The following is a 72,089-nucleotide window of genomic DNA, read 5'->3' on the forward strand; positions in this document are numbered from 1 at the left end:
ATCAACTTTGTGACCCCTTGAAGATACATCCCAGTTGAGGGATAAGGCTCAGGCAGCAAACATGAATTTCCAGCTGCTTACTCTACAGGAAATGAAGCCCCAGTGCAGGCATGGAGAATGAGAGGATCAGGCTCACCTTTGAGAAGGAGTGCAGGGGCCACTATGGGGAGAAGCGTGAGCACCTGTCAGGAAGCTACTGCGATATTTCTGCCTGGGGGTGCTTCAGTCTGGAAAAGGCCTTGGTTGGAGGAGGCCCAGGTCTTAGAGCTTCCTCGATCTACTTGAACACAAGCTCCCTCCTGTTGCTGGGCCTTCACACATGCTGTGCCCTGAACTACTTGCTAAAAATCAACCCTTCCATAAAACCAAGAGGTGTGTCTTTATATGTCTTTAACAGAAGAGAGGAGGGAGAGCAGCTCAGGCCCTGATTGTTTCCACACAGGACCAGCAGGACTTCCTGCAGAGTGTGGAGTAACAGCCTAAAGATGACTCCAAGCGATGTGGCCAGAGCAACTGGAAAGACTGGAGGTGCCACCAACTGAGACAGGGGTAGCTGTGTGTAACAGATTGGGAGGAAATATTGTGGACTTCAGACATGTTGAGTTTGAGATTTCTCAGACACCCAAGTGGAAACTCTTCAGGATAGGGGATCTGGACTGAAAATACTTATTTCAGAGACATCAGCACAGAAATGGGATTTTACAGCCGTGAACCAGGATTGATGATTAGAGAATGTCCTTGGTTTATAGACTAGGCCCTGGGGCCTTGTGCAAAAGTAGGAGGTGGAAGAGGCACCATCCTACACATAGAAACAAGCCAATGAAGCAGGAAGGAAGGTAAACAGTAAATGGGCTCCTACTGCAGCCAAGTGAAAGAAATGCATAAACAAAGAGGCAATGATCATGAATCAAATGCCGCCAAGGCAAGGAATGAGATTTGCCTGTAGGACAGAGCAACCTGGAGATCATTAATGACCTTAATAAAAGCAGTTTCAGTAAAGAATAGTTGAATGACTGTTCACTTTCCCAATCTAGGTTACATCTCAAGAAAAGGGTTTACAAGGAAAGGGAAAATCAAAAGAGAATTAAAAATTGAAGTCAGGGAAGTCTTTCAAGGAATTTTGTGACAAAAAATAAAAGGAAGGGGGAGTTTGGAAGTAGGGTTAAGAGAAAGATGATAAAATAACAGCATGTTTGTATGATCTGGAGATGACTGAGTGGAAGAATTGATTTGGGCAAGGAAAAAAATGCCTGGAGCAATAGAGGGACAGAATTCACTGTCCAATTACGGGATTCTACTGAGACATGACTGGAATAACACATCTTTGAGAGCAAATGGACAAGGGACTCAAACATGACCATTTGGAAGTGCTGAGGTGCCACTGGAAACCAAGGGGTCATGAAAGCAAAACCAGCCCAGGAGGCCAATGCTCTCCAGCTGTCTGCAATTGCCAATTATGAGGAAGAACCCACATCAGAGGATAGCTATTTTTTAAATCTTCTCCAGTAGTTAAATAATCCCATCAATTATCTTCCCCATTTTAAAGCATTCAGGCGTTTCCTAAGACCAACGCTGAAACTCTAAAAGCTGCCCCAAAAAGAATTCCCAAGATAGCCAAATCCTTCCTTCTAACCCAAGCCTAACAAAACTCCAAGCTAAAACTTATACTTGCTAATCTTTGCAAGATCAACTTTCTAACACATTCAAGAATACTATCAAACCTGCAAAAGTCAGAAGTAAATATCGGGCTCCTCCTTTACATTTTACAAGTATTTTAACTTTACAAACCACAGACATTGATGAACAAAATTGTTCACAGAGATACACATACTCCTATTCCCATTTCCTTGATACGATATAACACCCATCTGACAGATAAGGAGAGACTCAGCAAAGGTCACACAGCTTTTGTTTGTTTGTTTGTTTGTTCCCCTTGCATGCCTTGTGGGATTTTCATTTCCCAATCACACATCAAATCCACCCCCCTGCAGGGGAAGCTCTGAGTGCTACCACTGAACTGTCGTGGAATTTCCCACACAGCTTTCAAGTGAGCCTGAATGAGTATTCCTTCCTCCAAAAGTGAAAGTGAAAGTGAAATTGAAGTCGCTCAGTCCTGTCCCACTCTTTGCAAGCGCATAGACTGTAGCCTACCAGGCTCCTCTGTCCATGGGATTTCCCAGGCAATAGTACTGGAGTGGATTGTCATTTTCTTCTCCAGGGCAATAGTACTGGAGTGGATTGTCATTTTCTTCTCCAGGGGGTCTTCCCGACCCAGGGATAGAACCCAGGTCTTCCGCATTGTAGACAGACACTTTACCATCTGAGCCACCAGGGAAGTAGGTACCACACAATTCTGCTCAGGTTTCTTTTCCCCTCTCTTTCCCTCACTGACGTTACCCAGGAAAAGGTTAAACAGTTCCAATGTGCAAGTCCATCAGTTCAGTTCAGTCACTCAGTCGTGTCTGACTCTTTGCGACCCCATGAATCACAGCACGCCAGGCCTCCCTGTCCATCACCAACTCCAGGAGTTCACTCAGACTCACGACCTCCAAGTCAGTGATGCCATCCAGCCATCTCATCCTCTGTCATCCCCTTCTCCTCCTGCCCCCAATCCCTCCCAGCATCAGAGTCTTTTCCAATGAGTCAACTCTTCACATGAGGTGGCCAAAGTACTGGAGTTTCAGCTTTAGCATCATTCCTTCCAAAGATATCCCAGGGCTGATCTCCTTCAGAATGGATTGGTTGGATCTCCTTGCAGTCCAAGGGATTCTCAAGAGTCTTCTCCAACACCACAGTTCAAAAGCATCAATTCTTCGGCGCTCAGCCTTCACAGTCCAACTCTCACATCCATACATGACCGCAGGAAAAACCATAGCCTTGACTAGACAGAACTTAGTCGGCAATGTAATGTCCTTGCTTTTAAATATGCTGTCTAGGTTGCTCATAACTTTCCTTCCAAGGAGTGTCTTTTAATTTTATGGCTGCAGTCACCATCTGCAGTGATTTTGGAGCCCAAAAAAGTAAAGTCTGACACTGTTTCCACTGTTTCCCCATCTATTTCCCATGAAGTGATGGGACTGGGTGCCATGATCTTCATTTTCTGAATGTTGAGCTTTAAGCCAACTTTTTCACTCTCCTCTTTCACTTTCATCAAGAGGCTTTTTAGTTCCTCTTCACTTTCTGCCATTAGGGTGGTGTCATCTGCATATCTGAGGTTATTGATATTTCTCCCGGCATCTTGATTCCAGCTTGTGTTTCTTCCAGTCCAGTGTTTCTCATGATGTACTCTGCATAGAAGTTAAATAAGCAGGTTGACAATATACAGCCTTGACATACTCCTATTTGGACATTTCCTATTTGGAACCAGTCTGTTGTTCCATGTCCAGTTCTAACTGTTGCTTCCTGACCTGCATACAGATTTCTCAAGAGGCAGGTCAGGTGGTCTGGTATTCCCATCTCTTTCAGAATGTCCCACAGTTTATTGTGATCCACACAGTCAAAGGCTTTGGCATAGTCAATAAAGCAGAAATAGATGTTTTTCTGGAACTCTCTTGCTTTGTCCATGGTCCAGCAGATGTTGGCAATTTGATCTCTGGTTCCTCTGCCTTTTCTAAAATCAGCTTGAACATCAGGAAGTTCACAGTTCACATATTGCTGAAGCCTGGCTTGGAGAATTTTGAGCATTACTTTACTAGCATGTGAGATGAGTGCAATTGTGCAGTAGTTTGAGCATTCTTTGACATTGCCTTTCTTTGGGATTGGAATGAAAACTGCCCTTTTCCAGTCCTGTGGCCACTGCTGAGTTTTCCAAATTTGCTGGCATATTGAGTGCAGCACTTTCACAGCATCATCTTCCAGGATTTGAAATGGCTCAACTGGAATTCCATCACCTCCACTAGCTTTGTTCGTAGTGATGATTTCTAAGGCCCACTTGACTTCACATTCCAGGATGTCTGGCTCTAGATGAGTGATCACACCATGGTGATTATCTGGGTTATGAAGATTTTTTGTACAGTTCTTCTCTGTATTCTTCCCACCTCTTCTTAATATCTTCTGCTTCTGTTAGGTCCATACCATTTCTGTCCTTTATCAGGCCCATCTTTGCATGAAATGTTCCCTTGGTATCTCTAATTTTCTTGAAGAGATCTCTAGTCTTTCCCATTCTGTTGTTTTCCTCTATTTCTTTGCATGATCGCTGAAGAAGGCTTTCTTATCTCTTCTTGCTCTTCTCTGGAACTCCTTCCCCGTACCAGCCCTCTGGGTAATCCCAGTGCACCAGCCCCAGGCATCCTGTTCAGTTCAGTTCAGTTCAGTTCAGTTGTTCAGTCGTGTCTGACTCTCTGTGGCCCCATGAATCGCAGCATGCCAGGCCTCCCTGTCTATCACCATTTCCTGGAGTTCACTCAAACTCACGTCCATCGAGTCAGTGATGCCATCCAGCCATCTCATCCTCTGTCGTCCCCTTCTCCTCCTGTTCCCAACCCTCCCAGCATCAGTCTTTTCCAATGAGTCAACTCTTCGGATGAGGTGACCAAAGTATTAGAGTTTCAGCTTTAGCATCATTCCACCCGAAGAACACCCAGGGCTGATCTCCTTTAGAATGGACTGGTTGGATATCCTTGCAGTCCAAGGGACTCTCAAGAGTCTTCTCCAACACCACAGTCCAAAAGCATCAATTCTTTGGTGCTCAGCTTTCTTAACAGCCCAACTCTCGCATCCATACATGACCACTGGACAAACCATAGCCTTGACTAGACGGACCTCTAGGTTGGTCATAACTTTTCTTCTAAGGAGTAAGCGTCTTTTAATTTCATGGATGAAGCCACCACCTGTAGTGATTTTGGAGCCCCCAAAAATAAAGTCTGACACTTTCCCCATCTATCTCCCATGAAGTGATGGGACCAGATGCCATGTTGAACTTTAAGCCAACTTTTTCAATCTCCTCTTTCACTTTCATCAAGAGGCTTTTTTGTTCCTCTTCACTTTCTGCCATAAGGGTGGTGTCATCTGCGTATTTGAGGTTATTGATATTTCTCCCCTAATCTTGATTCTAGCTTGTGCTTTTTCCAGTCTAGCGTTTCTCATGATGTACTCTGCATATAAGTTAAATAAGCAGGGTGACAACATAGAGCCTTGGCAAACTCCTTTTCCTATTTGGAACCAGTCTGTTGTTCCATGTCCAGCATCCTGTATCCTGCATCAAGCCTGGACTGGCATTTTATTTCTTATATGATATTATACTTGTTTCAGTGCCATTCTCCCAAATCATCCCACCCTCTCCCTCTCCCACAGAGTCCAAAATACTGTTCTATACATCTGTGTCTCTTTAAACTTCTCTAGTCTGCCAGTCTTTTTGCTGGATTTGATCCAGTCACTAAATAGTTTACTGGGAGATTTTAGTGAGCTGGAATAGAAATTGCTCTCTGATAGGCTCCTTTTATTTTTTAATCGAAGTAGAATGAATGCACAATATTATATAAGTTATAGATGTATAATGTAGTGATTCACAATTTTTAAAAGTTATGCTCCATTTACAGCTATTATAAAAAATTGGCCATTGTACAATATGTGTTGTACAATATATCCTTGTAGCTTATTTTATACCTAGTGGTTAATACCTTAGACCCCCTACCATTGTTTCCTTTCCCACATTCCCTTCCCACTGGTAATCACTAGCTTGTTTTCTATATTTGTGAGTCTATTTCCTCATCAATTATATTGACTAGTCTGTTTTACCTTTTAGATTCCACATATAAGTTATTTCAGTAATACAGCATTTGTCTTTATCTGACTTATTTCACTAAGCATAATACCCTCCACCTCCACCCAAGCTGTTGCAAATGGCAACATCATGAGTGTATATACACACACTGTAACTTCTTTATCCATTCATGTTTATGGACAATTAGGTTGCTTTCATATCTTGGCAACTGTAAATAAGGCTGCTATGAATATTGGGGTGCATATCTTTTTGAATTATTCCTTTTTCATGGGGGGTGGGATATAACCAGGAGTGGAATTGCTAGATCATACCATAGTCCCATTTTTAGCTTTCTTATGAACCTCCATACTGTTTTCCACTAAGGCTGCACTAATTTACATTCCCACCAGCAGTGTACAAGGATTCTCTTTTCCCCATATCCTTGCCAACATTTGGTTTTATGTTCTTTTTTATGAAAGCCATTCTGACAGGTGTCAGGTGATACCTCCATTGTGGTTTTGATGTTTCGATTTGCATTTCCCTGAAGAGAAGCAATGTCAAACATGTGCCTGTTGGCCATCTGCATGACCCCTTTGGAAAAATGTCTACTCAGGTCTTCTGTCCATCTTGTAACATGGTTGTTCTTCTGACGTTGAGTTGTACGAACTATTTATATATTTTGGATATTAGCCTTTTATTAGTCAAATCATTTGCAAATAATTTCTACCTTTCATTATGTTGCCTTTTTGTTTTGTGATGGTTTCCTTTGTTGTGCAAAAGCTTTTAAGTTTGATTAGTTCCCATTTATTTTTGTTTTTATTTCTCTTGCTTTAAAAGGAGCAGATGCAAGAAAACATAGCTACTTTTTTTTTTTAACATACAGCTTTTCTAATTCAACATGTCATCTCTTGCTTGCTGACTACAACGTGGGAAGACCCAACCTCCAGACCCTCTGGCCACTGCATCCTGCTGCCAACCAGGCCATTGAGTGTGACCTGAGACCTCAACACTCCCAGCTGATTGAGCAAAGGGGTCCATTATTCCCGTAAAATATGAGCAATGAGCAATATGGCTGAGAGCTCAGCCTGAGGCAGGGTGTGGCAGATGGTGGACAATGTGAGGGGGAATAAATGAGAAAAACTAACACTCATGACCAAGAGCTCCAGCCCCCAATATCTCTCAGGGGCACAGCCCTGAGGACAGACAGGAAGTCACCTGGCCCCTGCAAGTGGAGCCATCCTGCAACCCGTCCATAGGATGGACCCCAGGCCTCTCTCTGGGTGAGGTCGATGTGTCACTCCAACCTCAGCCATGGACAGCATGTGGTGAATTAAGAGGATGGGGGTTGTGGGTGTGTAGCGGTGCACACAGGGGTGCTGAAACATAGCAGGTGGGAAGTGATGGCCCAGACAGACTTTAGCTCATCATGACTGAGCCCTGGGCATTCAGTCTCTCTACCCGGGCCATCAGTGTGGCCCCCATTCTCAGACTCTGCCCAGGAAGCCAGGCACACCTAACCCTCCCAGCCCCTGGGCCTAGTCCTGGCCTTGGCAACCTGTTCTCTCCCTCCCTGAGGGTCTAGCCTCACCTCCAGGGCCTTAGCAGTCACCTTATTGTCCCAAGAAGGCCCCTGGTTACACCTGGGTTCCCCAACCACATGGCAAGCAATTCTGGGCATGGAGGGTGCTTCATGCATCATCTCATCCACACCAGTTAAGAACTGGGACCCTTGCAAAGAGTTGGGCATGACTGAGAAAAAAAAAAAAAAAAAAAAAGAACTGGGACCCTGGCAGGCTCCAACGGGGTTAGTGCCAAGGGGACCAGGACTAGACACATGGCCCCAGCATAGGGCACCTGGCACAGTTGGGATGAGGCCTCTTCTACAGATCTCCAAGCTCTGGCTGCTAGATAAGGGCCAGCCCCTAATTCACTCAAGTCCCCCTGGTCAGATGGTCATAGGCCAATGACTCAGCTACTCAGGGGTACAGTGTCTACTACTTGCTCCAGCTTGCTCCACAGCAGCTGCCACCAGGTCTGCTTATCCTTCTCCAGTGAAATATGCACTTGTGTCCTGGTAGCTGATGGCAGGCCATCTTGGTGATGTAGGCATACTAAATCTCTACCTAGCTCTTATAGCTATGGATGTCCTTGGTGTAGAGCAGCTTCTGGGAGGAAAAGTCCTTGCCCAGCTTGTGCTCAGATGTGGACCAGGAGTCCATGAAGGCCTAGGCCACCACTGACAGGCGGGTGTCAGTGCTGCTGCTCTTGCAGATGTTGAATAGGACCTGTCGGTTCTTGATCATGTTCAACCAGGGGCACGGGAGCAGGCAGTTTTTCTTCCAGGTGTGATGCATATCTGCATCATGTATCTGGTGCCGATCAGCCTGCTCGTCCAGGAAATCAAACATGTACTCGATGGCCAGCAGCAGGGCTGAGCCCCAGTGCATGCTGAAGATGGTTTGGAAGAGGGCATCCATGAACTTCTGTAGTATGCCCTTGATGGCCAGAAGCTACATCAAGAAGATCTGGAAGACTGTCTTGCTGCCTCAGTTGCCACTGAGCTCTTCCAGGTGGTCATGGTTGTTGACCAGGAACACTGCTACTTTTTATACCAAAGAGCACTCTGCTCATGTTTTCCTCTGGGAGTTCTATGGTTTCTGGTCTATATATGTCTTTAACCCATTTTATTTTTGTATGTGATATTAAACATGTTCTAATTTCACTCTTCTACCTGTAGCTGTCCAGTTTTCCCAGCAGCACTTTTTGAAGACTGTCTTTTCTCCATTGTCTATTCTTGCCTCTTTTGTTATTGATTAATTGGCCAAAAGTATATGATTCTGAATTCTCCATCCTCCTCCATTGATCTGTGTGTCTATTGAGCCAGTACCATAATGTTTTGATTACTGTAGCTTTGTAATACAGTCTGAAGTTGGGAAGTGTGATTTCTCCACCTCTGTTCTGTTTCTCAATATTGTTTTGGCCTTCTGGGATCTCTTTTATTTCCAAATAAATTTTAAAATTGTTTCTAGTTCTTTGAAATATACCATTGGTATTTTGGTAGGGATTGTATTGAATGTATAAATTGCCTTGGGTAGTATGATCATTTTAACAATATTAATTCTTCCAATCCAAGAACATGGTATAACTTTCCATCTGTATTATCTTCCGTAGTTTTCTAAGTACAGGTCTTTCACCTCCTTAGGCAGTCTTATTTTAGGAATTTTATTCTTTTTGAGGTAGGATGTTTTAAAATGATTCAGTATATAGGTCTTGATTTAGGGTCAGACTTTAGGCCTGAAAAGTCATATGAATTTTGAGGCTGTTTATACAAGAAGGGACTTTAACTACCTGGGGCCAAACCTCTTGATTTGTATGTGAATAAACTGAGGACCAGAAAGAAATAGACGAGAGGACCCACAGAAGTCACTCGGGACCAATGCAGAAGTGAAAGCCAGGTTCACCTAGCCCTACCCCTACCCCTACTCCACTGTTCCTCTTACTCAACAAACAGTATTTCACCAATGTTTTTTGTTGTTGTTGTTGTGGGATTTTAGTTCGCCAACCAGGGATATAAACTCATAGACTCTGCAATCAATGCTCAGAGTCCTAACCAGTGGACTGCCAGCAAATTCCCATTTATTTCACCAAATATTCATCAAGCATCCCATACTAAGCAATGGAACATCCTAAGTAGATAAAGCAAACCCACAACCTCCACCTTTGAAAGTTTAGGAAAACAAGCCACCACTTTCAGTATGAATGACATTATCATAGGAAACAAGCTGCTGGTTACCAAAGGGGAAGGTGGGAGGTAAAGTAGGAGTATACAGTTAACAGATACACACTACTATACATAAAATAGACAAGCAACAAAGATTTACTGTATAGCATAGGGAACTGGTAACTCAGATGGTAAAGAATTCGCCTGCAAGCAAGAGAGCCAGGGCAGATACCTGCCTTGGGAAGATTCCCTGGAGAAGAGAATGGCTACCCACTCTCAGTATTCTTCCCATGGACAGAAGAGCCTGTCAGGCCACAGTCCATGGAGCTGCAAAGAGGCAGACAGAACTCAGTGACTTACATTTCACACTATAGGGAACTATATTCATTATCTTGCAATAAACTATAATGGAAAATAATCTGAAATACATCCACACACACACATGTGAATCACTTTGCTATAAACCTGAAACTAACATAATACTGTAAATCAACTGTACTTCAATTAAAATAAAGGAGTCATTATACTATGCCCCAATATAATTTATATACCTCTCTCACATATTAATACCACGTCCATTGATGTTCCAGGTTTTGAAGCTGTGAGTGAGAGGATGTCAGAAAATGGAATGTGAGCTAAGTGAGCTCCTGCTCACGCAGCTAGAGGGCACTGCCTAGTGTAAAACAGAACATCTCCCCAAGTTATGAGATGATGTGTCCTTTTTCTTCCTCCCCAAAACCAAAACAATGTTTTCTACTTAAAAACACTGACATCAGAGATTTGTTTGGGGATGAAAAGTCACTTTTAGCTATGTGCCTTGCTGCATTATCACATGATTGTAAGTCATTTCCTCTGCATCCATTTTAGGGAAGATGGGTGGATCAGAAAACAAAAAAAAAACATGATAGCACTGGGCTTTCATCAGATAAGGTTGAGGGAATTTTCTGAAGGACTCAGTACTCTTCCAAACCAAGCCCACTTCCAAACACCAGTTGAACTCCTGTCCTAGTAGAAGTTATTCAAAATGTATGCTAAGCGTTGTCAAAAGTTTTGTCAAGGCACTGCATTTGCAGTGAGCATTGGGACTTACAACACTGACAATAGAACCCTGTTTGTTAACTAGCTATGTTGCTAAAGAATGTCAACATTTTATAATTTTAAAACTTCAAATGTCAAAAATCAAAACTGAATTATTTTCAGTGAAAGGAACACTATTGAAATAAATTGCTTTCTAAAATGACTGCCTTGAGAAAAAACATACATTTAGTAATATGCTGAATGGTATATTTCTTTAAAAATATACTATTGCTCTATTGTCATGATACTTCAAATACAATCACATCCTTCGACACAACAATTCCATGTCCACAATCATAAATGTTGGAAGTATACAAATGCACATAGGTTTTTATATATTTGAAATGGGGGGAAAAAAAACTAAACTTCTATGTAAGAGGAACTGATTTAATAGATTAAGCAAACTTGTTCTATTTAATACTACATAGCTGTCTAAGTAAAGGCTGTAGTCCCATTCTCACATGGAATGATGAGCTTCTGTATGTAGTGGAAAAAATTAGGTTACTGTGTGTGTGCATGAGTGAAAGAGAGAGAGAGAAAATAAGAGAACAGCCTATAACTTTCCTAAATCTAGAGCCACTAGCCACATGTGTCTATTGAGCACTTAAAAAGTGACTAGTCAGAATGGAGATGTCCTCTAAATGGAAAATACTCACTGAACTGTGAAGATTTATAATGAAGAAAAAAAAAAGATAAACAATATTAAAAAAAAAACACTGTATTTTTACTGGACAGTGCTGACTTAGGACTGTTCCTGGGGAGTGGGACTGGGGTAAAATTCTAATGGAGAGGACAGGAAATAGGGATTTCAACCTTTAGTTATTTTTCAGAAAGCACTTAATTAAAATTTCAAAAATCAGAGTAGGAATCCAAGCAAAATTGATCATTTAGTTAATATTATGTGTCAGTCTTAATATCTTAGTTTTGACAAATGATACCACAGTTATGTAAGCTGTTCAGTTCAGTTCAGTTCAGTCGCTCAGTCGTGTCCGACTCTTTGTGACCACATGAATCGCAGCATGCCAGGCCTCCCTGTCCAGCACCAACTTCCGGAGTTCACTCAGACTCACGTCCATCGAGTCCGTGATGCCTTCCAGCAATCTCATCCTGGGTCGTCCCCTTCTCCTCCTGCCCACAATCCCTCTCAGCATCAGGGTCTTTTCCAGTGAGTCAGCTCTTCGCATGAGGTGGCCAAAGTACTGGAGTTTCAGCTTTAGCATCATTCCTTCCAAAGATATCCCAGGGCTGATCTCCTTCAGAATGGACTAGCTGGATCTCCTTGCAGTCCAAGGGACTCTCAAGAGTCTTCTCCAACACCACAGTTCAAACACATTAATTCTTTGGCGCACAGCCTTCTTCACAGTCCAACTCTCACATCCATACATGACTACCAGAAAAACCATAGCCTTGACTAGACAGACCTTAGTCGGCAAAGTAATGTCTCCAGTTTTCAATATGCTATCTAGGTTGGTCATAACTTTTCTTCCAAGGAGTAAGTGTCTTTTAATTTCATGGCTGCAATCACCATCTGCAGTGATTTTGGAGCCCAATAAAATAAAGTCTGACACTGTTTCCACTGTTTCCCCATCTATTTCCCATGAAGTGATGGGACCGGATGCCATGATCTTCATTTTCTGAATGCTGAGCTCTAAGCCAACTTTTTCACTCTCCTCTTTCACTTTCATCAAGAGGCTTTTTAGTTCCTCTTCACTTTCTGCCATAAAGGTTTTGTCATCTGCGTATCTGAGGTGATTGGTATTTCTCCCGGCAATCTTGATTCCAGCTTGTGTTTCTTTCAGTCCAGCGTTTCTCATGATGTACTCTGCATATAAGTTAAATAAGCAGGGTGACAATATACAGCCTTGACATACTCCTTTTCCTATTTGGAACCAGTCTGTTGTTCCATGTCCAGTTCTAACTGTTGCTTCCTGACCTGCATACAGATTTCTCAAGAGCTGTTAATTTCCTCCCCTCAAAAAAAATCTGCTGAATACAGGAACTCTGTACTATCATTATAATTTTTCTACAAATCTCAAATTTTTTCATAATAAAAACCTAAAAAAAAAATGAAGGAAACAAGCACTCTAACAAGATGTATCTTCTGCTTAGAGATTCTTACTTGGAGTCTCAAAGTACTTACTGTAAAGTAACTCACCTACCCATAGTTCCTTGTGAACACGTTTGCTTGAAACAAGGCAGCTAGGATTACTAAATATATTCCTTAGCTCCCACCTGAAATTCTATCAATTCAGAAAATAACTTTCTCCCGTGATGATTAGCAGCTGTCTGGCTGCTGCTTAGGTACCAGGAATTTTTGCTGGAGTAGGAGGCTTGCTCAGAGAACAGGAAAGGTGCCACCTCTCCAAGGAGTTCACTGAGGCCTGGGTAGCTAGAAGCTGTCAAAGCCCCTTCACTTGCTCCTTGCTGCCTCATCAGCTCCTTGCTTCAGTCCTCGGACTGAAACAACACTAAGGTCAAGAGGTTTTTCCTAAGAGCTCATCATGAACTTTGAGATTAGAAACATGAAACAGAAATCAATATTACTAGTATAACAACCTTCACCTATATTTATATAGGTGTTACTTTTTACTTAAAGGTATTCAGAACAAGAACTAAACTCAGCATGCAAATGAGGAGAAATGGCAGGTAAAACTGGATAACAAAATTAAAAACAGATTTGATATAGATATATAGATATATGGTTATTTCAGAACTGGCCAAATGAAGATAAATTTAAACACTGCATTGGAGTGTTAAATACTTTCATTTTACATGAAGTAGGTTTAAAAGGCATGAAATGTAGAAATTACAAAGGACAACATGTCAGATTGTCATAAGGCATGTTGTTAAGTATAGACTATGAAGCTGTAACAAAATATTTTCCAAAGGTGACCCACCCACAAAAAAAATATATTAAAAATAATGTGGATATTTAAACAGACATTCTACCACCAAACCCACACCTGCATAGCTTAAATAATTTTTTTAAACATCACTACTTTCTCTGGAAAAAGAGTCACATCATAAGCAGAAGGAGCTTGACTAAGAAAGAAAACTGCTACTATGTAAATGAGTTAACTTTATAATTACAGGCAATACAACTGAAAAAAAGATGTAGAGGATCTAGAATCTTGAAAGTCACATTTCTAAAGCATTCTCTGCTACACAGCTTTTCCACTGAAACCTGGCTAAAATCTGAGCTCCCTTAAGCTTGAGAACTCTCCAACCCAGTGTCCCAGCTGTCTCTCTCCTTTTCCACTTTCCATCTGAGTTCCAGAAAAGAATGATGAAAATCTTTAAAATTACAAATCTAGGGCATCTAACCTATATGGCAACTGAACTTTCTTCTATTTAATTTTTCAGCACTGCTTTATTATAAGACTAGGTTGCAAAAAACAATAAGCTATTTGTATTGTAAGCTGAAAAGAATGAGAATCATAGGATAGATCTGCAGCAATCTCTTCTGAGGAGAGCATGAAAAATAATTTCAATTGTGCCTTTAGATTCACAGTCAGGTTGATGGAAATAAATAGCCCCAGGTCGTTCACCTTAAAACCTAATTAAAGAAGCAAGCAATCGGTCAACCAGAGGTGTAAAATTGGTATAGAATTTAAAGGCTCAAGAGACAGTTTTCTCTAACAGGTTAACCTGGGGTATCCTCTAATGCACATTAATGAAGTCTCCTTTATGTACAGTTGGGAAGGTCCCCTGCAGGAGGAAATGGCGACACATTCCAGTATTTTTGCCTAGAGAATCCCATGGACAGAGGAGCCTGGTGGGCTACAGTCCATGGGGTCACAAAAAGTCAGACATGACTGAGCGACTAATACTAGGGCATCTCTTCTTACCTCTGGAAAGACTTTCTCAGTAGAAATGTGGAGAAAAAATTAATTTGTATTCAGTTAAAAAGATTCAAACTTAAGTAAAATTAAATTTTTGGAAATAAGCATAATGGGATAGTCCCAAATAAATGAATGACAAGTCAAACCACTTGGAATTTCTGCCTTGGGAATTCTAACACTAAAAGTGACAGGCAGATAAAATATGGCAAGATCTTAAATTTTCAGTCTGAAAAGATCAGGGAGCCTCTTTGGGCTCTGTGTGTGTCTATGGCAGAGATTTAGGAGAAAAATTTCTAAGGCACTTCTAAGAGAAAAACGACACATGCAATCTTTCTACGTTGTTTTTAATTGTTACCACTAGTCATCACCCACTTTGGGGGTTCCTTGATAGTTTGTTATCTTTCTGCCATCTTCTTCGTTACAAATAACTGATACAGAGTTGATCCTACCCTGAAAACCAGGGTCCCAATCCCTGCTGGAACCACTCTTGACACATCTAGAGTGATGCTACACACTACCACTGGCTGTGACCCTGAACTTATCCAAAGTCTTCATTTCTCTCTATGATGAGGAGGGTGGACAGGAAAACATTGCGATCATACTTAAATCAATTTTTTTTAATACAAAACTATGGAGAAAATGATTAAAACAGTTATAGAAGCACATAAATGGAAAAAGTGAAACTCTTTTGACTATTTGTCCCTGTGTAATAACTATATTTAGAATATGCTTCTGGAATATTTTACAGTAAAAGAAAAAAATTATACTATTCTAGAACCTTTTTCTTTTTATTAGCAACATAGATTTCTCCTTTGACAAGTAACACAAGCTCTCTGAAAATAGGGATTTTGTCTGTTTGCTTCACTGCTATATTTCTAGGAACTAAAACACTGTCTGGCACAAAGCAGGTGCCAAGAAATGTTCACTGAATGAATGAATGAAATCCTTCCTGTCTGCTGCTGCTGCCGCTAAGTTGCTTCAGTAGTGTCTGACTCTGTGCTACCCCATAGACAGCAGCCCACGAGGTTCCCACATCCCTGGGATTCTCTAGGCAAGAATACTAGAGTGGGTTGCCATTTCCTTCTCCAAAGCATGAAAGTGAAAAGTGAAAGTGAAGTCACTCAGTCGTGTCCAACTCTTAGAGACCCCATGGACTGCAGCCTACCAGGCTCCTCCATCCATGGGATTTTCCAGGCAAGAGTACTGGAGTGGGGTGCCATTGTCTTCTCCCTCCTTCCTGTCAGATCAGTCAGAAGTTCCATGAGGTCAAGGATGTGTCTATTTGATCTTTGTGATCCCAGCACCAGAGTACCTGGCTAAGCACTTAGTATCTGTTGAACTAGAAAAACAACTCAATGATGAAACCACCTTTTTGTTTTTTAACTGTTCCAGTGTGTTGACAATATCACAATAACCAGCTATTCCCCAATTCATGGAAAAACTCTCACAAACACTGTTGCAATAGTTGTTCATATATATATATATACATTGTTTAAAGATTTTTTAGGATAAGAATCCTTTTGCGCAGCAATCATTGACCTGGTTTAAATGTGTTATGAAACCTCTTCCCTCTAGAATTTTATAAATTAAAAACACTTAAGATTAAGTGTTAAGATTAAGATTAAGAGTTTTCAGCTTGTTTAAAAGCCACTGCCTGGAACTCTGCAAAATGATCTCCCTTTCAGATCTCCAGTAGAAAACCAATGCTTCCCTATCCTGTCTAGATGCAGCCTGAACTCTGTAACAAGTGGGCAGCCAGCATCTTCAATGACCAACAACTCCTGCATGCAACACAGTAGCACTTTAGTCATCACCCGGAGAAGGCCGTGTCAGGCAGGTCTCTACTGTTGGTTCATCCAGCAGAAAGGAGAAAGAAGACAGCAGAGTAATACACTTCCAGGGCCTGAGCTGGAAGAAGATGCTGAGAAACTAAGAGCAGGACAAGACCAAAAACAGGAGCTTAAGAGTATTTCTGAGTTCCCCACAAGTGAAGGTACAGAGCTCTATCTGAACTCTCCAATGGAAAAGTTTTTCCAGAAATTTACTTTTCTGCTTGTTTAATTTGTTCACTCCAAAGACATTAAGTAAATCTCTATTATGTGTCAGAGTTGTGCCATAACTGGGGAGGAAAAAAATAGTCGAGATGGACCTACTCTCCACCATCTTGACACTGAAGCTTAAGGACCATTGTCGAAGCACGAAGGGATCTGACTCTGACAAATTAAGATGGCTAGAGACCTTCACCTACTTTCCACCAGGGGACAGAATTTGTGTCCCAGTCACTGCTGCTTCTTTTATGAAAACCACTGCTCCATTTCTTTCCATGAATGGAGAAGTCGGTTAGAGATCTTTCCCTTTGAGTACACCCCAAGCAAAACTGGTCAACACACACTGAGTGTACTTCCTTTTTCTCCAGGAGCATCTGCCACACCACAGGCCTTGCTGGGCCATCTTCTTAACTGAGACCAAGGAGAGCTGGGCATTGGCATTTACTGTTGCAGAGTCAACATTCAAAGAAGTATAAACTTTGAGGCTTTTAGGGAATCAAGACCATCTAGTCCTACCCCAGTAGTTTCCTAACCTGTTCTGTGTATCACGGAGCTCTTTGAGAATCAGTGACCCCTTTAAACTTCCTGTATTAAAAAAGACACACATATATCTCAGCACGTAATTTCCTCTGTATTTTCAGGAGTTTCATGGACACACCATGTAATCGAGTATCTAGAATTCCTGAGATCCCATATTAAGAATTCTTACTCTCTATAAAAGCCCACTTGAGCTCTAATGTCCCAGTTAGCAGTCTCTGCATTGGGTGGATGGAATGCAGAGGCAATGTAGTGCCTGTGTATTACCACACAGGTCCCAGCTCAATCCTCGAGTGAGCTAGTTATCTTTAAAATATGGAAAAACTCTGCTCGGTGGGGCCAAGGACAGAATTTCTCAAATCAGTCAGCTGAGCCATCTCATGTTTTCAAAGAAGACAACACCAAGCCCCAAAATGAACTGGTTGAATCTGGTGGCATTGAAAGGTGACAGCAGCCCAGAGGTTGTTAGGATTGCTGCCCACTGTTGGTGGAGCAGTAACACTTGTATGGATCCTCCACTTCCTATACATTTTCCTCAGTTATATAGATGTTTTCTTCTGGATGCATCCCCTCTGCTGCTGTATTTGCCAACCCTGAAGGAGAAAGGTTGGCCAAAGTGATGAGGCTGTGGAAATAAAGTATAGAAGTTGAGTTAAGCATTTTCTGGACAACATGTAATAGAGTTGAGAGAACGGGCTTTGCTGAAGAGTTAGCAACCAAGCCATGCCTTCTTCCAGGGGATCTTCTCGACCCACAGTGAACCTGCATCTCTTATGTCTCCTGCACTGGCAGGCAGGTTCTTCACCACTAGCACCACCTAGACTTAGTCTAAAATTATTAGTGGTTCAGATAGTATTCAGTGGACAGAATCATTTTTTTCTTAAAATACATTTCATTCTGCCCATGTCCCAAAGGTCACAGAAACCCAGTAAAGTTATATAGGCTTTGTGTGTGTGTAGTGTAGTGGAATTAGGAATGGAGACTAATTCTGCAATGACAGACAAGCAGTTTTCAACTCTGTTTGTACATTACAATTACCTAGAAACTTTTTAGAACAATAAGGGCTTCCCTGGTGGCTCAGATAGTAAAGAACCCACTGCAATGCAAGAGACCCGAGTTTGATCCCTGAGTCAGAAAGATCCCCAAAGAAGGGAATGGCCACCCACTCCAGTATTCCTTCCTGGAGAATTCCATGCACAGAGGAGCCTAGCGGGCTACAGTTCATGGGGTTACAAAGAGTCGAACACAACTGAGCAACTAACTCTTTCACTTTTTCTCTATGCTGAGAACTCATCACCAAAGATTTCTGATTCATTTGCTCTGGGGTAGACAAATATGTTTAAGTGCCCTAGTGATTCTAATAGGCAATCAGAGTTCGGAAGAACTAGGCTGAGTTATGGAAAGCTCTGAGAGTGGACGCTGAGCTTCTTGTTCACTTCTGAAACCAATGGCCACCTAGAACCTGGGTATAGTAGGTGCTCAATCAGCCCAAGGGTCACCCAAGGTTTCCACCTTCTCCTACCCTACACATGATTCTTACCTTCAATTTTGTATCTTCTCTTTTCTATCAGAATACTCTAAGTAGAAAGACAAAGTAAAGTCCATTTAAAACGCTTTAATAAAATATATGAGATAAAAAACAAAACAGGCTAACTGGAGACAAAGATTGTTTAGGAAAATCTGGTCTACCAGTTAAGAGTGAATTACATCAAACCACTATTATACACAGAAGAACTGTACAAAAAAAAAGATCTTCAAGACCAAGATAATGACAATGGTGTGATCACTCACCTAGAGCCAGACATCCTGGAATGTGAAGTCAAGTGGGCCTTAGAAAGCATCACTACAAACAAAGCTAGTGGAGGTGATGGAATTCTAGTTGAGCTATTTCAAATCCTGAAAGATGATGCTATGAAAGTGCTGCACTCAATATGCCAGCAAATTTGGAAAACTCAGCAGTGGCCACAGGACTGGAAAAGGGCAGTTTTCATTCCAATCCCAAAGAAAGGCAATGTCAAAGAATGCTCAAACTACCGCACAATTGCACTCATCTCACATGCTAGTAAAGTAATGCTCAAAATTCTCCAAGCCAGGCTTCAGCAATACGTGAACCGTGAACTTCCAGATGTTCAAGCCAGTTTTTGAAAAGGCAGAAGAACCAGAGATCAAATTGCCAACATCCACTGGATCATGGAAAAAGCAAGAGAGTTCCAGAAAAACATCTATTTCTGCTTTATTGACTATGCCAAAGCCTTTGACTGTGTGGATCACAATAAACTGGAAAATTCTGAAAGAGATGGGAATACCAGACCACCTAACCTGCCTCTTGAGAAATCTGTATGCAGGTCAGGAAGCAACAGTTAGAAGTGGACATGGAACAACAGACTGGTTCCAAGTAGGAAAAGGAGTATGTCAAGCCTGTATATTGTCAACCTGCTTATTGAACTTCTATGCAGAGTACATCATAAGAAACACTGGACTGGAAGAAACACAAGTTGGAATCAAGATTGCTGAGAGAAATGTCAATAATCTCAGATATGCAGATGACACCACCCTAATGGGAGAAATTGAAGAGGAACTAAAAAGCCTCTTGATGAAAGTGAAAGAGGAGAGTGAAAAAGTTGGCTTAAGGCTCAACATTCAGAAAACAAAGATCGTGGCATCTGGTCCCATCACTTCATGGGAAATAGATGGGGAAACAGTGGAGACAGTGTCAGACTTTATTTTGGGGGCTCCATAATCACTGCAGATGGTGATTGCAGCCATGAAATTAAAAGACGCTTACTCCTTGGAAGGAAAGTTATGACCAACCTAGATAGCATATTCAAAAGCAGAGACATTACATTGCCAACAAAGTTCCGTCTAGTCAAGGCTATGGTTTTTCCTGTGGTCATGTATGGAAGTGAGAGTTGGACTGTGAAGAAACCTGAGCGCCAAAGAATTGATGCTTTTGAACTGTGGTGTTGGAGAAGACTCTTGAGAGGCCCTTGGACTGCAAGGAGATCCAGCTAGTCCATTCTGAAGATCAGTCCTGGGTTTTCTTTGGAGGGAATGAGACTGAAACTGAAACTCCAGTACTTTGGCCACCTTACACAAAGAGTTGACTCATTGGAAAAGACTGATGCTGGGAGAGATTAGGGGCAGGAGGAGAAGGGGATGACAGAGGATGAGATGGCTGGATGGCATCACTGACTCAATGGACGTGAGTCTGAGTGAACTCCCAGAGTTGTTGATGGATAGGGAGGCCTGGCGTGCTCTGATTCATGGGGTCGCAAAGAGTCAGACATGACAGAGCAAGTGAAATGAACTGAACTGAACTGAACTGATATGTGTCTTAGTTTATTACATAAACTGTGGTAGAAAATAATAAAAATGTATTTTCATATTTAACAAATGTATGGAGTGCCTACTACATATCTGGTAGTATGCTAAGCACCAGGGACACAAAAAAATGTATTATGATCCTTGACATCATTAAGCTTGTCTTCCAGTGAGGAGGCATTTAAGAAAAAAAGTAAATAGAAAAAAAAGTTTTCAAACTGTGATGTGACAGAAAGAAAACTACTGCAGCAAAATGCATTAACCTAGAGATTATCACATTGAGTGAAATAAGAGAAAGACAAATATGGTATCATTTATATGTGAAAGATAAAAACATCAAAATAGCCTTTTTTACAAAACAGAAACAGACTCACAGACACAGAAAACAAACTTATGGTTGCCAAAGGGGAGAGGGGAGGAGACATAAATTAGGAGTATGGAACGAACCGATAGATACCACTAAGATGATCTTTAAGCTCAGTTCTGAAGAAGAGAATGAGTCAGCAAATGAAGAAGAACCAGGGTGAGCATTCTGGATTGAGTAGAGCCTGGTAAAGATGGTGATAAGTGGCTGAAAGTGAAAGCATGACTGGAATAAAAGTGTGGCACAAGGTAAGGTCTGAAATGGAGGCTGGGCTAGATACTATAGGACCCTAGAAGTCATAATCAGGAGCTTGGGTTTTATCCTAAGACAAAAGAAATAATTGAAGGCCAGAAATATGATATAACTGGGTCTCAAGAAAATCACTTTGTTGCTATGTGGGGAATGAACTAAAAGGAGGTATGAAAGAAAGAGCAGGTAAGGCATGAGCTGCCTCAGAATAAGGTAGTGACAGAGAGGCACAGAATCATGAATGGATTTTAGATATGTTTTGGGAAAAGTGCAGGAAGTGAAGCTGGATTGTGTGTAGTTGGGATTGTATGTTAGGAGTGAAGAACGAGAGAATTCAAGAATAGCTTCTAACTCAGGCAACCAGTTGGATGGTAGTGAAACACTAGGATGAAGACCCAGCGAGGGGGAGTAAGGTTTTTTTAAGGTGGAATATAGACTCTAGAGCTCCTTTTTGGACACAGTAAGGTGGGAGACAAATAAGTGGAGATAACACCTGAACAGCTGGACAGTCAGTACCAACACCCTTGAGTGCTAAAGACAGAAAAATGGATGGTATTTAAGTCTATGGAAGTATAGGTTATCATCATCCAGGGGGTATGGAGAGATGAAAAACACCAGCTCTGGGAATCTCAACACCTAAAGATCATGCTGAAGAAGAGAAAATAATAAAAATGACTGAAAAGGAGTGGTCAGATAAGAGTGGTGTTTCAGAAGTCAAGAGAAGGAAGACTTTTTTGGAATGACTGAGGGTCAGCTTAGCTGAATATGACTGAAAGATGTATGTACTGCAATGAAGACAGAGGCATCTGCTGGGTTTGTCAAAATGGAGATCACTGAGCTTGAACTAAAACTACTTTCATGGCAATTCAAGTGTAGAAGCTAAATGGGGCTGGGGGTGTTTGAAGAGTACAGAGGAATGAAATGTAGGAATAACTCATCTGAAATATGCCTGTGAAGGAGAGGAGAGAAACGGGAGTAGCTGGAGAGAAATGTGTGAACTAGATCTTATTTTTATGCTTAAGAAAAAAGCATAAATAGGGGTGGAGAAAGAGATTCTGGATAAAGCAATCAAAGGAAAAAGGAAGTCATGGCTATGGTGAAGTAGTTAGAACAGGTTTTTAATACTTCATCAGTGCAGTGAGAAGTGAGGGAGGTTTGAGCAGCAGTGAAATATGTGATGCTCATCTCAGACACTGCACTAGGAAGATACAAGGTTGCTGCACATTTCTGAGTGCCAATTTATGGCTTTGATGTCATGATTAAAAACCTGTCACCCTGGTTGTGTGATTTTCTCTAGCAGGTTCTAGGGAAAAGACTGCAAATTGTACACAACTTTCCCATCTATTCTTCTAAGTAGTCATGTTTTGAGTTTTGGCAGTAATCATGTGAAAGTGAAGTTGCTCAGTCATGTCCAACTCTTAGCGACCCCATGGACTGCAGCCTACCAGGCTCCTCTGTCCATGGGATTTTCCAGGTAAGAGTACTGGAGTGGGGTGCCATTGCCTTCTCCACAGGGAGTAATCATATGTGTGTATAAAACATGACTTCTCTCAGTCCTCATCAACCTCTTTCCACACCCTGTTACACAAACCATAATGGTCCCTAATATACAGGCATTGGCAGAACTCAAAAAGTGAGTGTTATCATTGCTCCTTATCAACCTGTAGACTCCATATTCATGTAGTAGTCAATTCCCAAACTCCACTGCTACCTCTCCATAAACTCGGGTAAGTGGGAGTGAGTAGCTTCTTTCTCTGAACAATTCATTTACCATTAATGGCAGAATAACAAAAAGGTAAGCAGGCTTCAAATCTTCTATCAATTAAAAGTGTCATGTTGGACTAAAAGTTAGTTAACCTTTCAACACAATGGCTCTCCGACTGGTAAATGAGAACAAATTAGTACCTTTCTCAACAGGGTAATTATGAGGAGAGATCAAACTGCCAACATCCGCTGGATCATGGAAAAAGCAAGAGAGTTCCAGAAAAGCATCTATTTCTGCTATATTGACTATGTCAAAGCCTTTGACTGTGTGGATCACAATAAACTGTGGAAAATTCTGAGAGAGATGGGAATACCAGACCACATGACCTGCCCCTTGAGAAATCTGTATGCAGGCCAGGAAGCAACAGTTAGAACTGGACATGGAACAACAGACTGGTTCCAAATAGGAAAAGGAGTATGTCAAGGCTGTATATTGTCACCCTGCTTATTTAACTTATATGCAGAGTACATCATGAGAAACGCTGAACTGGAAGAAACACAAGCTGGAATCAAGATTGCTGGGAGAAATATCAATAACCTCAGATACGCAGATGACAACACCCTTATGGCAGAAAGTGAAGAGGAACTCAAAAGCCTCTTGATGAAAGTAAAAGAGGAGAGTGAAAAAGTTGGCTTAAGGTTCAACAATCAGAAAACGAAGATCATGGCATCTGGTCCCATCACTCCATAGGAAATAGATGGAGAAACAGTGGAAACAATGTCAGACTTTATTTTTGGGGGCTCCAAAATCACTGCAGATGGTGACTGCAGCCATGAAATTAAAAGACGCTTACTCCTTGGAAGAAAAGTTATGACCAACCTAGATAGCATATTCAAAAGCAGAGACATTACTTTGCCAACTAAGGTCCGTCTAGTCAAGGCTATGGTTTTTCCAGTAGTCATGTATGGATGTGAGAGTTGGACTGTGAAGAAGGCTGAGCGCTGAAGAATTGATGCTTTTGAACTGTGATGTTGGAGAAGACTCTTGAGAGTCCCTTGGACTGCAAGGAGATCCAACCAGTCCATTCTGAAGGAGATCAGCCCTGGGATTTCTTTGGAAGGAATGATGCTAAAGCTGAAACTCCAGTACTTTGGCCACCTCATGCGAAGAGTTGACTCATTGGAAAAGACTCTGATGCTGGGAGGGATTGGGGGCAGGAGGAGAAAGGGACAACCGAGGATGAGATGGCTGGATGGCATCACTGACTCGATGGGTGCGAGTCTGAGTGAACTCCAGGAGTTGGTGATGGACAGGGAGGCCTGGCATGCTGCGATTCATAGGGTTGCAAATAGTCGGACACGACTGAGCGACTGAACTGAACTGAACTGAATGCACATAAAGCACTTGGAAGCATAATGCACATAAGCCACACAGGATGAGCAGCTCATCCTAGTTTTCCCTGGACTGTCCCAGTTTATCACTGAAAACCCACATATTCAGACCCCTCTGCCCCCTTCAGTCTGGGAAGTTTTGGAATGGTTTGTAATCCTACACACAGTTGATGTTTACGGATGAGTAAGAAAGGCTACTGAAATAACAGAGGTATAAGGCCTTGGCCTCTGCCCCAAAGAGAAGAGAATACATCACAATTATTAAAGTATGTGAGGCTTTAGGAGTGATGGAAGTCTTTGGTCATTGATTGTGGTGATAGTTTCCTGAGTGAAATCATCTACAAAAACTCACTAAGTTGGACACATTTTAAACATACAGTCTATCACATATAAATTATACTTATATATATTTTTTAATAAACATAAGTAACTTAGAAGTAAAATGTTTGATGAGTGCCACAATGGAGGAGAATAACAAATGCTGCAACCTTGGCCATGACCCAATGTTATAGGAACCTGCTGCCCCTCTTTAAAGAGCCACACTTAAGAAATCAATAAGATAGAAAATGTATAGAAGGAAGTAATTGTTGATTCATGAATTTAAAAGATTTCTGTTCTTTACAAAATAAAAAAACAGGTACTAGGATCAATCTGCCTGAATCTGAATTCCAGCTTTGCCACTTACTGATTCTGAATCCTTGAGAAAAACGTGAACGTTTACCATCTCTAAGTGTTACTCTCCTCTGCTGTAAAAAATGAGGATAACAGTACTACCTACGTTATAATATGGTGACAATGATAAATATAAAAACATGCTTGTTTCATGGTAAGCACTGAATAAAAATGAGCTATTATTAATCTTATGGTTTGAAAGGACTAAAAAGTATTCATTCTAATCGATATAACCTAATAATTCTAATATCTAGGTTTGGGTTGGTTCCTACATTAACAATTCTTTATCATAGGGAGAGAGAAGCATCATCAAATAACTTATATTTGAGAATAAAACCACCAGAGACAAGAATCAGAGCCAGGAAAAAAACCTTTTGGGGGCGGTCCTAAAATGGCAGAGGAATGGGATGGGGAGACCACTTTCTCCCCCACAAATTCATCAAAAGAACATTTGAACGCTGAGCAAATTCCACAAAACTTCTGAATGCTGGCAGAGGACATCAGTCACCCAGAAAGGCAGCCCATTTTCTTCAAAAGGAGATTACGTGCCTAACAGCAAGTCCCAGCAGAGAAGCAACACCAATGCTCGCATCAGCCACTAGCAAGCAGGGGCTGGACAGGGAGGAGCAGGCTGCATAGCTTTGGGTAAGGACCGGGCCTGAATGTCCCGAGGGCAATCTGAGGCAACTAAGTTGAGATAGCTTCCCAGGCTGTGGGATAGCTATATGGAAAAGCCCTAACCTAAGACACCACCAGGCTCGCTCACAGAACAAAGGACTGAGCAGAACTAGCCAGCTGCGGACCGCTGGACACAAGCAGCGGGGCAGCCAGAGCTGGAAGGGGGCAATTGTGACCCCAGAGAGGTATCCTCTACCAAATTGCAAGCAGGCTTCACTGCTAACTAAGACTTCTTGGGATTCTGCATGGTCAACATCCACTGGGAGGATCACAACCAGAGATCAGCTTCCCAGAAGAGACACAGGGCACACCTGAGAAGGTGCGGCCCCTGTACACCCAGAAAACCAAGCGGCTGGGATAGGGGAGGTGATAAGCCGCAGCCTCCAACGGGGGGTAGGGGGGAACTGCGCTCACCAAACACCTGGTCACCTGAGCTTCTCAGACCTGGGAAGGGCACAAAATGAAGACCCAACCAAGTCTGCGCCTTTGTGGACTACCCGAGAACCTGAACCTGAGTGGCTTAACTTGGGCAGTGCATGCAACCCAGGGCCTGCCACAGACAGTTCCCCATAGAGCAAGCTTGAGCCTGAGCAGTGTAGACTGGGAAAGCACACACACCGTGAGCAGGGGTAAACCCAGTGTGGTCGAGACACTGCGAGCACTCCTCACACATGCCAGTGATATTTGTTTGCAGTGTTCCTCCCTCCCCACAGCACGACTGAACAAGTGAGCCTAAAAACAGTGACCATCACCGCCCCTTTGTATCAGGGCAGAAATTATTAGACACTGAAGAGACCAGCAAACAGAAGAAGCTAAAATAAACAGAGGGAACTGCTCTGGAAGAGACAGGTGCAATAGATTAAAACCCTGTAGTGAGCACTAACTACATAGGAAGGGGCCTATAGATTTTGAAAAAGTATAAGCCGGACCAAGGAACTTTCTGAAAATGAACTGCCCCAAACTGTCTGCAACAGCTCCAGAGAAAGTCCTAGATATATTTTGATTACTATTATCATTTTATAAATTTTCTTAATTTTTTTATTTTTAAGTCCTCTATTACTCCTTTAATTTTCATTTTTATAACCTACTATTACCTCACCAAAAAAAAGACCCTATTTTTAAAGAAAACTTTGTATATATATATATATTTCATAATTTTGTGACTTTGTTTTTTTTTTAATATTGTATTTTTGAGACTCTAACCTCTACTCTAGATTTCTAATCTTTCTTTTTGGTATTTGTTATCAATTTGTACCTTTAAGAATACAATCTTCAGTACCCATTTTTGCTTGGGAGTGAGATTACTGGCATGATTGCTCTCTCCCCCTTTTGACTCTCTTTTTTTCCACCAGGTTGCCTCTATCTCTTCCCTTCCCCTTCTTTTCTTTACCCAATTCTGTGAATCTCTTTATGTGTTCCAGGCTGTGGAGAACACTTAGGGAACTGATTACTGGCTGGATCTGTCTCTCTCTTTTTGATTCCCCCTTTTATCCTCCTGGCCACCTCTGTCTCCTTCCTCCCTCTCTCTTCTCTGTGTAACTCCATGAACATCTCTGAGGGATCCAGACTGTGGAGAACACATAAGAAGTGATTACTGGCTGGCTTTCTCTCTCCCCTTTTGATTCCCTCTCTTCTCCTCCTGATCACCTCTATCTCCCTCCTCCCTCTTCTCCATGTAACTCTGTGTACCTCTCTGGGTGTCCCTCACTGTGGAGAAACTTTTCGTCATTAACCTAGATGTTTTATCAACAGTTCTGTGTAGATGGAGAAGTCTTGAGGCTACTGTAAGAATAAGACTGAAAACCAGAGGCAGGAGGCTGAAGTCCAAATCCTGAGAACACCAGAGAACTCCTGACTCCAGGGAACATTAATCAATAAGAGCTCATCAAAAGCCTCCATGCCTACACAGAAACCAAGCACCACCCAAGGGCCAACAAGCTCCAGAGAAAGACATACCATGCAAATTCTCCAGCAACACAAGAACATAGCCCTGAGCTTCATATAACAGGATGCCCAAAGTCACTCCAAACCCACGACATTGCATAACTCACTACTGGACACTTCATTGCACTGCTGCTACTGCTGCTAGGTCGCTTCAGTAGTGTCCGATTCTGTACAACCCCATAGACAGCAGCCTGCTAGGCTCCCCCATCCCTGGGATTCTCCAGGCAAGAATACTGGAGTGGGTTGCCATTTCCTTCTCCAATGCATGAAAGTGAAAATTGAAAGTGAAGTCGCTCAGTCGTGTCTGACTCTTAGTGACCCCATGGACTGCAGCCCACCAGGCTCCTCCATCCATGGGATTTTCCAGGAAAGAGTACTGGAGTGGGGTGCCATTGCCTTCTCCGGATTTTAAGAAGCAAGATGGTATAAATTTGAGAACATGGGGACAGCCAGAGTAGAGATGTAAAAATATTGTCTAAAATATGCTTTGGGAAAAAATAAATAAATAAACAAAATATGCTTTGGGGACCTCCCTGGTGTGCTTCCCTGGCTCAAACAGTAAATAATCTGCCTGTAATGTGGGAGACCTGGGTTTGATCCCTGGGTTGGGAAGATCCCCTGGAGAAAGGAATGGCAACCCACTCCAGTATTCTTGCCTGGAGAACTCCATGGACAGAGAAGCCTGGTGGGCTGCAATCCATGGGGCTGCGAAGATTCAGACACGACTGAATGACCAACACACAACACACACACCTGGTGGTACAGTGGCTAAGACTCCACCCTTAGTGCAGGAGGCCAGAGTTCAATCCCTGGTCAGGGCACCAGATCCCAAATGCCAAAACTAAAAGATCTCATGTGCTAAGAGAAGAAATCCAGCTCCACCCACCGGAACACTGACACAAGCTTCCCTAACCAGGAAACCTTGACAAGCCACCCATCCAACCCCACCCACAGCAAGGAACTTCCACAATAAAGAGGAACCACAAACTGCCAGAATACAGAAAGGCCACCCCAAACACAGCAATATAAACAAGGTGAAAAGGCAGAGAAATACTCAGCAGGTAAAGGAACAGGATAAATGCCCATCAAATTAAACAAAAGAGGAAGAGATAGGGAATCTACCTGATAAAGAATTCCAAATAATGATAGTGAAAATGATCCAAAATCTTGAAAACAAAATGGAGTCACAGATAAATAGCCTGGAGACAAGGATTCAGAAGATGCAAGAAATAAAAGAGTCAATATATAATGAATAATGCAATAAATGAGCACAAAAAGATGTTGGAGGGAACAAACAGAATAATGGAGGCAGAAGATAGGATAAGTAAGGTACAAGATAGAATGTTAGAAATAAACGAAACCGAGAGGAAAAAAGAAAAAAGAATTAAAAGAAATCAGGACAATCTCAGAGACCTCTGGGACAATGTTAAACACTCCAACATTCGAATCATAGGAGTCCCAGAAGAAGAACACAAAAAGAAAGACCATGAGAAAATGCTTGAGGAGACAATAGTTGAAAACTTCCCTAAAATGGGGAAGGAAATAGTCACCCAAGTCCAAGAAATCCAGAGAGTCCCAAACAGGATAAACCCAAGGTGAAACACCCCAAGACACATATTAATCAAATTAACAAACATCAAACACAAAGAACAAATACTAAAAGCAGCAAGGGAAAAACAACAAATAACAGATAAGGGGAAACCCATAAGGATAACAGCTGATCTTTCAATAGAAACTCTTCAGGCTAGAAGGGAATGGCAGGACATACTTATAGTGATGAAAGAGAAAAACCTAAAGCCCACATTACTGTACCCAGCAAGGATCTCATTCAAATATGAATGAGAAATCAAAAGCTTTACAGACAAGCAAAAGCTGAGAGAATTCAGCACCACCAAACCAGCTCTCCAACAAATGCTAAAGGATCTTCTCTAGACAGGAAACACAGGAAGGGTGTATAAACTTGAACCCAAAACAACAAAGTAAATTGCACTGGGATCATACTTATCAATAATTACCTTAAATGTAAATGGGTTGAATGCCCCAACCAAAAGACAAAGACTGGCTGAATGGAAACAAAAACAAGACCCCTATATATGATGTCTACAAGAGACCCACCTCAAAACAAGGGACACATGCAGGCTGAAAGTGAAGAGATGGAAAAAAATATTCCATGCAAACAGAGACCAAAAGAAGCAGGAGTAGCAATACTCAAATCAGATAAAATAGACTTTAAAACAAAGGCTGTAAAAAGAGACAAAGAAGGACATTTCATAATGATCAAAAGACCAATCCAAGAAGAAGATATAACAATTATAAATATATATGCAACCAACATAGGAGCACCACAATATGTAGGACAAATGCTAACAGGTATGAAAAGGGAAATTAACAGTAACACAATAATAGTGGGAGACTTTAATACCTCACTCACACCTATGGATAGATCAACTAAACAGAAAATTAACAAGGAAACACAAACTTTAAATGATACAATGCACAAGATAGACCTAACTGATATCTATAGGACATTCCACCCAAAAACAATGAATTTCACCCTTTTCTTAAGTGCATATGGAACCTTCTCCATGATAGTTCACATCCTGGGCCACAAGTTTAGCCTTGGTAAATTCAAGAAAATTTAAACCATTTCAAGCATCTTTTCTGACCACAATGCACTAAGATTAGATGTCAATTACAGGAGAAAAACTATTAAAAATTCCAACAAATGGAGGCTGAACAACCCGCTGCTGAATAACCAACAAATCACAGAAGAAATCAAAAAAGAAATAAAAATATGCATAGAAATGAATGAAAATGAAAACACGGCAACCCAAAACCTGGGGGCACTGTAAAAGCAGTGCTAAGGGGAAGGTTCATAGCAATACAGGCATACTTCAAGAAACAAGAAGTCAAATAAATAACCTAACTCTACACTTAAATCAGTTAGAAAAGGGAGAAATGTAGAACTCCAGGGTTAGTAGAAGGAAACAAATCTTAAAAATTAGGGCAGAAATAAATGCAAAAAAAAAAAAAACCACACACACAAAAGAGACCATAGCAAAAATCAACAAAGCAAAAAGCTGGTTCTTTGAGAGGATAAATAAAATCGATAAACCATTAGCCAGACTCATCAAGAAAAATGGGAGAAGAATCAAATCAACAAAATTAGAAATAGAAATGGAGCGATCACAACAGACAACACAGAAATACAAATTATCGTAATAGACTACTATCAGCAACTATATGCCAAAAAATGGACAGCTTGGAAGAAATGGACAAATTCTTACAAAAGTACAACTTTCCATAACTGAACCTGGAAGAAATAGAAAATCTTAATAGACCCATCACAAGCACGGAAATTGAAACTGTAATCAGAAATCTTCCAGCAAACAAAAGCCCAGGGCCAGGTGGCTTTACAGCTGAATTCTACCAAAATTTAGAGAAGAGCTAACACCTATCCTACTCAAACTCTTCCAGAAAATTGCAGAGGAAGGTAAACTTCCAAACTCATTCTATGTGGCCACCATCACCCTAATACCAAAACCGGACAAAGATGCGACAAAAAAAGAAAACTACAAGCCAATATCACTAATGAACATAGATGCAAAAATCCTTAACAAAATTCTAGCAATCAGAATCCAACAACACATTAAAAAGATCATACATCATGACCAGTGGGCTTTATCCCAAGGATGCAAGGATTCTTCAATATCCACAAATCAATCAACATAATACACCACATTAACAAATTGAAAAATAGAAGCCATACGATTATCTCAATAGATGCAGAGAAAGCCTTTAACAAAATTCAACATCCATTTATGACAAAAACTCTCCAGAAAGCAGGAATAGAAGGAACATACCTCAACATAATAAAAGCTATGTATGACAAACCCACAGCAAACATTTTCCTCAATGGTGAAAAATTGAAAGCATTTCCCCTAAAGTCAGGAACAAGACAAGGGTGCCCACTCTCACCACTACTATTCAACATAGATCTGGAAGTTTTAGCCACAGCAGTCAGAGCAGAAAAAGAAAGAACAGGAATCTAACTTGGAAAAGAACTAAAACTCTCACTGTTTGCAAATGACATGATCCTCTATTTAGAAAACCCTAAAGACTACACCAGAAAATCGCTAGAGCTAATCAATGAATACAGTAAAGTTGCAGGATACAAAATCAACACACAGATATCCCTTGCATTCCTATACACTAACAATGAGAAAACAGAAAGAGGAATTAAGGAAACAATTCCATTCACCATTGCAATGAAAAGAATAAATACTTAGGAATATATCTACCTAAAAAAACAAAAGACCTATATATAGAAAACTACAAAACACTGGTGAAAGAAATCAAAGAGGACACTAATATATGGAGAAATATACCATGTTAATGGATCAGAAGAATCAATATAGTGAAAATGAGTGTACTACCCAAAGCAATCTATAGATTCAATGCACTCCCTATCAAGCTACCAATGGTACTTTTCATAGAACTAGAACAAATAATTTCACAATTTGTATGGAAATACAAAAACCTCGAAGAGCCAAAGCACTTTTGAGAAAGAAGAATGGAACTGGAGGAATCAACTTGCCTGACTTCCGGCTCTACTACAAACCACAGTCATCAAGACAGTATGGTACTGGCACAAAGACAGAAATATAGATCAATGGAACAAAATAGAAAGCCCAGAGATAAATCCACACACCTATGGACACCTTGTCTTCAACAAAGGAGGAAAGAATATAAAATGGAGAGAAGACAATCTCTTTAACAAGTGGTGCTGGGAAAACTGGTCAACCACTTGTAAAAGAATGAAACTAGAACACTTTCTAACGCCATACACAAAAATAAACTCAAAATGGATTAAATATCTAAACATAAGACCAGAAACTATAAAACTCCTAGAGGAAAACATAGGCAAAACGCTCTCCAACATAAATCATAGCAGGATCCTCTATGATGCACCTTCCCGGAATATTGGAAATAAAAGCAAAAATAAACAAATTGGACTTAATTAAAATTAAAAGCTTCTGCACTACAAAGGAAACCATAAGCAAGGTGAAAAGACAGCCTTCAAAATGGGAGAAAATAACAGCAAATGAAGCAACTGACAAATAATTAATCTAAAAAATATACAAGCAACTCCTGTAGCTCAATTCCAGAAAAATAAATGACCCAATCAAAAAATGGGCCAAAGAACTAAACAAACATTTCTCTAAAGAAGACATACAGATGGCTAACAAACACATGAAAAAATGCTCAACATCACTCATTATCAGAGAAATGCAAATCAAAACCACAGTGAGGTACCTTTTCACACCAGTCAGAATGGCTGCTATCCAAAAGTCTTCAAGCAATAAATGCTGGAGAGGGTGTGGAGAAAAGGGAACCCTCTTACACTGTTGGTGGGAATGCAAACTAGTACAGCCACTATGGAGAACAGTGTGGAGATTCCTTAAAAAACTGGAAATAGAACTGCCATACGACCCAACAATCCCACTGTTGGGCATATACACTGAGGAAACCAGAATTGAAAGAGACATATGTACCCCTATATTCATTGCACCACTGTTTATAAGAGCCAGGACATGGAAGCAACCTCAATGTCCATCAGCAGATGAATGGATAAGAAAGCTGTGGTACATATACACAATGGAGTATTACTCAGCCATTAAAAAGAATACATTTGAATCAGTTCTAAGGAGGTGGATGAAACTGGAGCCAATTATACAGAGTGAAGTAAGCCAGAAAGAAAAACACCAATATAGTATACTAATGCATATCTATGGAATTTAGTAAGATGGTAACGATGACCCTGTATGCGAGAGAGCAAAAGAGGCATAGATGTATAGAACAGTCTTTTGGACTCTGTGGGAGAGGCGAGGTTGGGATGATTTGGGAGAATGGCATTGAACCATGTATAGTATCATATGTGAAATGAATCGCCAGTGCAGATTTGATGCATGAGACAGGGTTCTCAGGGCTGATACACTGGGATGACCCAGAGGGAAGGGATGGGGCGGGTTCAGGATGCGGAACACATGTACACCCCTGGAGGATTCATGTCAATGTATGGCAAAACCACTACAATATTGTGAAGTAATTAGCCTCCAATTAAAATAAATAAATGTATATTAAGAGAAAAAAAAAAGAAAAAACAAGCATCCATCCCTCATGGACCACTTTGGTGTGAGTAGCTCTGAATGTCCCCCAAATTACTCAAGCGTGAGTTATTTCAGGGTTTACTCAAAGTGAAATTAATCTCCAGTCTTTTAACTATTCATGTAGAAATGCTTCTAAATTATTAAATTATCCTTACATTTAGCATTTGTCTAATTCTTTTAGGAAAAGCAACATTTAATTGAGTTGTGAAAAAGATATATAACACAGGTATTGATTCAATATGAAAAAGATCTTTTATCCTTCCAAAACAATTTTAAAAATCAAATTTTAAATTTGATTTGAGGACAATTTAGCATTTTGGACATTGTCCTCAATGGTTTGAGGACAATTTAGCATTTTGTAGAAATTGGTAACACTCTCAAACAATACTATTATATTTGCAAACTCTATTTTCTAAAACAGAAAGCCTCTTTCCTACTCCTTCCCTCTCTTTTTTGTTGTATTTATTTCTGCCCTGCCTCGTTCTAAAAATCAGAGCCCTCCAGTTGTCAACATAAGCACCTAGAACTGTGGCATTGATGTAGCAAAAATATCATAAATTATATGGCTATTGATTTTCTTCTCCTGGTGTCTTCATGGTCTACTCAATACCATTGCTTCTTCTAACTGCTAAAATACCATCCTTCTCCCAAAGAAAGCATTTAATGCCTTGTATTTCCAGAACCCTGAGAAAACAAATTTGTCTATAATGGAAAAGTTACACTCACTGCCATTTTTCTATTGGGTAAATAAAAACCTGTACACACCATGATTTGAAACTTTGGGGACCCTAAGCAATATCACATTTGGAGTCACTTTATTTACAAAAAAAAAAAAAAAAAAAAGACAAGCATGAAGTGCTTGCTTGTTAAGTCCTCTAAGTCCCAGACTAGATGTCCTGATTCTAAGTTGTATTCAGGTAATCTTGACAGCCTTGGCAACTGAGATAGAAGTATTTTTTCCTATCTTCCCAATGAGAATTCTTGATGGAAAACAGGAATCATGAGGTCTAAAGAGAATGTACAATTCTAAGAAGTATGTTTCATGTTTTGAAGAGACCTCTGCAATGATCAGCAAGTTTGAGCCAATTTAGTATAAAAAATTAGGACTCTGTGACAGAGGCTGACTTTTCACAGTCGACCTAGCATCACTCTACCCAGTGTCCCTGACTCATAGGAATGCCATGAGAAACTGACTGAAAAATTCTGCAGCTGATTCAGAGGACTCTGACACGGTATCTGGTCACTGTCTTCTACCATCAAGGGCATAACAATTTAGAATCTGGATCCAGGACTTAGTGATAGTCATCAATAATGTAGACATTGTCTTCTGCTTGGATAGGCTTCAGAGCTGCATTTTTCAAAGCTCCAATGCGAGAATCTTTCAATGGAATGACACTGTAGAAAGAATAACATGAGTGAGAAAAAGAGAAGATCACTTCTCAAGTATGAGCAGCATATTTGTTTATGTTCATTCAAGCCTGGGTATTTGCATTACTCACAGCCCCATTCAAACATCCTATGAAATGAATAGAAGCTTCCAGAATTGTGAATATGAAGTTACAGGAAATTATTTTTAATGAGATAGAAAGTCACACCTTTTGGTTTCAAAAATCTCACACTGGTCTCTTTCAAGACACTCGTGCAATAGAACACAAAAATTTATAGTCTAACAAGACAAATACCACACATCAAATTGAAGTATTAAACCAGGATGCACAGTCTCAAAGATGGCCAGGAAATGGTTTGGCTGGTGTTTTTCTACCCGAGGACTGTGACCCTTTAGTGATGTTATTTAGTGGTATGTATCCTGTATTTAAGATAAATACATATAAGTATACAAAATATCAGAGCATATCAGATGTGGCAAAATACTATTGCTTCACCAAAGCATGTTCTAGATCACAGAGCCAAAAATCACACCCTGCCTTAGCCAAAATTAGAAAGCCATGGGTTAGATGAGTTTTATGACATGAATGCTCACACATCAAGTGTACACAAAGGTCGTTAGTGGGGTTTTGATATCAATGCTTTTTTAGAAGTTGTCTGTAGGCACTGTTTTTATTACCTAAACCTGCCCAGAAATGATATGAAATGCACTGAATCTTCACTCAGCTCTGATTTTTAAACAGATTAGTCATACATGTGTGGAAACAGGTTAGGGGTCAGTAGCTCACAATGAGTTAACATGATATAGCTGCCCCAAAATTAACATCATGAGGAAATACACCTTTTTGCTTTTGTTTGATTTGCTTTTCTATATTATACAGATTCTTCTATAATAAATATTTTCTTTTCTAATTAGGTGATTAAAACTGAAACTTTAAAAAAGTAAACATTGAAAGAACAAAAATGAACTAAAGGATGTGATCATTCATGCTTTTCTGTCTGTAGGGAGCACTTACTTTTTTCCACTCTTGGAGGCTGACATCAAAAACTCCTAAAAGTCTGGTTTAGGACTCTAAGAGACCTGCTGTGTGATGTGACCTTGGATGTCACTTAACATCTCTAAACCTGTTTTCTAATTAGTAAACTGAGAATACTACTACTGCCTGTCTCACAGGTTTATTGCTGTGAAGGGCACGTCTCAATAATAAAATCCAGCATCTATGGAACACTTGCAATATGCTGGAGATTATTCAAGGCGTATTTTGTGGACTGGCTCATGTGATTAACTCAGATATAGGAAAGATTGGATACAAACATCCAATGAAAGAGAACTAAGAATAATGGATGGCAGTTAAAGAGGGACGAATTCAGAATCAAAGAAAGACTTGGCTTAAAGCCCAAGCTGGACCAGATGAAGCAGTTTATTTTGTTGGAAGTAGGTAGTGGTTTCCTACCTTTACAGATGCTTGGGAAAATGACCCCAGGGATGCATATAAAGAAGATTTAATTTTTTATTGGGTGAAGGGGTAAATTTGCAAAAACTGTAAATTGAAATGCCTGTGAGGCCAGACAACTAATATAAATGAACAGAGCAGGCTGGGTATGGAATAATAGGAGATGGTTGGAACCGTGGGGAGCTGGCATGTCCCTAGCCCTGCCTTTGTGGGTCTTCAGCCTGGAGGTGTCTTCCTCCAGATTTTTGCAGAGCTGCCTTCTGCTTCTTTGGGGCTCACTCACATAGCCTACTGCGCTGCTCCAGTACTCCCTGTGGTATTTCTCTGGAAGTTCTATAAGGGCCTGTTTATTCATTTATATGTTTTCTGTCTGTCCTGCTCATCTTTATGGAATATAATAGAGACTCAATAGACATGCAATAAACAAAGCACTGAATGAAATCAAATAACAAACTAAACAACCCATTCAAATGATCCCTGAAACAATATCTGTGATTTAGTTCTCTTGCTCTAAGAGATAAGGTTTGAGGTGTTATTTCTGTAGCAGTTATGACACAATTCCAGAGAAATATAGAGATGCTTAGAAAAGGAAATGGCAACCCACTCCAGTATTCTTGCCTGGAGAATCCTAGGGAAGGAGAAGCCTGGTGGGCTGCCATCTACAGGGTCGCCCAGAGTAGGACACGACTGAAGTGACTTAGTAGCAGCCGCAGCAGTATAGAGATGCTGAAAATCATCACTGAAAGATTGAACAGCAATGGAGGTGCTCTATATACTAGATTTTTCAGTATCCAGAGTATAAAATGGAGAACTTGGAAGGAAAAGAAGAGAGGGACAGATAAATTTTCCTTATGTTTACTAGAGGAAGAACATCAAAAGGCATTATTAACACAAATCATTTCAAACTTACCGCAGTAGCTCCACCTTGTTACCCAGGCAAAAATATCCTAAATTGAGGGGAAAATGAAGAGAAAATTAAACATGCAAGCCAAAGAGTTCATGAGATTTTTTTTTCCGAACCAGTATATTATTATGATTATTACTTTAATATAAGCAAAATCAGTATAGCTTTCAAAGTCTAAAAAAAAATTAATTTTAAAGAAAGAATATTTTTAAAAAGAAGGAGAAAAAAAATCAATCTGGACCCTAAACTGATAACTCCAGGGTACTTCTCTTGAATCTCTAGGAGCCAAGTAAGCCCCTTGGTATAGTGTATCTTGTGATTCGTAGGTTTAGTATATTGACTTACATGCCCTAGCTTACTTTAATGCCATTTTATTTCACAGAAAAAAACCACTCAATATTGCACTTCTCCCATAGATGACAGCTTTTACACACACATACACACACAGCTGGTGGAAGGAGACTAGGAGGTGTTGGATGACTGTCGTGTGAAGCCCTTTGTTCTCCTAGCTCTGAAATGATGTGCCCTCCTAATGTCTCTTCTGCTTCTTCTATTAAGTGGGCGTTATAAAACCATCAACAGTTTTACCCCCGATATGGATAAAAATTTGTAATTGAGGGAATGGGAAAAGAACAAAATGGGAGGGAACAAATCTTACAGTGGATTTTGACTTCCAAATCTCAACTTTACACAACCAGTGCTTATTTCTCCATATTTAATTTCACCTATGGAAAATTTAAATATCATGTTTATGGAACAATAAATTTAAGATAAATAAAAAATGTTTAAAAGAACAAGGTAAGAACCAAGGAAGTTATGTGAAACTGATATCTTATGGAATGTACAGCTACATGCATTTGGCGAAAGAATACTCCTGTGGGCTCAAGAATATTTCTGAATATTTCAGTCCTGAGGTGACTTACTTCTCCTAATCCAGAAAACCACAAACATGACCAACAGTGCCAAAATAGTAACCGAGATGCCAATGTAGACTCCCTTGTTGGTGCTCATCCATGTTTCTTGTGCCAGCGCCGCAACCTACAGAAACACCAGCAGATCAAACACAAAACAGAAAAAATAAAACAATCTTGTTAGAGTTATAGAAGAAAACATTTCAGAAAATAATATACCCAGACACATTATGATTTATTGGCCCCTGGCTAGTTCTGGATCATGAGGGGTAATACCAAATGATGTAGAGTTAAAGCCTTATGATGAAATTCTAAGACAACTCAAAATTCAAAGTGTATTTGGGGGTGGTGGAAATGTTTACATTTTACTTGCAGCGGTATTTAGAGAAGGGTACAGATTTGTTAAAACTCACACTGTATGCTTCAAATGAGTGTGCTTTATTATTATAATTTATACATATTATTTTAAAAATCTCTTATCATAAATAATCCTCTTATGATACTAATAAAAAACAATTTTGGTTCCTATGTAAGTTGCCATGGTGGTGCTACTTGAATGTGTTCAGTTCCTGAAACTGGCCATTAATTTAAAAGCTTTTTTGAACTAGAATTCAAGATTCTATGTCTTTATAAATGGGCATGAAAGCTGCTGCTCAGATTCATGGCTCTGCTTAACAATTAAAATGCTGTGCAATTGGGAAAAAAATTCCTAGTGTGAGAGATCATCACTTCCTAGAGTAAACCCAAAGTATACCAGGCCATCATGCTTGCCTCCTTTATATAGCTTAATTCTAATTCTAAAGATGTCCCACCACGTAGGTATTTTAACAGAAAGGAAGTGAAAATCAGGAAAAAAGATTAACTCTCAAGTCTCCTCCTGCATAAGAGTTTAATCTCTGGAGTCAGAATCCCAGATTAACTTTTATTTAGTTGCTCTGTGGCCCTAGCAAGTTATTTAGCCTCTCCAAACCTCTTTTTCTGTCAAATGCAGATTAAATAGGGTTCTTGGGAAAGGTACTTCAGGTACCTCCTGATAAACACTCTGAGGAATACAGAGGGGGGTGACCTAGCCTCTGAGCTGTCCTTGCCTAAATGGAAAACAGTCAGTGCCTTGGGAGGGAAAAGCTGTGTTATCACCTTATTTGTGGGAGGGAAAGCAGTTAGATGGAACACAGGGTTACAGGAAGCAGTCTTTGCTTGCTTTTTAAAAAATATTATGTTAAATAAAAACTGGAAGTTCATTTTAGAGTGTGCAGCTCAGGATAAAGAAAGGAAAACAAAAATCAACCATAATTTCAATAGCCAGAAATAGTTACTATTACCATTTTTCATTACATACTCTTCTAGAATTTTATCTTTCTAGTACTTTTCTTAACAGACACAGTTACTGTATCCAATGTATACTACAGTATATACATCATTTAATTTTGTTTCTATAACTTATATATAACAATTTTTTTTTTCATTTTTGGCAATGTTACATGGCATATGGATCTTAGTTCCCTAATCAGCCATCGATCCTCTACTTACTTCATCAGAGGCATGCTATCTGAAAAGTTAGTTTTTTCATTTAACAATTGAGACTGTCTTCTCATGGTGTAGGTACACTGAAGTGACATTTTTAATGGCAATAAATGGGCATGCTTAATTGATAAGTTATTAATCTCTTATTATTGAACATTTAGGTTGGTTATAACATTTTCATGATTATGAACAGCAGCAATGTATATCTTGTTTTATACATATTTATATATATGTTCATTTGCTCCTTAAGATGCAGCTCAAGAAGTTGACCTACTGGGTGGATATATATGCTGCTTGGTTTCAAGATACCTGGGAGACACCTTGATATCTTCATGGTCAAGACACAAAAAGCCCACAATTGTGCTGCCACCTATTGTGAACTTGCTTCTATATTGCTTACAATATATAGAAGAGATTAATAGCTGCTGAATATACCTGTCCTGCAGGTAACTGAGGTCAAAAACAATCTTCTCATTCAGAGTGTTTGTTTCTTTTTTTAAAACTAGCATAAGTCTCACTGACATGACATTTACATGGTGGCAGTTCTGCTATTTAACAAGCACAACAAAGCAGCCCATATCCATCAGATCAATCAGTACCCATATCATCAGGGTGATTAATCTTTCATATCACTCCTACGTGGTAGTGTTCTCATTGTCACTAAGTTATGCAACTAAGGCCATTTGACGTCACATTAACCCCACTTTACTTGAACTTGAATTTCTCTCACAATGTCCATGCTGCAATTTCTCCCCACTTGCAATCAAGATTACTCTCATACCTGAATCTGGTCATGTTTTTTGCTTCTAAGAGTTATTTGCACATAGTGCAAGGAAAGTTTTTCAACCCAAAGGAGCCAAAAGTAAAAACTCACTGATAAATTCTAACTTACACAAAGATGAGGCTTTGATGAGTATCATGAGACTATAGTCCCTTGGATTTTCCCAACCTAATTGTGGGAAAAGTGTAAGAACAAATTACAGAATCACAAAGTTGTTGAAGACCATAGGACCTTAATATGTCATCTTATGGGGAGGATTATATATAGAAAGAATCAGCAGTGGCCTCAACGTTTCTCTATAGCAGGAAAATTGGAATGGAAAAGGATACTAGGGGGCCTATGTTTAAGGAACCACACTTTCACTGACATAACATTTTTGGTGGGGATGGCCCCCATTCCACTACATCAATTCAAGTCATGTTATTTCTCTAACAATGATCCAAGTCTTTCTTGTTATGTAATGTTAAGTCACTATGCCTGAATTAATTCACTCTTTTTTTCTTATTTTCTGGTTGGGAGAAATTCTGTCTTGGGTGTATATGTGTGTCTAGAGTAAAATATCACTTTTCAGGTATTTCTAACAAAGCAGTGCATCTATATAGACTTTTAAAATTAATTAAACTATCCCTATGTAAGAGTCAAATTCTTTCCCTCCTTTATTTTTTAAATTAGAAAGAATCAATCTTTTGACTAGTCTGACAATAATAATCTCTAAATGTAACTTGATTCCAGAAGAGACATATAAGTGGACCAGGCTAATAAAATAGGAAGGACTATGCTTACAGTTTGATTGTTATGCCAATGGGGATCTGGAGACTGGGTCACAGTGCCATTTCCATCTGCTCAAAAAGAAAGAAAGTTAATAAGAATTACAAAAAGATATTGAACTTTCCTGCAAACACCAAATATATTCACACTGCCTTCTGGTAATGAAGGGAAAGTTGAATAATCATATGGCCTAATGCTGTAGGCATCCCAAGAATAATACCAAGTTAATAACATCTGTTACTTTAAGTAGTAAGGTTGTATTTCTTAACCATTTTGTCATGGACCGTTTGAAAATGAACCATTTTTTTCTCCCTATGGGGGAGAAAAATGCATGCTCACAGAAAATTTACTGACAATTTAGACAAGACAGAGTGACTCATTCTCAGAACTAGGTTAAAAATTACTGCTTACAGATAAATAATCAATATTTCCATAGCAGGTCCGAAACTTCCAATGACTGCTCAGAGGTCATTACACATCCAAAGAGCAGAACCACTCTGTTCAAAATGAACATTACATTGGTTTTACATTCTAAATGTGAGTGAAATGCATTAAGATACCTCAACAGGTGGCATCCAAATCCTACATTATATGCCATTGTGCCCAGACACTAATCTAAAAGTGCTTTAGAAAATATGTTACAACACTCCCAAGGCCAGTGTACCTTATACTACCTAAACTCCCAATATAAAAGGATACTATGCCTTAAAAGTTTTCAATGTCCAAATTTTAATAGTGTTTTGAAATATCTCTTTTGTCCCACAGAACATATACTGTTGGCCCTGCTAAGCAACTATAGGTCAAATACAGGACTCTCCCTTTACTGAGTATCTATTATACACAAGCATTTTACATCCTTATACCAACTTTCTTAATCTGAAATTTTAGATGAGGTGCTGAAATGGTTGAAGTTTCCAGCTCTACTAAAGGACAAGAGCCTCAGCTCATAACAACTGCACACGTTATGTTTCCATTCAGTGAAAATACTGCAGGTCTCAGAGATTCACATGCTACTGACAGAGCTATAAAACCATCATTTTCTAATGGTAGTAAAAACGAAGCAACAATACTCCCCCTAAGTTTCACACTTTACACTACTGTATCTACAAATTAAACATTCTGACACTGCTTCTTCAAGAGACAAAGACAGTGTCGAAGTCTAGTCTCTGTGTATGATTTATGTTATAACCTTAAATCCTTAAGCTATAGAATGAGTGATTTTGTAAAAAAAAAATAGCAAGGACTTGAGTCAGATGAAACTTGACTTCAGTGCTGACATGTCACTTACCAATGTGACCTCGACCAATGTCCTTTACATACACATTACATATATACGCATGTAAATGTATGTATTTACATTTCCAGCTGGGGTAACCTTGAGCTAAAGCTGTTGATAGTACCCATCTCATAAAGTTATCACTTTAGATGATGCATGTAAGGTGCTTAACACCATATTAAACAAATATCAGATATCACAATTATGTTGCTATATAACAATAGGAGCAATGGGCAAGGGACACCATGCAATGGATTTTCCAAATATCATGTCCTTCATTCCTTACAAACATGTAGTGAGGAATGAAACAACTCGCCCATGGGCGTGCAGCTTGAAACTGCCATTGGTGGGCAGTTGAATTGGAAGCTGTTGTCTCCAAAGTAGAACTGAATGTCCTCCTCAGTCTGGCAATGGCAAGAAATAAACCTGCCTTGAAAGAATTAAATGAGATAACGCACAACAATTTGCTGGCACATGCATCTGGAAAGGTAGGTGCAGGCCCTGCGAAAACCAAGATTCCTTCTGGACTAACATTCTTTGCTTTGTGAGGCTTTAACCCACTGAAGTGTGACTCGGGCACGGTGAGGATTTGGCTGAAGGGCCTCAGAGATGCTGCCAAGACGGCAACAGTCAGAGAAGTCGTGGGGACACAGCTGCTCCAACGTCTGTTCCATGCTGGCAAGTCTACTTGACCAGTTTTAGTGACATATTTTAGAGAACAATTTCCCATTTTCTACTTTGTTCTTCCTCTTAGCCTAAAAGTGTGGGGTGCAGTTGCTCCAACTGCTCTTACCTGTATTTTTATCTGCTTTCTCTTTGCTTTTATGCCCAGAAACAACTCACACCAAGGATTCCACTTTCGAAACCAAATGTCACTATTAGCTAATTTCAGTTAAATTGGTCCCTCTCTAAAATCCACTGCAAGTCCATTTTCAGTTAAGAGCTTCCTTGAATGACTGGCAAAGTAGGCTACCCTGGGTATCTGCTACATGACGAATCATACGCACATGTCTTTCAAAGTCTGACCTTATTGGATGCTTCACAAGCACGTGGACAAATAACCAGTTCTGCATTACAAAGGGGTTCACATATGGCACTCTCCAAATAACCTCCATGGGTAACAGAGTTAGCTGAGAAAGATGGCAATTCAATATCATATTTCTCCATTACAGGAAAAACAAACTAATCTTACACCTCAAAAGAATATGGACTTCCGAAACTAGGGAGAACTGGGAGTCTTTTAGAGTGGAATAGCACAATCCTCGGAGAAGGCGATGGCACCCCACTCCAGTACTCTTGCCTGGAAAATCCCATGGATGGAGGAGCCTGGTAGGCTGCAGTCCATGCCGTCGCTAAGAGTCAGACACGACTGAGCCACTTCACTTTCACTTTTCACTTTCATGCTTTGGGGAAGGAAATGGCAACCCATTCCAGTGTTATTGCCTGGAGAATCCCAGGGACAAGGGAGCCTGGTGGGCTGCCGTCTATGGGGTCGCACAGAGTCGGACATGACTGAAACAACTTAGCAGCAAAGGCAGCAACAACACAATCCTAGTGGGCCGTGCCTTTTTGGTTCTGGTGAACATGTTCTCAACCCAGCTCAAAGTGTCCATGTGAAATGAAAGCTCAACAAGGCAGCAGGGGAGCCTCCTGGCTCTGTGTAGTTTCTGGCGCTTAGAGGTAACTAGTTTGGTCTGGACCAGTTTGGATTTAATTGTTTTAAGGCTCTGTCCAGGGAAGTATGCCTAGAAATAAGTTTAAAGACAGGCTGATTCATTTTATTTAGAAAAATGTGGATATGTATGTGGATGGTCCCAAATCATACTACCTGCCTATGTCACACAAATGTACATATTTCTGGAATTTCAAGTAACATTCATAGTTGCCACTCTATCACTTACCTTGTAACTGTGTCCCCAGATCTTTATCTCAAATAACGCTTGTAAGAATAAGTAATATTTCCTCCGTTTGCCAAAGGATAAAAACAGATTCAAAGAGGGTAATAAGACATTTGTTCAAGTTGCATAGCTGAGTGGATAGCCATTGTTGGCATTCAAGTCACGCTTGTCTTTTTTCAGAATATGTGCTCTGAACAATGTGCTAATATTTATCAAAATTTGAATGCTCCCAGGTGTTCAGAAAAGAAACTGAAGTTACCTGTTGAACAAGAGTGCCATGGTGAGCTGGTTATGTTTGTTTCATACAGGGTAGCAGGCTGGGTTTCTGCTGTCTGAGTTGGAGAAGAAAAAGAAGCTATAGGAATGACAAGAAGGGAAAAATAGTGTTCAATTAGTGGAGGAACGTTTACACCCCCAGCAGAAAGAACAAACAAAACTAAATCAGAAATTACCCTTTGACTCTTTCTTAGAAATGTATTAACAGATGTCCTTGAGGTATGGACATCTTACCCTGCTATGTAGGCATTTCATTGTCATGAACAAATCTGATTTAGATAATGATCTGAGAGTCTAACAACAGAATTATTTGTGTCCGACTCTTTCCAGCCCCATGACTGCAGCATGCCATGCTTCCCTGTCCTTCTCTGTCTCCTGGAGTTTGCTCAAACTCATGTCCATTGAGTCAGCAATACTGTCTACCCATCTCATTCTCTGCCACCCTCTTCTCCATTTGCCTTCAATCTTTCCCAGAATCAGGGTCTTTTCTAGTGAGTCAACTGTTTGCATAAGGTAGGCAAAGTATTGGAGCTTCAGCTTTAGCATCAGTCCTTGGGTTGTCATAAGAATTAAGGGGCTTAATACTTTTAAAGCAGTTAGCATGTTTCCTGACACAGCAAACAGAAATCTTTCCTGACATAGCTTCACTGAAATCTTATCCTCAAGTGTTGGGTTAGGCTTCAAACTGGATTAAATGATCTCTATTCAGAGTTCCTTGTAAGATAGACTGTCATTCACTTGGCCCTGTTCTGGCACCCTTATCTTTCCCTCATAATTCTGTGTTAAACTGGCTGAATGCACCATCCTTCTTAGATGTCCCTGACCAGTGGTCTGGCTTTCTTTCTTTTTTTTTTTTTTCTATTAATGATTGCTTTGAGAATCTGATAAAAACCATAGGTCCCTCTCACTCTGAAAATGCTTAAAGATATAAAAGATGAATATAAGAGGGTTTGGAAACCTGTTAAGAATCCCTACCCTAAATTGTACATCTGCCTCAACACAGTGCCCTGGATGGTGCATATCCTTACTTTAAAAACTTCTGCACTTAGCAGTACTTTTGCTTACCTGGCTGGAGGTCCTTTGTGGGTGCTGGCACTGGAAGAGCAGAAGTAGAGGACCTTGCTGTCACTGGAGCAGTGGGGACTGTCATGGTTGGAGTACTGGTGATGATTGTTGCTGGCACAGCAGTGGTGGTGGTTGGTGGAGCAGTGGTGACCATTGTGGTTGGAGCAGTGGTGGTGGTGGTGGTTGTTGGAGTTGTGGTTGTTCTTGTTTGGGGGATAGTAGAGGTTGTTATTGTAATAGTAGTAGTCATTGTTGGAGTAGTAGTAATGGTTGTCTTTCTAGTAGTGGTGGTTGATCTTGGAGTAGTGGTGGTGGTGGTAGTGGTTCTTGGAGTAGTAGTAATGGTTGTCTTTCTTATAGTGGTGGTTGTTCTTGGAGTGGGAGTGGTAGTGGTACTGGTTCTTGGAGTAGTGGTGGTAGTTGTCTTTCTTGTAGTGGTTGTTCTAGGAGTAGTGGTGGTAGTTGTCCTTCTTGTAGTGGTGGTTGTTCTTGGAGTGGTGGTGGTGGTTCTTGGAGTAGTGGTGGCAGTAGTCTTTCTTGTAGTGGTTGTCCTTCTTGTAGTGGTGGTTGTTCTTGGAGTAGTGGTGGTGGTGGTGGTGGTTCTTGGAGTAGTGGTGGCAGTAGTCTTTCTTGTAGTGGTTGTTCTTGGAGTAGTGGTGGTTGTTCTCCGAGTAGTGGTGGGCGTTGTCCTTCTTGTAGTGGTGGTTGTTCTCCGAGTAGTGGTGGGAGTTGTCCTTCTTGTAGTGGTGGTTGTTGGAGTAGTGGTGGTAGTTGTTGTAGTAGTAGTGGTGGTGGTGGTCGTTGTTGTAGGTGGAGCTAGAAATCAACATGAAAGCAGGGATTCATCAAGCAGCAGGAAACAAGAGACTCGTGCTGGGCCTGTGCACCAATACAACCAAGGAGACTGTCCCCAGCAGAACTCAGCACTTATCTCCCAGGAACTCCAAGTTCTTGTCATTGGTCAACTAGAATCTGTGACTGAGGAGGGAGTGAACACGTGGTCACAACAAGGCAACAGTGGCATTTAAAGGATGATATTTCGGGAGGTGTTACTATTAAAAAATGACACATGGGATTTCTGTTGAAGCACTTTGTAAAGACTAGTCATACATATCAGATTCACATATCTTCATAAACATCTGTGAGGGAGGGAAAAGTGTCTAGAGCCTGAAGCTGTCTTTGTCCTTTCAGCAGTACATGACTAGAACCCAAATAGTAGTTCCCAAGAACCAGAATATTGACCAAATAAATAGCATTCACTTCTGTCACTTCTAAGGGTACCCTCCCAACATATCTGCATCCTAAATGTGGATTAATTCACATCATTAACATACGCTGGATAACACAGATGCCATATGCCACCTGGGAAACCCTGAAAACAGTCATAGATAGTATATACATGAATGGATGGGACTGTATTCTAATAAACCTTTATTCATCAAAAAAAAAAAAAACCCTGTTGGTGAGCTTCTTTTATAATCTGATCTGGTCGTATGGCTACAGTTTGCTGACCTGGGTCTAACAGTGTAGTTAAAGATGCTGAAGAACAGTGCAGACTCAATCCCCTCCCTTCAGTTTAAAATGAAACCTAAGAAAAAGAGGAAGCAAGAAAAACATCTGATCAAAGGAGTATAGCAAGGAGGAAATTTAATCAGCTTGTTTCACTAATGTGTCTTGCTCAGGAGTAAATATTTCCTAGGGAAGAAGCTAGGACACTAAGCCTAGGAAAAGCTGCTGAGGAAGAGCCCTAAGAGGGGTTGAAAGTAAGCTCATTCTGTGAAAAGTTCAAGAAAACTTAAGTAAAGTATCAGGTTGGAGGCAGAGTCACTTTGGCTCAGGTATGAACCTGTTTCCCACTGGACAGAGCAGTGGCTTTACAAATATTCATCTATTAAAGAATTTATAAGCACTATAAATGTCCCCTATTCATTTCTTTCTTCCTCCAGACCAATCACATAATTTCACAACTCCAAAAATAATCTCTTCTTCACACACAGCCTCATGCCACATGTGTATAGCTCCAGCATCTTTTGGCTTTCTTAAATTACCTCCTAGATGTTTTCCCAGAGTCAGCTATATTCTGCATCAGAATTGACCTGATTTTACTTGCCTTCATCAAATGGGCTAAGTGTTCTTGATGAAATTAGGAAAAATTATGAAATTGAAATATCAAGCTCATTTAAACTAAAAAAAGAGACCTAGCTGATAAAGGCTCTGAATATTGGGTTCTATTTTCATTAGAAACTTTAGTGGGAGAATACTTACTATGAAAGAGCACCAGAAGCCAGGAAATCCTTTAGAACCTGCCCCTTTCACCAAGTGGTAAGAAAAATTAAAATGTCTACATCAAGATAGAAACACATGAACTTCCCATGAGACTTTTGGATTTCACAAAATTCTTAAAAAACAAAAGTGAACAGTTATTGAGATGAAAATGTTCTCATATTGCAATAAGGTGATTTTAATTATTTTTTCTCTTTTTTTGTTATAATTGTTCTATTTTATTATTATTCTTAATCTCTTACTGTGCCTAATTTCTAAGTTAAAATTTATCATTGGTATATAAGCAAAGAGTCATACATGACTGAGCAACTGAACTGATAAGCATAGGAAAAAAATATGTATAGGGTTTGGTACTATGTGCTGTTTCAGCTATCCACTGGAGGAGACATTCTTGGAATCAACCCCCATGGAAATAAAGGCAAAAATAAATAAATGGGACCTAATTAAAATTAAAAGCTTCTGCACTACAAAGGAAATTATAAGCAAGGTGAAAAGACAGCCTTCAGAACGGGAGAAAAAAATAGCAAACAAAGCAACTAACTAAGAATTAACCTCAAAAATATACAAGCAACTCCTGCAGCTCAATTCCTGAAAAAATAAATGACCCAATCAAAAAATGGGCCAAAGAACTAAACAAACATTTCTCCAAAGAAGACATACAGATGACTAACATACACATGAAAAGATGCTCAATATCACTCATTATCAGAGAAATGCAAATCAAAACCACAATAAGGTACCATTTCACACCAGTCAGAATGGCTGCTATCCAAAAGTCTTCAAGCAATAAATTCTGGAGAGGGTGTGGAGAAAAGGGAACCCTGTTACACTGTTGGTGGGAATTCAAACTAGTACAGTCACTAAGGAGGACAGTGTGAAGATTTCGTAAAAAACTGGAAATAGAACTGCCGTATGACCCAGCAACCCCACTGCTGGGCATACACACTGAGGAAATCAGAATTGAAAGAGACACATGTACCCCAATATTCATTGCACCACTGTTTATAATAGCCAGAACATGGAAGAAACCTAGATGTCCACCAGCAGTCAAATGGATAAGAAAGCGATTTTAATTTTTAAACAAGCAATTTAGTGATATGATGTGAGTAAAAGTGAAAGTCACTCAGTTGTGTGCAACTCTTTGCGATGCCAGGGACTATAGAGTTCATGGGATTTTCCAGGCCATAATACTGGACAGGGTAGCCATTCCCTTCTCCAGGGGATCTTCCCAACTCACGGATCAAACCCAGGTCTCCTGCATTGCAGGCTGATTCTTTACCAGCTGAGCCATGATACGGTGTGAATTCTGCTTCAAAAAATCCAAGGGTAGAGGGAGGGGATGAAACTATATAGACTCTTTCAATGTATATGCAACAAAATTGAGTTGACAGTTGTCTAAACCAAATGATACATCTATTTGACAGGACCTTATATTACCTGTTTTATATGTGTGAAACTCTCTATGAGTCTTAAAATGTTAAGAAAGAACATTTGAAAATTCTCCGAAGAAATGACCTCAGAGAAAAGGTCAGATTTTCAAGAAGAAGAAATTCAGCTGCATAAAAATATCATTATATCTCAGTGTGGAACAGTGAGTGCTTTTTCATGCACCAACTAGTATTCCTGAAGCACTGCTTCAGGAGACAGTTTGCTGACTAGGAAGATCCTCTAGCCTATGGTCTTGAATCAAGGTTAGTCTTAACACTTCACTCTACACAAATACAAGATATTCAGTTGAAGAGTTATTAGAAAACAAGATCATAGGAAACTTTTCTTTCTCTACTAAAGGAAAAGAAAGTATCAAACAGAAAACTCTTATCTCTGGGAACCCACAGGAAGTGATCAAGAAGTAGGAAGATAAGCTCACCTGGATTGACCTTCAACTCTAGGGTGGTTTTTATGTCATTGAACCACCCTCTCACCTCAATTCGGCAACAATACAAGCCAGTGTCAGACACGGCAGCGTTGTTTATGGTTAAAGACACATCCCTTCCAGGAATATCTCCATATAGCTGGTAACGTCCATCCCTCCGATAGGTGACTCTGAATCCATCAGTCCAGATGATGTTAGTTCCGCAATCGAACCAAGGACATGACCCTCGGCCCCAACACATGCTTGTGACTTCTCCATTATAGTAGCAGGGTAGAGTGACACTCCGACCCGCCACTCCAGTCACTCGACGGTAAGCGGTTACACCAGCTGTAAATAAAGAGAAACCAGAGCATGAGGTCTCAAATTTTAACTTTAATTTTATTTTCATTTTATTCTTTATAGAGCTTATGCTGTTTGAAATTATCTAACCATACCTTGAGTTTGTAAATTTAATATATGCATTTTTCTTATAAACATATTATTTAGTAGTATTATTATTAATCAGATATATTTTAGAATGAAACATCATATAAACGTCTTTTTGTATTCAGGATTACCTCCCAATAGGACAGATTTATGAGAGAAAGTATCAGGATAAAGGGTAGAAATATGTTCAGTCTTTTGGTGAAAATGATTCAAATTCCTCTCCAAAAGGTTTGAAACAAATGACACTCCAGCAATGCATCAGTGTGTGTGTATTTTATCCTGTGTTTGACAGGTATCTGCTTGCTGCTGCTGCTGCTGCTGCTAAGTCGCTTCAGTCATGTCCGACTCTGTGCGGCCCCATAGACAGCAGCTATTTCCTTCTCCAATGCATGAAAGTGAAAAGTGAAAAGGAAGTCACTCAGTCGTGTCTGACTCTTGGCGACCCCATGGACTGCAGCCTACCAGGCTCCTCCGTCCATGGGATTTTCCAGGCAAGAGTACTGGAGTGGGGTGCCATTGCCTTCTCCAGGTATCGGCTTACTAAATGTTAATACATACAGGTAGCTATTCCTCTCCCTTAGATTCAATCACTGTCTCAGTTGAAATCTGATTTTAAAACTGTGTTGCATTTAAAATTTTGATTTTCAATTTTACTGCAATTTTTAAAATGGTTATGCAAAAAATTTCACCTCACAAATCTTCTCTAAGTTAAAGAAAAAAAAGCTATATCCTATTTACTGCATCATTGGCTAGAAGGCAGAAGCCTAGTAAACTCTTTAGAAATCAGTTTTCAGTAAAAAAGGGTTTATAATACTCTCAGAAGGAACTGAGGCTTATAATGGGCTTTGCTGTTTTTGTTTAGTTGCTTAGTTATATCGGACTCTTTTCCACCCCATGGACTGTAGCCCACCAGACTCCTCTGTTCATGAATTTTCCAGGCAAGAATTCTGGAGTGGGTTGCCATTTCCTTCTCCAGAGGATCTTCCCAACTCTGGAATCAAACCCATGTCTCCTGCATTGGTAGGGGGATTCTTTACCACTGAGCCACCTGGGAAGCCCATCATGGGATTTAGGATCGATTAAAAAAAAAATCAAGCAGGGATCCCTTCTTGTGAATTGATGACTGTCCTGCAATGGAGCACTGTCCAGTTAGCCAGGTGAAACCAAAAAATTGGACAATATTCAATCAAATATTAAACTTTACCTCTTAAAAACAAACAGGCAGGAAAACTCTCTCCTGCAGCAGTGGTTTAAAAAACTGTATTACCAAATGAAGTCTGAGTGGTCCTTAAAAAAAATCTGAGATTCAACAACCAGTCATAGTTAGAACTGGGCTGTAAGTCAAGGAAATGCTCTGGGAATAAAACACTCATTGGTATATAAAATAAGTCTAGTTTTTATTACTGGAATTCTGATTATATTTAATTTTGCTTAATATCATTTTTGAATTATAAAGGTAATTTATGCTGATTATACAAACTGTTACAGAATATAATTTTAAAATGTACTTTTCCTCATATTCCTACCTCTAGAGATTTTTTTTAAATTTAGGTTTATGTCTATTCCTAAAAATTTCCCCTATCTCATAGAATGTTAAAATGAGATAAATTAAATAATTCTGTTTATTAAAAATTAAATTTTTTGTTTATTGATTTAAAAAGAAATTTTGGCCAAATGGCACAACACGTGGGATCTTAGTTCCCCAAACAGGGATAGAACTCGTGCTTACTGCTTTGAAAACACAAAGTTTTAACCATTGGAAAACCAGGGAAGTTAAAATATTTTCTTCTTAAAAGAAACAGTTACGCATGGTTAAAAAAATCAAAAAGTACAAAACGGTACAATAAAGGACTTGTCTCCTTCCCAACCATCCCCATTTCTTCTTCCCACCCTCGTCCACGGTTACTCTTTCTTACATACACTTGAGTAGTTCATGCATACACGACCATCTACCTACTATTTCTTTTTTTAATTTAAACACAAATGGCAGCATAAGCTCTTCTGTACTGTAGCATGCCTTATTCACCAACCCATAGATTTTTTAATCCTTAGAATTTAAGCAGTTCCTTTGGCTTAAGTTTTCAGCTTGGTTCTTTGCTCACTAGTTGATCCCATTACCTTTGACAAAGTGCCCCTCCATCACGACCACACACACCCTACACACCTCTTATATCCTTGGGGTTCCAAAGTACAAACCACCTATTCACTTACCTGGCAGGAGTAGGAGGCCCAGGATGGCTACCCAAGGATGCATGATGCTATTGCCCTGAAGGAAAGAGAAAGCAGACTGCTTGGTGTGGCCCTCAATCAGATGGTATCAGAACAAGTCTTAATTCTCAGATTGCAACTTCTCACAGAAGCCTGCCTGCTGGAAGCAAGAGTACACTTACAAAGGCTTCAGCTCTCTGTCTGCTCCAGGTGACTGAGAGCTCTGCCCCTTCCAACATACAGGCAAAGCTATCTTCTGAAACAGTCCCTACTTACCCAGCTCCTTTCCTACACTTAAAGTGCAAACAGAGAAGAAAAGGGAGCAAACGTGAAGGAAATGAGAGGAAGGCTTAGCAGGGAATGCCAGATCAAAGACCAGACTTCCCACGGCAAAGGTACACTTATCCTTAGCTTTGAAGATGAGTCACCTGGCTTTCCGGCAAGAGGAGGGTACTTCTTCCCTTGTGGTCACAATGGCGAGTCCCCAGCCTTAGTCAAATTATCAAATGTCCACTGAGCTAAGAACTGAGTTGTGAGTTTCACTTATGGCTCAGGAGACTGCTTCTCAGATAGCTCTGAGGAACCACGCCCAAGAGGGGTGGAGAGATAAGCTTATATGTGATTTTGGAGAAGTACAATCAAACATCTCAGTAGAAGGTCCCCACTAGGTACAAGAAACAAATACCTCAATTAATGCCTTTGGCATTTTTCTGAGTACAGAAGATGAAACTTGGATTCATAAAAATTTCTCCTGTAAACATCTAACTATCTGAAGGCCTGTTTTACCAGTTTTCCCAGAGCACAGAGTACTTCATTTTGGATCCTGCACTAAATTCCTTTCAGGGTATATTGAGTATCAGTGACTACAATGGCTAGTGACTTAATTCTTACAGACCAGATGGCTAGGGACACTCCTTAGCTGGCAGTGCCCCCTCATGGTTATAAATTCAATCATGACTTAGGAGGCAGTTCATGACCACTTTATCTCATAGTGCAGAGAATACCTTTTTCTCAGTCAGGCCAGTATTTTGATGATCTTCAGTGTGCTCTTACTGGACTAGGCACTGCTAATAGTAGCCAAAAGTCTTTGGACCACATGTCTTTCAAATCTGTTTTGGTCCAAGCAAAATCCCCTGTGTTGCTTCTTCCCATATGTAGAGCTACACTATTACAATCTTGAGTTCATAAATAAATATATACATGTATAGCTCTTAAACAACTATACCTGTTCAAGTTGCCTAGGCATCATTTTTATCAGAGGCTTAGTCACACATTTAGTAATGCAAGAAATCACAATCTTGTAAAATAGGCCGAATACAAGTAACATAGCTAGTAGCATTAATAGGGTCATAAGTAAATATTTAAGCCAAGAGTTTCCACTAGGTGTGATCCAGTATATTACCAGCTCATCTGACTCAATCTGTCCTGTACAAATCACTATCTTAAAGGTAATGAAAAACTTGTATTGTTCACAAGGCATCCAGCCTAATTCCCTAGTGTTATTAGGCTGATAATCCTTAGTTTAACTGTTCCCAATGTAAGGGAGCTTTTAAACTTAAATGATTTAAATAATCTGGTGGGAGTCATATAAATCCACCCTGTAACTGAAGGAGGATCCCTCCTAATAATCAGGAAGTTTTATTTGCTGACTGAAATTTAGTTTGTTATTTTTGAGCTTGAGTAAAATTAAAAGAATATTCATATAAGAATATTCATATTATAGCCAAGGACAGAGAAAGCACCATTAGTTGTCCAAGTGAGGGAGTCCAATTTAGTAATATCAATAGTTGCTCAAACAGAACTATAGCTTTCTTCTGGAATAAATTTCCTAAGAGTCATCCAATTAGACCCATGGAGAGGAGAAATCCACCAAGATAACCCAGAAGTACTAGATGCAGGTAACTGATCATAAGCCTAACAATTAGATTAATTTTTAAACTCTGTGTAAGACTTACACCATGATAAAAAAAACATGGATTTATGAAAAAGTCCAAGAAATTATCAAAAATAATTATAATATGTAATTATATCAATATTTCTATAACTATATGACATTATTATCTAATGTAACTATTATGCTGAAAACACTACAAATAATCATACAGGTCAGATCGGGAATCTAGGGATAGCTGTCCACTTCTGATGTTGTCTTCTCTTTATCTTGGTAGGAGAGAAGTTTCTCCTCTGTTTGAACTTTGTTTTAAGGTGAGTCTAAGGGCTCCAGTGCAAGAACTCTTTCTAAGTGGAAAATACAAATCCAAAAGTCAATTTCTTTCATTTGTTCTGTGCATGAGCTAATCAAGGTTATCTGACAAGCATCCTTTGATGTAGGTTGGAGACAGTCCTTTGAATGATGCCTTTCCAAAATGCATAATCTTCTGGTTATAGGTCATGGGGCATTGAATATATAGTAACAAGCTTCAGAAACAAACATAGAGTGTCCTTTTAATAATTCAATTAAACTTTACAATAATGTAACCTAACAACAGGGGTCTATCTCAGAAGTGAGTCTTGGGCAGTAAATACAGACCTAAATTAACAATACTAGAATTTAACACCCATATATGTAATTTTTCTCTCTAAAATTATGTGACTTCTATCAGATATAAACAAATTAAGAGTAATTTGTTTGCAAAAATAAGTCTGCTTCCAGTTAGCTTGGCCTGATAACTTATATAAGTGTAACCGATCATATAATCCTTTTAAAAATTGGTTTCGGTGGAACTTTTTATAAAGAATCTCAGATTGAATTTTTAAAAGGCTTCTTTCTCAAGGCGAGAAAAGTCATCCCAAGGGCATGCCATCAGATCCCACCTGTGATACCTAAAGATCTGAATTAATCTCTCTCTTCTCAGAGTTCCAAAGTGTCTTCAGATTCCTGCAACTGTCAGGAGGTGGACTTTCTCATTTACTTCATAAATCTGCTAGCAATCTAAGGGTTTACAATTTTAGAGAGATCAGATAGAAAGAAAAGATACATGTGTCAGTTTTTCTTACAAAGGTGTCACAACCAAATTGCTGTAAGTCATAATTAGTTTAAGGGGAAAGGTTTCCTTATATCTGGAAAACAGATTTAAAACAGTAATATTTCAGACCAAGAAAACCATAAAATCTATAACCATGTTCATCAGTTCACTCAGTCCTACATAACTAATTCTTGATCTTTTGTTAACAGTTTCATAAAGCTTTTAAAAGCCTGCACTTGTCAAAAATCCTTTCTGTGAATTTTCTTGAAAATGAAGCATTTTTGCAAAGGCTTCAGGATCAAAAAATAACTGTCAATGAACAACAAACATTTTTAAAGGCATGGTTAAATATCCGATTGTGATGCCATTGACAAACTTCTTTACTGCTGTGACAGAACATTTTAAGATAATAATAAGAATTAAGACTGATAACATTTGACTATGACAAATCAGATTCTTAGGAATTCCAATAATTTCTAGAGTATCTAAAACATTTCCCCTTACAATATAGCCTAAGGATGTTTATCACCATCCCTTTGAGATGCTTCCCATGCAGTTTAACAGATGATATAAGCCTAGTTAGTTTAATATTTTTATCTTTGATAAAGAGAGAAAACAATTCCCTTAGGTGTTTCAGGACCTTTTGGAAAATCTCAAAGTAAGCTAAAGGTCAAATGAACTTCAAGTAGAATTGGATCTCTGGCAAGTTTGCCAAAAATATCAAAAGGCTTTAAAAAAAGCAATTGGTCAGGCAGCATCACAGGTCACTGTGAAACAATACTTATTGACTTAACCAAGAAACAATAAAATATTTCAAAGGCAAATACAGAAAGTTATTAAAAATTACTTATAATACAAAGAAAACTCACAATCTATTACAAAATCTAATCAATATTCTTAAGAAAACTCTTCCCTCTTAATAGAGAGAAACAAAATTCAGGTTTTGTACCATTTAATATTGAAATTCATTTGCCCAATTAAATTAATTCTAACTTTGTTCTGCCCAAACATAGAATCATTTCTAAAGTTTATTTTTTCACTCAAACCTACAGTTTTCTATTCTTACAATAATCTGTCTCTTCTTTACTATTTAGAAATAACTACCATCAGAACAAAATTATTTTCTTTCTCCTTAATAAAATGAATTTTTATTTCTTATATCTTCTTGTTGTAAAGTCGCTCAGTCGTGTCCGACTCTTTGCAACCCCATGGACTGTAGCCTACCATGCTCCTCCGTCCATGGGATTTTCCAGGCAAGAGTACTGGAGTGGGTTGCCATTTCCTTCTCCAGGGGATCTTCCTGGCCCAGGGATTGAACCCATGTCTCCCATATTGCAGGCAGATGCTTTACCATATGAGCCACCAGGGTAGCCCCTCTTCTTCTTACTTGCATACAAAAACGTTTTTCGTATTAACTTTATAGGCTGCTGCTGCTGCTAAGTCGCTTCACTCGTGTCCGACTCTGTGCGACCCCATAGACGGCAACCCACCAGGCTCCCCCGTCCCTGGGATTCTCCCGGAAAGAACACTGGAGTGGATTGCCATTTCCTTCTCCAATGCATGACAATGAAAGGGGAAAGTGAAGTCGCTCAGTCGTGTCCTACTCCTAGCGACCCCATGGACTGCAGCTTACCAGGCTCCTCCGCCCATGGGATTTTCCAGACAAGAATACTGGAGTGGGTTTGCCATTGCCTTCTCCGAACTTTATAGCCTAATTACTTAGAATTATAGAATTTTAAAAATGTTTATTTAACAACATTATGTCTTCATTGGGACATGGAGAATATTTAGTTGCAGCATGTAAACTCTTAGTTGAGGCATATTGGGTCTAGTTCCCTGACCAGGGATCAAACCCAGTCCCCTGCATTGAAAGCACAGAGTCTTAATCATTGAACCGCAAGTTCAGTTCAGTTCAGTTCAGTCGCTCAGTCGTATCTGACTCTTTGCAACCCCATAAATGACAGCACACCAGGCCTCCCTGTCCATCACCATCTCCCGGAGTTCACTCAGACTCACGTCCATGGAGTCAGTGATGCCATCCAGCCATCTCATTCTGGGTCATACCCTTCTCCTCCTGCCCCCAATCTCTCCCAGCATCAGAGTCTTTTCCAATGAGTCAACTCTTCACATGAGATGGCCAAAGTACTGGAGCTTCAGCTTGAGCATCATTCCTTCCAAAGAAGTCCCAGGGCTGATCTCCTTCAGAATGGACTGGTTGGATCTCCTTGCAGTCCAAGGGACCCTCAAGAGTCTTCTCCAACACCACAGTTCAAACGCATCAATTCTAAGGCACTCAGCCTTCTTCACAGTCCAACTCTCACTTCCATACATGACCACAGGAAAAACCATAGCCTTGACTAGACGGACCTTAGTTGGCAAAGTAATGTCTCTGCTTTTGAATATACTATCTAGGTTAGTCATAACTTTTCTTCCAAGGAGTAAACGTCTTTTAATTTCATGGCTGCAGTCACCATCTGCAGTGATTTTGGAGCCCCCCAAAATTAAGTCTGACACTGCCTCTACTGTTTCCCCATCTATTTCCCATGAAGTAATGGGACCAGATGCCATGATCTTTGTTTTCTGAATGTTGAGCTTTAAGCCAACTTTTTCACTCTCCTCTTTCACTTTCATCAAGAGGCTTTTTAGTTCCTCTTCACTTTCTGCCATAAGGGTGGTGTCATCTGCATATCTGAGGTTATTGATATTTCTCTCAGCAATCTTGATTCCAGCTTGTGTTTCTTCCAGTCCAGCGTTTCTCATGATGTACTCTGCATAGAAGTTCAATAAGCAGGGTGACAATATACAGCCTTGATGTATTCCTTTTCCTATTTGGAACCAGTCTGTGGTTCCATGTCCAGTTCTAACTGTTGCTTCCTGACCTGCATATAGATTTCTCAAGAGGCAGGTTAGGTGGTCTGGTATTCCCATCTCTTTTAGAATTTTCCACAGTTTTTTGAGAAGTCCTGAGTTACCAACTTTCAAATCTTAATCTCTCGAGAAAACTGAGAAGCAAGCAATTACATACTGTCTTTTCTATTAGCATCCCATAGATTGGCAAACTTGAAATACTATTTATAAAAACTCAACATGAAAAAACTAAGATCATTCAAAATTGGGAAAGGAGTACATCAGGGCTGTATATTCTCACCCTGCTTATTTAACTTACATGCAAAGTACATCATATGAAATGCTGGTCAGGATGAAGCACAAGCTGGAATCAAGATTGCCGGGAGAAATATCAATAACCTCAGATATGCAGATGACAACACCCTTATGGCAGAAAGCAAAGAGAAACTGATGAGTCTCTTGATGAAAGTGAGAGAGGAGAGTGAAAAAGCTGGCTTAAAACTCATTGTTCAAAAAATGAAGATCATGGCATCCTGTCCAAACACTTCATGGCAAATAGTTGGGGAAACAATGGAAACAGTGACAGACTTTATTTTCTTAGGCTCCAAAATCACTGCAGATGGTGACTGCGGCCATGAAATTATAAGATACTTGTTCCTTGGAAGAAAAGCTATAAGCAACCTACACAGCATATTAAAAACCAGAGACATTACTTTGGAAACAAAGGTCCATCTAGTCAAAGCTATGGTTTTTCCAGTAGTCATGTATAGATATGAGAGTTGGACCATAAAGAAAGTTGATCGCCAAAGAAGTGATGCTTTTGAACTGTAGTGTTGGAGAAGACACTTGAGAGTCCCTTGAACTTCAAGGAGATCCAACCAGTCCATCCTAAAGGAAATCAGTCCTGAATATTCATTGGAAAGAATCATGCTGAAGCTCCAATACTTTGGCCACCTGAAGTGAAGAACTGACTCATTAGAAAAGACTCTGATGCTGGGAAAGATTGAGGACTGGAGGACAAGGGGCCAACAGAGGATGAGATGGTTGGATGGCATCACAGACTCAATGGACATGCATTTGAGCAAGCTTTGGGAATTGGTGATGGACAGGGAAGCCTGGTGTGCTGCAGTCTGTGGGGTTGCAAAGAGCCAGACACAACTGAGAGACTGAACCAAAGATCATGGTATCCAATCCCATCACTTGATGGCAAATAGAAGGGGGCAAAGTGGAAGCAGTGATAGATTTTCTTTTCTTGAGTACCAAAATCATTGTGGATGGTGACTGCAGCCATGAAATTAAAAGACACTTGCTCTTTGGAAGAAAAGCTATGACCAACCTAGACAGTGTCTTAAAAAGCAGAGATGTCCCTTTGCTGCCATAGGTCCATACAGTCAAAACTGTGGTTTTTCCAGTAGTCATGTGAGAGTTGGACCATAAAGAAGGCTGAACGCCGAAGAACTGATGCTTTTAAATTGCGTTGCTGGGGAAGACTCTGGAGAGTCCCCTGGACTGTAGGAAGATCAAACCAGTCAAACCTAAAGGAAATTGACCCTGAATATTCATTGAAGGACTGATGCTGAAGCTGAATCTCCAATACTTTGGCCACCTGGTGAGAAGAGCTGACTCATTGGAAAGATCCTGATGCTGGGAAAGATTGAAGACAAAAGGAGAAGAAAGCAGCAGAGGATGAGATCGTTAGATAGCATCACCAACTCAATGGACGTGAATTTTAGCAAACTCCAGGAGATAGTGAAGGACAGGGAAGGATGGTGTCCTGAAGTCATGGGGTCGCAAAGAGTTGTGTTAGACTTAGTGACTAAACAACATAATTTCTAACATACGTGTGCTTTCTTAGAGAAAATGTCTCAGTGTGGCACCAAATGTATTTATTAACAGTCCTGACTCTAGTTTCTCTGCAAAATGATGTCGACATTCAGTAATTAATGTGGACAAGGCTCTGTGATGTGCAGTAAGTGTACAATTCCATAGGACTGAATTTTCTGACAAGCTGTCTCCCACAGGAGCCCCTACTCTGTCTTCAACGCTCCCAAACGGCACAATGGATTTTTTCAATTTGAGCTATTTGACAGTTGCTACTCTAGAATCAACTTTGTGACCCCTTGAAGATACATCCCAGTTGAGGGATAAGGCTCAGGCAGCAAACATGAATTTCCAGCTGCTTACTCTACAGGAAATGAAGCCCCAGTGCAGGCATGGAGAATGAGAGGATCAGGCTCACCTTTGAGAAGGAGTGCAGGGGCCACTATGGGGAGAAGCGTGAGCACCTGTCAGGAAGCTACTGCGATATTTCTGCCTGGGGGTGCTTCAGTCTGGAAAAGGCCTTGGTTGGAGGAGGCCCAGGTCTTAGAGCTTCCTCGATCTACTTGAACACAAGCTCCCTCCTGTTGCTGGGCCTTCACACATGCTGTGCCCTGAACTACTTGCTAAAAATCAACCCTTCCATAAAACCAAGAGGTATGTCTTTATATGTCTTTAACAGAAGAGAGGAGGGAGAGCAGCTCAGGCCCTGGTTGTTTCAACACAGGACCAGCAGGACTTCCTGCAGAGTGTGGAGTAACAGCCTAAAGATGACTCCAAGCGATGTGGCCAGAGCAACTGGAAAGACTGGAGGTGCCACCAACTGAGACAGGGGTAGCTGTGTGTAACAGATTGGGAGGAAATATTGTGGACTTCAGACATGTTGAGTTTGAGATTTCTCAGACACCCAAGTGGAAACTCTTCAGGATAGGGGATCTGGACTGAAAATAATTATTTGAGAGACATCAGCCTAGAAATGGGATTTTAAAGCCATGAACCAGAGTTGATGCTCAGGGGATGTCCTTGGCTGAGACACTAGGCCCTGGGGCTTTGTGCAAAAGTAGGAGGTGGAAGAGACACCATCACACACATAGAAACAAGCCAATGAAGCAGGAGGAACAGTAAAACGTAAATGGGATCCTACTGCACCCAAGTGAAACAAATGCATTAACAAAAAGGCAATGAAAAAGTTGGCTTAAAGCTCAAAATACAGAAAACGAAGATCATGGCATCTGGTCCCATCACTTCATAGGAAATAGATGGGGAAACAGTGGAAACAGTGTCAGACTTTATTTTTGGGGCTCCAAAATCACTGCAGATGGTGACTGCAGCCATGAAATTAAAAGACGCTTACTCCTTGGAAGAAAAGTTATGACCAACCTAGATAACATGTTGAAAAGCAGAGACATTACTTTGCCAACAAAGGTCTGTCTAGTCAAGGCTATGGTTTTTCCAGTAGTCATGTATGGATGTGAGAGCTGGACTGTGAAGAAAGCTGAGCACCAAATAATTGATGCTTTTGAACTGTGGTGTTGGAGGTAAGGAGATCCAACCAGTCCATTCTGAAGGAGATCAGCCCTGGGATTTCTTTGGAAGGAATGATGCTAAAGCTGAAACTCCAGTACTTTGGCCACCTCATGTGAAGAGTTGACTCATTGGAAAAGACTCTGATGCTGGGAGGGATTTGGGGCAGGAGGAGAAGGGGACAACAGAGGATGAGATGGCTGGATGGCATCACTGACTCGATGGAAGTGAGTCTAAGTGAACTCCAGGAGTTGGTGATGGACAGGGAGGCCTGGCATGCTGTGATTCATGGGGTCGCAAAAAGTCGGACGTGACTGAGTGACTGAACAAAACTGAACTGAAGATCATGAATCAAATGGCGCAAAGGCAAGGAATGAGATTTGCCTGTAGGACAGAGCAACCTGGAGATCATTAATGACCTTAATAAAAGCAGTTTCAGTAAAGAATAGTTGAATGACTGTTCACTTTCCCAATCTAGGTTACATCTCAAGTAAAGGGTTTACAAGGAAAGGGAAAATCAAAAGAGAATTAAAAATTGAAATCAGGGAACTCTTTCAAGGAATTTTGTGACAAAAAATAAAAGGAAAGGGGAGTTTGGAAGTAGGGTTAAGAGAAAGATGATAAAAATAACAGCATGTTTGTATGATCTGGAGATGACTGAGTGGAAGAATTGATTTGGGCAAGGAAAAAATGCCTGGAGCAATAGAGGGACAGAATTCACTGTCCAATTAGGTGATTCTACTGAGACATGACTGGGGATAGCACATCTTTGAGAGCAAATGGACGAGGGACTCAAACATGACCATTAGGAAGTGCTGAGGTGCCACTAGAAACCAAGGGGTCATGAAAGCAAGACCAGCCCAGGAGTTGCCTTTGGAAAGCTAGGAGTCATGAAAGCAAAGCCCAGGAGGCCAATGCTCTGCAGCTATCTGCAGTTGCCAACTATGAGGAAGAACCCACATCAGAGGATAGCTATTTTTTTAAATCTTCTCCAGTAGTTAAGTAATCGCATGAATTATTTCCCCCATCTTAAAGCATTCAGGTGTATCCTAGGACAAAAGTTGAAACTCTACAAGCTGCCCAAAAAAGAATTCCCAAGATAGCCACACCCTTCCTTCTATCCCAAGCCTAACAAAACTCCAAGCCAAAACTTATACTTGCTAATCTTTGCAAGATCAACTTTCTAACATATACAAGAATACTATCAAACCTGCAAAAGTCAGAAGCAAATATCAGGCTCCTCCTTTACATTTTACAAATATTTTGACTTTACAAACCACAGACATTGATGAACAAAATTGTTCACAGAGATACACATACTCCTATTCCCATTTCCTTGATACTATATAATATCCATCTGACAGATAAGGAGAGACTCAGCAAAGGGATGTATTGACTCTAACGCACACAGCTTTTGTTTGTTTCTTTGTTCCCCTTTCATGACTTGTGGGATTTTCATTTCCCAATCACAGATAGAATCCACCCACCTGCAGTGGAAGCCCTGAGTCCTACAACTGAACTGTGATGGAAATTCCCACAAAGCTTTCAAGTGAGCCTCAATGAGTACTCCTTCCTCCAAAGGTACCACACAATTCTGCTCAGGTTTCTTTTCCCCTCTCTTTCCCTCATTAATGTTGCTTAAGGGAAAAGCTTAAACAATTCCAATGTTAAGTTCACAATTCTATTTAAATGAGAATTACTCTCTCAAGAGATACAAATCCATTTTATATGAATGACCCAATTTCTATTGGTTCATTCATCATAGTATTAAGATTCTATATTTTACTGAGAAAGTTCAAGCAGCAAAGTTCCAGTTTTCTCTTCAGCGTAAGACAGGATTGTACTTACAGGTGGATGTAAGTACATCCATCGATGTACTTGGATTCGATCTGTGATGGGGAAATCCCACAAGCCAGGCAGGGGGGCCAAAAAACAAACAAAAGCTGTGTGACAGAGTCAATACACCCCTTTGCTGAGCTGAAGAGAAGTGCAGTGCTTTCCAGAGGATTGTACTTACAGGTGAGTCAGGAGGTAATTTTCCAGCTTCTCTATTGGTCTGTCACTGTTCTGTCTCTTTTCTCTTTATGGATAAGAAGGAATTCTAGTCCTTATCTCTTTGCCACACCTTTCCAGAGAACATTGGGAGGTATCTTTAGAAGTTAAACTTCTCTAGTCTGCCAGTTTTTGTGCTGCATTTGATCCAGTCACTAAATAGATTACCGGGAGATTTTCTGTTCAGTTCAGTCGTTCAGTCGTGTCCAACTCTTTGTGACCCCATGAATCGCAGCACGCCAGGCCTCGCTGTCCATCACCAACTCCTGGAATTCACTCAGACTCACGTCCATCGAGTCAGTGATGACATCCAGCCATCTCATCCTCTGTGGTCCCCTCCTCTTCCTGCCCCCAATCCCTCCCAGCATCAGAGTCTTTTCCAATAAGTCAACTCTTCGCATGAGGTGGCCAGAGTACTGGAGTTTCAGCTTTAGCGTCATTCCTTCCAAAGAAATCCCAGGGCTGATCTCCTTCAGAATGGACTGGTTGGATCTTCTTCAGTCCAAGGGACTCTCAAGAGTCTTCCTCAACACCACAATTCTTTGGCACTCAGTTTTCTTCACAGTCCAACTCTCACATCCATACATGACCGCTGGAAAAACCATAGCCTTGACTAGTCAGACCTTTGTTGGCAAAGTAATGTCTCTTCTGTTGAATATGCTATCTAGGTTGGTCATAACTTTTCTTCCAAGGAGTAAGCGTCTTTTAATTTCATGGCTGCAGTCACCATCTGCAGTGATTTTGGAGCCCCAAAAATAAAGTCTGACACTGTTTCCACTGTTTCCCCATCTATTTCCCATGAAGTGATGGGACCAGATGCCATGATCTTCATTTTCTGAATGTTGAGCTTTAAACCAACTTTCTCACTCTCCACTTTCACTTTCATCAAGAGGCTTTTTAGTTCCTCAACACTTTCTGACATAAGGGTGATGTAATCTGCATATCTGAGGTTATTGATATTTCTCCTGGCAATCTTGATTCCAGCTTGTGTTTCTTCCAGTTCAGCGTTTCTCATGATGTACTCTGCATAGAAGTTCAATAAGCAGGGTGACAATAGACGGCCTTGATGTATTCCTTTTCCTATTTGGAACCAGTCTGTTGTTCCATGTCCAGTTCTAACTGCTGCTTCCTGACCTTCATAGAGGTTTCTCAAGGGGCAGGTCAGGTGGTCTGGTAGTCCCATCTCTTTCAGAATTTTCCACAGTTTATTGTGATCCACACAGTCAAAGGCTTTGGCATAGTCAATAAAGCAGAAATAGATGTTTTCTGGAACTCTCTTGCTTTTTTGATGATCCAGGAGATGTTGGCAATTTGATTACTGGTTCCTCTGCCTTTTCTAAAATCAGCTTGAACATCTGTAAGTTCACGGTTCACGTATTGCTGAAGCCTGGCTTGGAGAATTTTGAGCATCACTTTACTAGCCTGTGAGATGAGCACAATTGTGTGGTAGTTTGAGCATTCTTTGTCATTGCCTTTCTTTGGGATTGGAATGAAAACTGCCCTTTTCCAGTCCTGTGGCCACTGCTGAGTTTTCCAAATTTGCTGGCATATTTAGTGCAGCACTTTCATAGCATCATCTTTCAGGATTTGAAATAGCTCAACTGGAATTCCATCACCTCCACTAGCTTTGTTCATAGTGATGCTTTCTAAGGTCCACACGACTTCATATTCCAGGATGTCTGGCTCTAGGTGAGTGATCACACCATTGTCATTATCTTGGTCTTGAAGATATTTTTTGTACAGTTCTTCTGTGTATTCTTGCCACCTCTTCTTCATATCTTCTGCTCCTGTTAGGTCCATACCATTTCTGTCTTTTATCGAGCCCATCTTTGCATGACATGTTCCTTTGGTATCTCTAATTTTCTTGAAGAGATCTCTAGTCTTTCCCATTCTGTTGTTTGCCTCTATCTTTGCATTAATTGCTGAGGAAGGCTTTCTTATCTCTTCTTGCTATCCTTTGGAACTCTGCATTCAGATACTTATATCTTTCCTTTTCTCCTTTGCTCTTCACTTCTCTTCTTTTCACAGCTATTTGTAAGGCCTCCCCAGACAGCCATTTTGCTTTTTTGCATTTCTTTTCCATGGGGATGGTCTTGATCCCTGTCTCCTGTACATTGTCAGAAACCTCAGTCCATAGTTCATCAGGCACTCTATCTATCAGATCTAGTCCCTCAAATCTATTTCTCACTTCCACTGCATAATCATAAGGGATTTGATTTAGGTCATACCTGAATGGTCGATTGGTTTTCCCTACTTTCTTCAATTTAAGTCGCAATTTGGCAATAAGGAATCCATGATTTGAGCCACAGTCAGCTCCTGGTCTTGTTTTTGTTGACTATATAGAGCTTCTCCATTTTTGGCTGCAAAGAATATAATCAATCTGATTTCAGTGTTGACCATCTGGTGATGTCCATGTGTAGAGTCTTCTCTTGTGTTGTTGGAAGAGAGTGTTTGCTATGACCTGTGCATTTTCTTGGCAAAACTCTATTAATCTTTGCCCTGCTTCATTCCGTATTCCAAAGCCAAATTTGCCTGTTACTCCAGGTGTTTCTTGACTTCCTGCTTTTGCATTCCAGTCCCCTATAATGAAAGGAACATTTTGGGGGTGGGGGGGGGTGTTAGTTTGAAAAGGTCTTGTAGGTCTTCATAGAACCATTCAACTTCAGCTTCTTCAACGTTACTGTTTGGGGCATAGACTTGGATTACTGTAATATTGAATGGTTTGCCTGGAAATGAACAGAGATCATTCTGTCATTTTTGAGATTGCATCCAAGTGTTGCATTTCAGACTCTTTTGTTGACCATGATGGCTACTCCATTTCTTCTAAGGGATTCCTGCCTGCAGTAGTAGATATAATGGTCATCTGAGTTAAATTCACCCATTCCAGTCCATTTTAGTTCACTGATTCCTAGAATCTATGTTCACTCTTGCTATCTCTTGTTTGACCACTTACAATTTGCCTTGATTCATGGACCTGACATTCTGGGTTCTTATGCAATATTGCTCTTTACAGCATCGGACCTTGCTTCTATCACCAGTCACATCCACAACTGGGTATTGTTTTTGCTTTGGCTCCATCCCTTCCTTCTTTCTGGAGTTATTTCCCCACTGATCTCCAGTAGCATATTGGGCACCTACTGACCTGGGGAGTTCCTCTTTCAGTATCCTATCATTTTGCCTTTTCACACTGTTTATGGGGTTCTCAAGGCAAGAATACTGAAGCGGTTTGCCATTCCCTTCTCCAGCGGACCACATTCTGTCAGAACTCTCCACCACGACTTGCCCGTCTTGGGTGGCCCCATGAGCATGGCTTAGTTTCATTGAGTTAGACAAGGCTGTGGTCCTAGTGTGATTTTAGTGAGCTGGAATAGAATTTTCTCTCTGCTAGGCTCCTTTTATTTTTTAATTGAAGTACAGTGGATGTACATTATATAAGTTACAGGTGTATAATGTAGTGATTCACAATTTTTAAAGGTAATGCTCCATTTACAGCTATTATAAAATATCAGCTGTTGTACAATATGTGTTGTACAGTACATCCTTTTAGCATATTTTATACCTAATGGTTAATACATTTTGACCCCCCTACCATTGTTTCCGCTCCCCCATTCCCTCTCCCACTGGTAATCACTAGCTTGTTCTCTATATTTGTGTCTGCTTTCTCTTCAATAAAATTGACTAGTTTGTTTTATCTTTTAGATTCCACATATAAGTGATTTCAGTAATACAGTATTTGTCTTTCTCTGACTAATTTCACCAAGTATAATACCCTCCACATCCACCCAAGCTGTTGCAAATGGCAACATTGTGTGTGTATATATAAACACTGTAACTTCTTTATCCATTTATGTTTATGGACAATTAGGTTGATTTCTGATCTTGGCAAATGTAAATAAAGCTGCTATGAATATTGGGGTGCACATATCTTTTTGAATTATTCCTTTTTCATGGGGAGGGGATATATAACCAAGAGTGGAATTGCTAGATCATACCATAGTCCCATTTTTAGCTTTCTTATGAACCTCCATACTGTTTTCCACTAAGGCTGCACTAATTTACATTCCCACCAACAGTGTACAAGGGTTCTCTTTTCCCCATATCCTTGCCAACATTTGGTTTTATGTTCTTTTTTATGAAAGCCATTCTGACAGGTGTCAGGTGATACCTCATTGTGGTTTTGATGTTTTGATTTGCATTTCCCTGAAGAGAAGCAATGTCAAACATGTGCCTGTTGGCCATCTGCATGACCCCTTTGGAAAAATGTCTACTCAGGTCTTCTGTCCATCTTGTAACATGGTTGTTCTTCTGACGTTGAGTTGTATGAACTATTTATATATTTTAGATATTAGCCTTTTATTAGTCAAATCATTTGCAAATAATTTCTACCTTTCATTATGTTGCCTTTGTGTTTCGTGATGGTTTCCTTTGTTGTGCAAAGCTTTAAAGTTTAATTAGTTCCCATTTATTTTTGTTTTTATTTCTCTTGCTTTAAAAGGAGCAGATGCAAGAAAACATAGCTACTTTTTTTTTTAATGTACAGGTTTTCTAATTCAACATGTATTCTCTTCCTTGCTGACTGCAACATGGGAGGACCCAAACTCTAGACCCTCTGGTCACAGCATCCTGCTGTCAACCAGGCCATTGGGTGTGACCTGAGACCTCAACACTCCCAGCTGCCTGAGCAAAGTAAGCAGGAGTCCACTGTTACCCTAAAAAATGAGCAATGGTCCCTGGATGTTCCCTTGCTGCAAGGGGCCAGAATGCTGTTGGGGAGCCAGACTGAGCCTCTGAAAGGTTGGAGACGGGTCGGGGAGTGGGGAGGAGGGTGGTCATGACTACTCCTGGGACCTTAACAGCTGAGAGCTCAGCCTGAGGCAGGGTTTGGGGGATGGTGGGGCGTGGTGAAGGAGAATAAATGAGATAAACTTACAAGGATGACCAGAAGCCCCAGGCCCCAATAGCTCCCAAAGGCACAGCCCTGAGGACAGACAAGAAGTCACTTGGGCCCTGGGTGGAGCCATCCTGCAACCCCTCCATAGGATGGACCCCGGGCCTCTCTCTGGGTGAGGTCGATGTGTCACTCCAACCTCAGCCATGGACAGTACGTGGTGAATTAAGAGGATGGTGGTTGTGGGTGTGTAGTGGTGTGCATAGGGGTGCTGAAACATAGCAGGTGGGGGGTGATGGCCCAGACAGACTTTAGCTCATCATGACTGAGCCCTGGGCATTCACTCTCCCAACCTGAGCCACCAGTACGGCCCCCGTCCTCAGACTCTGCCCAGGAAGCCAGGCACAGCTGAACCCTCCCAGCCACTGGGACTCGTCCTGGCCTTGGCAACCTGTTCTCTCCCTCCCAGAGGGTCCAGCCTCACCTCCAGGGCCTTAGCAGTCACCTTATTGTCCCAAGAAGGCCCCTGGTCACACCTGGGTTCCCCAACCCCATGGCAAGCAATTCTGGGCATGGAGGGTGTTTCATGCATCATCTCATCCACACCAATTAAGAACTGGGACCCTGGCAGGCTCCAACGGGGTTAGTGCCAAGGGGGCCAGGACTGGACACATGGCCCCAGCACAGGGCACCTGGCACAGTTGGGACCATGCCTCTTCTACAGATCTCCCAGCTCTGGCTGCTAGATAAGGGCCAGCCACAATTCACTCAAGTCCCCCTGGTCAAAAGATCATAGGCCAATGACTCAGCTACTCAGCGGTACAGTGTCTACTACTTGCTCTAGTTTGCTCCACAGCAGCTGCCACCAGGTCTGCTTATCCTTCTCCAGGGCTGTGTTGGGGTCTCGCCCTTGTACTTGGTGATGTAAAAGTAGATCTCATGCAAGACACTCATGCTATTGAATTGACTCAGGTCCAAGCTGATGGCAGGCCATCTTGGTGATGTAGGCATAGTAAATCTTCACCTAGCTCTAGAAGTTAAGGATGTCCTTGGTGTAGAGCAGCTTCTGGGAGGAAAAGTCCTTGCCCAGCTTGTGCTCAGATGTGGACCAGGAGTCCATGAAGGCCTAGGCCACCACTGACAGGCAGGCATCAGTGCTGCTGCTCTTGCAGATGTTGAATAGGACCTGTCGGTTCTTGATCATGTTCAACCAGGGGCACAGGAGCAGGCAGTTTTTCTTCCAGGTGTGATGCATATCTGCATCATGTATCTGGTGCCGAGCAGCCTGCTTGTCCAGGAAATCAAACATGTACTCGATGGCCAGCAGCAGGGCTGAGCCCCAGTGCATGCTGAAGATGGTTTGGAAGAAGGCATCCATGAACTTCTGTAGCATGCCCTGGATGGCCAGAAGCCGCATCAGGAAGTTCTTGAACGCTGTCTTGCTGCCCCAGTCATCACTCAGCTGTTCCAGGTGGTCATGGTTGTTGACCAGGAACACTGCTACTTTTTATATCAAAGAGTGCTCTGCCCATGTTTTCCTCTGGCAGTTCTATGGTTTCTGGTCTATTTATGTCTTTAACCCATTTTATTTTTGTATGTGATATTGAGTCAGTAAGTGAATGAAAGTCGCTCAGTCGTGTCCGACTCTTTGCAATCCCATAGATTATACAGTCCATGGAATTCTCCAGACCAGAATACTGGAGTGGGTAGCCTCTCCCTTTTCTGGGGATCTTCCCAACCCAGGGATTGAACCCAGATCTCCCACATTGCAGGCAGATTCTTTACCAGCTGAGCTATCATTCTTCTACCTGAAGCTGTCCAGTTTTCCCAGCACCCTTTTTTGAAGACTGTCTTTTCTCCATTGTCTATTCTTGCCTCTTTTGTCGTAGATTAATTGACCAAAAGTATATGATTCTGAATTCTCCATCCTCGTCCATTGATCTGTGTGTCTATTGAGCGAGTACCATAATGTTTTGATTATTGTAGCTTTTGTAATATAGTCTGAAGTTGGGGAATGGGATTTCTCCACCTCTGTTCTCTTTCTCAATATTGTTTTGGCCTTTTGGGTCTTTTGTATTTCCACATACATTTTTAAATTATTCTTAGTTCTTTGAAAGATACTATAGGTATTTTAGTAGGGATTGTATTGAATCAATAAATTGCCTTAGGTAATTTTAACAATATTAATTATTGTTAAATATTAATAAAATATTTTCATCAATAATAATTTATTAATATAAAATTTGATATATACCACATACTACACTATATGTATATTATATAATATAAAATATGAATATATATTTATATAAATTTAAAATATAAATTTTATAATAATAATAATATACATTATAATTAATATTTAACAATATTAATTATTTTAACAATCATTTTAACAATATTAATTCTTCTAATCCAAGATCATGGTATAATTTTCCATCCATATTATCTTCAGTATTTTTCCAAGTACAGGTCTTTCACCACCTTAGGCAGTCTTATTCTAGCAATTTTATTCTTTTTGAGGTAGGCTGTTTTTAAAAGATTCAGTATAGGTCTTGATTTAGGGTCAGACTTTAGGCCTAAAAAGTCGTATGAACTTTGAGACTGTTTATACAAGAGGAGACTTTAACTACCTGGGCCAAACCTATTGATGTGTATGTGAATAAACTGAGGACCAGAAAGAAATAGACGAGAGGAAACCCACAGAAGTCACTCGGGACCAATGCAGAAGTGAAAGCCAGGTTCACCTACCCCTATTCCACTGTTCCTCTTCCTCAACAAACAGTATTTCACCAATGTTTTTTGTTGTTGTTTGAAACACTCAGCTTGTGGGATCTTAGTTCACCAACCAGGGATATAAACCCACAGCCTCTGCAATCAAAGCTCAGAGTCCTAACCAGTGGACTGCCAGGGAATTTGCATTTATTTCACCAAATATTCATCAAGCATCCCATACTAAGCAATTGAACATTTTAAGTAGATAAAGCAAACCCACAATCTCCACCTTTGAAAGTTTAGGAAAACAAGCCCCACTTTCAGTATGAATGAAGTCATCATAGGAAACAAGCTTACGGTTACCAAAAAGGAAGGAGGGAGATAAAGTAGGAGTATATAGAAAACTAAGATCATGGCATCTGGTCCCATCATTTCATGGGAAATAGATGGGGGAACAGTGGGAACAGTGTTAGACTTTATTTTGGGGGCTCCAAAATCACTGCCGATGGTGATTGCAGCCATGAAATTAAAAGATGCTTACTCCTTGGAAGGAAAGTTATGACCACCGTAGATAGCATATTGAAAAGTAGAGACATTACTTTGCCAACAAAGGTCCATCTAGTCAAGGCTATGGTTTTTCCAGTAGTCATGTATGGATGTGAGAGTTGGACTGCGAAGAAAGCTGAGCACTGAAAAATTGATGCTTTTTAACTCTGGTGTTGAAGAAGACTCTTGAGAGTCCCTTGGACTGCAAGGAGATCCAACCAGTCCATAATAAAGGAGATCGGTCCTGGGTGTTCTTCGGAAGGAATGATGCTAAAGCTGA

The 72,089-nt window shown here is 40.4% G+C and overlaps 1 protein-coding gene and 1 pseudogene across 1 annotated transcript; both read right to left on the bottom strand.

The window, feature by feature from the left end:
- Positions 1-33,649: 33,649 nt before the first annotated feature.
- On the bottom strand, positions 33,650-52,991 carry LOC138441462 (hepatitis A virus cellular receptor 1-like). Its single transcript, XM_069592490.1, has 9 exons — positions 52,882-52,991; positions 52,457-52,511; positions 49,814-50,146; positions 45,664-46,479; positions 44,582-44,677; positions 41,164-41,219; positions 38,088-38,202; positions 37,171-37,207; positions 33,650-34,815 (listed from the first exon to the last, which is right to left on the bottom strand). Exons 2-9 carry the CDS (start codon positions 52,497-52,499, stop codon positions 34,713-34,715), a joined length of 1,599 nt encoding a protein of 532 aa, XP_069448591.1. The 5' UTR covers positions 52,500-52,511; positions 52,882-52,991; the 3' UTR covers positions 33,650-34,712.
- Positions 52,992-69,353: 16,362 nt separating this feature from the next.
- Positions 69,354-70,475, bottom strand: LOC138441628 (plexin-A1 pseudogene; annotated as a pseudogene).
- Positions 70,476-72,089: the final 1,614 nt, after the last annotated feature.

Source organism: Ovis canadensis, chromosome 5 (assembly GCF_042477335.2).
Source record: "Ovis canadensis isolate MfBH-ARS-UI-01 breed Bighorn chromosome 5, ARS-UI_OviCan_v2, whole genome shotgun sequence".
Taxonomy (NCBI): domain Eukaryota; kingdom Metazoa; phylum Chordata; class Mammalia; order Artiodactyla; family Bovidae; genus Ovis; species Ovis canadensis.

What these genes read in the sequence shown, in the direction of transcription:
- LOC138441462 (XM_069592490.1), bottom strand. Translation starts at nt 52,499, where the DNA reads ATGCATCCTTGGGTAGCCATCCTGGGCCTCCTACTCCTGCCAG. An exon ending in GGGCCTCCTACTCCTGCCAG is followed by an intron (nt 50,147 to 52,456) that starts GTAAGTGAATAG and finishes CTTTATTTACAG; the next exon opens with CTGGTGTAACCGCTTACCGT. An exon ending in ATGGCACTCTTGTTCAACAG is followed by an intron (nt 41,220 to 44,581) that starts GTAACTTCAGTT and finishes CTTTTTGAGCAG; the next exon opens with ATGGAAATGGCACTGTGACC.